Genomic DNA, 55,215 nt, shown 5'->3' with positions numbered 1-55,215 from the left:
GTTAACAACCAAAAAAAGAAATACTTATTGCATGTTTATCTCTGGGCTAGAAGCCACAGAGATAAAATGAAATGTACAGTTCTCTTTTGCAAGGTATTTATAGTCCAGAGAGAGGAAAGTGCACCCTATGTAACAAAAGGACAAACAATCTTAATACATCTGTGAGACTTTCTCTGATTAACATATTTTATTTTAGCACTGATTTTATTCATTCTACAAACCACAAACTTACTGGGGCTCCTAATGAAGCAATTTAAGTCTAAATAAGTAGACTACTGTGCTCAAATAGGATGGCAGATGCTCTGAACCTTGCCAGAGCCCAAGTACTCACTGCAGAGTGGAGTATGACCAGAAAGAGGTCTGGACATCATCCCTTCTAGATCTGTGTTGTCTTCTGGGACTACCGTGTCTTCTAAGAGCTGTTGAAGTCAAGACGTTAAACATTTTATTCTCTAATTTGCACTGAGGAAGCAAAATCCTGAGCACACCTTAGTTTCTTATTTACAGGTATCAGAAGGTAGGGGAAAAACTCTGGTGTCCAGTGGTTTAGACTCTCAGCTTCCACTGCAGGGGGCACAGGGTCCATCCCTGTTCAGGGGATTAAAGTCCCACATGGAGGCACACAACCAAAAAAACATTAGATAAGAAGGAAAGAGAAATTCAGTATTAGACTGTCAGAATTTCTAGCAATACACTTGTGGTTTTGTAAATTTTAGATGACAGCCTGGGGAAGATACTGCCACTCATTACAAACCAAAAGGAATTTGATAATCAGGGAGAACTAACAAAATTTTAATGAAGACTCTAGAAAAATTGCAAATGGTGGCTGTGCCTGATATTAGGTGTTGGAACCCAGAATATTATTAAAAGGGTTTGGGAAATGTCATTGTTTTATTAACTTGTGACAAGTTCCAAAGGCACAGATAGCTTAAAAGTCTTGCTTTTTCCAATTATTAGCAAGATATTCACCGAAAAGCATGCAGTCTGTTGACCAAGTTATTCTTTACCTTAAAGGCTTGGCTTATTCATCCAATGCTTAAGCAAACTTATAAAAGTAATTCAAACCAATACAACGTGTATTACATTACTGCTTCTTTGATTAGCCTTGGTGGTAGTGAAGCCCTTATTGCTCAACTGGTACTAATTAAAAGTAAATCACTTCCAAAAGCCAAATATACATATATTCAATACATATATGAGCAAATATATATATTTGAGTACTTGTAAGGAATCAGTAGTTAGCAACTGGCTTAATAAGGAAAATAAAAGATTAAGGAACTGTGTATGTAGCTGTTTAAAAGTTGAATATTATTTCAATTGATTTAGTCTTTTTAAAAACCATGAAAAATATATCTATTCCCAAGTTGATAGAGAAAACTTTCAAATTAATTACTTGTATGCTCATCAGCTTGTCTTTTTTTGATGATTACAAAACAGCACTTTGCCAATTGCTGGGGTTAGATGTAAATACATCTTTACTCAGGTAAGCACTCAGTGTCACCACCCCCCAAACACATAGCCCTTTAGTGCCATCAGAAAACTAGCAGGGCACCTCGCATGAAAAGCAAACCCAAGTTTTTAATTCTATTTTACAAAATGTATATTACAATAATGTATACACAATTTTAAAAAACACAGAGCACTCACACCCATGTATTCTACCAAATAAAAAAGAAAAAAGTCTACTTCATGCATGCACATACAATACGCTAAGCGTAAACGCATTTACAAGACAGGAAGGCAGTTCTGTATTAAGCATACACAGGTAAGAGATACTGTAACTTCACCCCAACAGGACAAACTTACTAAGTTTAAGGAAGTGAGGACTAAACCTGCAATATAACCCAATTCTATTTTTTCTTACATTGTTTTCCCTCAAAGTCGCCCAGACAGGGGGGAGGGAGCATTATTTTCAGCAATCAAAGCTATTGCAAGATGCATTAATGAAATCTACAACATAATAAGAAGGAAAAGAGAAAAGCAATAAAAGCATTGCGTCCCTAGGACTAGAGATGAGAAAAGTAACCCGGAAATTTCCTAATTTTATTCTAAGAATGTGTCCATCCTATGCCACCGAGTGGGGAAGGCTACGGCTCCGCAGCGCGGATCACTGGGCGTCTCATTCCGGCCGGGCCGCACGACCTAACTGGCCATCTGGAAGGGCTCAGGCTGGAAGCCGAAGAGCCTTTGGCCGTAGGGCTCGGTCTCTGCCGGCAGCTTCGCGCCCGCAAACGGAAGGTAGTGGTCTCGGCCGAAGTGCTCACAGTGGAGATTGACCCAGTCCCGCTCCGAGCCGAAGCGCTCAGCCTCGGCTAGAATGCGGGTCAGAGCCATGATGTAGCTCAGTGCCATCTGCAGGGTCTCGTACTTGGACAACTTTTTATCCTGGCCCCACTGGGGCACCACCCTGCGCAAGCGGTCGAAGGCCGTATTGAGCCCCTGCATGCGGCGGCGCTCGCGCGCGTTTGCAGCTAGGCGCCTGCGCGCCGCGCTCTCCAGCCGCCCGGCCCCCGCGCACGTGCCCGCGCACTCGGCACCACCCGCGCAAGGGGGCGCGGCACGCGCTCCCGCCGCCGTATTGCAGGGCTTGCAGGACTTCATTCCCCGCCGGCAGGAGGGAGGCGCCGAACTCTCGGGTCCTTTCACGACTTGTGCGTGGCTGATGTATGAACCCGCTCTGCAATTTGGCTCTTCCTAGCAAATAAGTCATGCACAAAGCAACTACGTGGAATGGAAGTTTACAGTGGGGAGTGCGGGGTTCCGCCTTGTGTCCTATTGGATAACCAGATAGATGTCTCTTCACTTGCCAAAATTTAGAGGAAATTGAGAGGTAAAAGAGAAAGTCATTTTCCCAATGTTAAGTTGCAAAAGAGAAGGGAACTTTCCTGCAGCAGAATTGGTGTGGCTGGTTCGAGAAAGGTCTTTTCAGTTCTCTGGGAAAACCGGAGACTTCTGGAAGACAAAATCTTTCCGAAGCTCAGATAGGAAAGGAGCGCTTCTTCCGCAGTAGCTGTGGGAGAGTGCTGGATCAGTCTTTGAAGGAGGAGAATTTATAGCAGAGGGCTGAAGGAGGGAACAGGTGGTGGCAGGTGGGCGGGCGTCCCTCGGCTTCCATCTCAGCACCTTCCTACCCTGGGAACCGCAGGGGGGAAGGGGGACGACGCACAGCAAAATCCTGACATCACCCGCTTCGTCTGTTGGAAGTTTCTCCAAAGCTATGTCCAGCATTAACTAACACACCATCTGGAGTGGCCGGGCTGTCCCCAAAAGAATAACAGGGTGGGGGTGGGGGAGAATTTGGTTCATCTTTTCCCATATCAGTGTGCAGCTTACAGATCAAAAATTGAACCATGGTTTTTAAATGATTAGAAATCACTTTTGTGATTATGTTGGTCTTGTGTGAATATGTTGGTCTTGGAATTGTAATATATATATAGACGTTCAGTGATAGAAAATTTTGCTTTGTCAAGATGTGTGGCAATTTTTCACAATGCTGACTGAATATATTCTCATTTTATTTTAGTTATTAACTAAGTTGGGACAAACCAGCAGGTCATAACATTATTTCAGACGTGGAATTTTACTGCGCAAATAATTTGGCTGTTTTCTGAAGAATAATTTAGTATAGCATATCAAAAGATATTGATGTGCTCACAGACACCGAAAACAAACTTGTGGTTACCAAAGGGGATGTAGAGGGTGATAAGTTAGGAGTTTGGAATTAACATATACACACCACTGTATATAAAGCAGACAGATAACAAGGACCTACTGTATAGCACAGGGAACTTACCATAATCTAAGTGGAAAAGAATCTGAAAAAGAATGTATATATACAAATATATATGAACTGAATTACTTTGCTTTACACCTAAAACTAACACATTATAAATTAACTATACTTCAATCAAAAATGGTTTAAAAAACAGATTAACATATATGTAAAAATGTATATTATTTTACTGTATAATTGGATTGCATGAGTTTGGATACTTAGGCAAATTCAGAATTTATACCACATTCCCCCAACACAGGTTTATAAATATTTGGGGGATGTATATTGAGATGATAATTATTTCATTTGACTTTTAAATCTAATAAAACTAATCATGATGCACATACATGTGCAAAATGGAAACATCTAAGTAGTTTGTGAAGTGTTTGTGTTTTTTTTTGCCCATGCCGTGTGGCATGTGGGATCTTAGTTCCCCAACCAGGGATGGACCAGGGATCAAACCCATGCCCCCTGCAGTGGAAGCACAGAGTCTTAACCACTGGAACTCCAGGGAATCTGATTTGTGAGGTTTTAAAAACATAATTCCTAATGGAAGACTTTTCCCCCCACCTACTAAAGTTGTAAGCATCTCATACTACTTCCCTGTTTCAGTTGTATCAGCTGTCCTCAGAAACAATAATGAAACATGAGTTCCACTCTTGCTAATGAGGAGCTGATTTGTAGAGAAACTGCTAACTTGATTCTCTTATCTCAGCTTCTTTCTAGCTCTTAAGAAGAGTCAAGTGGCAAATAAACCAGTTCCAAATAGATTCAAGCCAGAATCATTTCTGAATTCTTTAGGAAGACCAAGTATGTTCTTTCTCCTTTTGAGATATGGATTATATTGGCATTATTCTCATTTATTTTTGTTTAATCAAATTATTAACAAGTTCCCACAAATCAGGAGTCTTTTAACTGTGTCTTCTCTTACCATTGCTTGAGACTAAAACCCCATTGTGACTGCCCTGACTCCAAGTCTTGTCTTCCCATAAATAGTTAATTAATCCCCAGCTGAAGCAATGACAATGAAATGAAGCTGAGTAACATGAAGACAATAGAATTCAATTGAACATTAATGATCTGCACCATGACAGATGTTGAACACAGACTTTTGCATGGAGCCACTCAGCTCTATTACTCTGATTCTTAACAGTCTTGGTCAGGAATAGCACTCCTATGACAGGAAAGACTGTGTTTAGTCATCAAAATGTCGAATACAGTTCTTCGAGTTTTCATGGAAATCAGCCCAACTAATGGTATTATTTCTCATGTTCATTTATCTCATCCTTCCTCCAAGGAGCCTCCTCTATGCTACTCTTAGGAACTTTTCCCTAAAAAAACACTGTTTTGGACACTACTGACCAAACTGTTAATGAGATGTATGATTTTGCAGGCCATGTATTCAGGGTTGGTGATATGATTGCCTGTGCACCAAGAGAATTGTAAACACAACTTGAAGAAAAAAACGAAGTCTGGCCGCATGCACACAGCACAGCTATGCTGGAATATAAACTAACAGATAGGTGACATGAAATTGATCCAATAATAGCATTGCTGCAACAGAGGGGCAGTAGAAAGTATACAGTCATTTATTTTTCAAATGTATTTTGAATTTAGTAGTACTACAAAGATACTTCTGGGGAAAAAGAATTCTACCGTCAGTAAATTTGGGAAACACATTTGCTATCACCTGCTTAGAGAGTCATAAGCAAAATTGCTATAGTAAAATTTCTGAGCAGTCCTGGAGCAAAGAAACTTTCTGACTCCAGAGTTTCCTAAACCTTCTTGAACACAGAACCCTTCTTTCTACAAAGTTCTGTTAACAAAGTTCCTCGGCATACACGTTTCCAAATCTCCTCTAATACCTTCCATTTATGTTATAGAGGACTGAAATCCAGAGACTAAATAATAGGTGCAAAGATGCTGAGCAACCTAACAACTGAATTAGAACAAGAAGTCACATCTCCTGTAGCCTCTGATTTCAGAGGTTTTAAACCTAAAATCACTTAGTGCAAGCCCCTCAGCTTATATTGGGGCAGTTGAAATCCACTAATGCTTTCCCAAAGTCAGCAGTCACTAGTAAAGGTTTCAGGAATAGAATTAGAAATTTTGTGCTTAAAGGATGGTGTCATTTATTTCATAACACTGGTATCTAGCACAGTGCCTAGAAAATAACAAGTAATAAGCAACCCAGGCTGAATGGTTGAAAAAAAAGTTAATTAAATGATAGATGCTAATCAGAATGAGTGCATTCCTAGTGAAAATAACTCTGACAAATAATTTACATTTCCTTACTTCGTAAAGATCACACACTAGATTCACATTTTAAATGCAGAATTGATTCTTTCTTATCAGAAAACACATCCTTAGCCATTGAAGCCAAAAGAACATGCATGTCAGACTAATATCTACTGTGTTTCTATACTGAGGGCATGATCTTACCAGGTGAATTGGCAGTTACTATATGTCTAGAGTTGGCCCGAAATCAAAACTGGCAGATGGAGATGAGACAGAGGGGATGATAGGAAGAGCTTATACCAGTAGGAGTAGAAAGCTAGGAGAAACATTGTTTTAAAAGTAAAAGAACAATGACTAGAAATTACCATATAAAACCCATAGAATAGGTTAAAGGATAAACATCCTTTGAAGTGAAGTGATGTCGCTCAGGGTCCTCCATCCATGGGATTTTCCAAGCAAGAGTGCTGGAATGGATTGCCTTTTCCTTCTCCAGGGGACTTTCCTGACCCAGGAAGCGAACCGGGTCTCCCGCATTACCGTGGGAGCCATCAGGGAAGCCCAAACATTCTTTTATTACCCAAAATTATGTTTAATTTTTTAAATAAACTCTTCAAAGAGACATGTAATTTAAAAAAAGAGAGAAGAACACTTTTTCATTCTGAATTTGCAAGCAAAATAAGGAAAATGAGGAATAGGGCTTCCTTCTGGAGAGAGTGGCAACTGGGGGACTTTGAGGCCCTGAAAAACTTCAGAGATGAGCCAGAAAAAGCTTAACGGATGGTGCAGTTGTGGTCCACTTATATTTCCAAAAAAGATCAGAATTCAAAGGTCTTCAAAATTCTTGTAATTTTGTAAAGTGATTATCAAGGGGGGGAAAGCCTGCAAAAGGATTTATATGTTTAGAGAAAGGAAAGGAGAGGCAAAGATTTGCATCTCTGTCCTTTGTCTCTCAAAGATCCAGGGATGAGAAAACCCAGTGGAGGGCAGAAACTAAGAAGGGGCAGAGACAAATCATGGGGCCAAGAGAGAGACGGAAAAAAAATGGGGTGCCCTGTCCTAGACTCCAGAAATGATCATTTGCCTTCAGAAAATACAGGTTCACTAAATCACCAGCTGATTCTCCAGCCCCCAGTTACTTTACACACTGCTTGAGAATTCTGGCTTGGGAGCCTGACTTTGCTTCTAGTTGCCAGGAGCTGAATGACTTATAGGGTTTGGACTCTGGGTGATGGATCTTAGTCTCCTCTTAGCTTCTTTGAAGTCAATTTAGAATCTTGGATCTCCTTTCAACTATGTGCTCTCACACAAATCACTTCTCTGGTTTCTCCAAGTACAAAGTAGAATCATAATACATACCTCGCAGGGCAGTAGTGAGTATTAAATGAAGTTTTATGAAATAAAGAACTCTGCCTGGTCCCTAAGAAAGTCACTCTTTTGGGAGGCAGGGTGGGAGGGAGACTCAAGAGGGAGAGGATATATGTATTCACATAGCTGATTCACATTGTGTACAGCAGAAACTAACACAACATTGTAAAGCAATTATGCTCCAATAAGTAAATTCTTTTTTTAAAAAAAAAGGTCACTCTTTAAATGACAGCTAATACTACATATTTTGGATAGTTTTTACAAGTGATAACAAAAATAGCTAATCACTTTCTACAGCTTTTGATTTCAGTGAATAATTTTTTAACGCTTTACACATAAAGCTACAATTAAGCATGACGTGAATTCCAACTGTGTGATCTTGAACAATTTACCTAACCTCTCTAAGCCTCTTACCTTATCTGTGTTGTTGCTGTTGTTTAGTCACTAAATTGTGTCTGACTCTTTTGTGGCCCCATGGATTGTAGCCCACCAGGCGTCAACAACAACCTTGTCTGCAAGGAAGGTTAATAATAGAAAGATCTTACAGAATTGATATGACAATTGAGTTAGTTACTCTTTGTAATGTGCTTAGACCTATGCCTGGCATACAATTTAATGTGATATAGATGCTTGTTTAGCTAAATAAAATCACTTTTTGCAATTATCCAGGGTGCAGACTAGCCACCTCACCTTGTCTCATCTTTGCTTTATTTCCCTGATCTTCAGTGCTTGACCCATAGAGTGATCAGGGACAAGGAGAAGAAGGTAAATTCAAAGGAGTTCCTTCTGCCTTTCACATTGGAGCCAGCTAAGTTTAAAATATCACAGACAGAAGCCAAAAAAATGCTCCCCAGGCCTTACTAGGTAACAGATTTTGTGGTTTCATTGTAGTTTGAGGCTCAGTCTCTCACTGACAGACACATATTTTAAAGTGTTAACTTTCAGAAGATGCTCCACCTTTCCAGTGACTAAAACATTTGCATTCGGCCTTCCCAGGTGGCAGCACAGTGGTAAAGAATCCACCACCTGCCAGTGTAGGAAATGCAGGAGATTCAGATTCCATTGCTGGGTTGGGAAGATGCCCTGGAGAAGGAAATGGCAACACAGTATTCTTGCCCGGGAAATTCCATGGATGGAAGAACCTGGCAGGCTACAGTCCATGTGGTCACAAAGAGTCGAATACGACTGATATGACAAACACAAAGTATTTGCATTCACTTCCCCAGGTCCTTCCCTTCCTTCTCCACTGAGGTATTTGAGAAGACAAATCAATAATCATGATGCTTCTTTACATGAATGCAGATGCAGAACCCAGAGAATCAGTTTCAGGGATGTGCTGGACTGTTCTGTGTTAAACTTGGGCAGGAAGCTATGTTTCTCATAATGCCTTTCCCTGTGTGATTCTGGGTTTGAGTAAGGCAAAAGTGAATCTGCATGAGCTTTGGGAGGCAGAAGTGAAGCCACCATGCTCTGAAGATCACTGTAGGTCAAAGGCTGTGAGAGATAGACACAAAGGTGCCAGTAGATTCCAGCACCTCGCTCTTGTCCTTTGCTCTTCCTCATTGTGTAGCCAGTACTCCCTCCTGACCGCCAGCCCCGCTGACCAAGAGCAGCCTCAGGCCTACAATCAGATGCTTCACGTGAATTCACAGAGGCCACAGAGAATCTGACTTCTGCATCAGTGCTCCCACCCGGTCTTACTCCAGCAGCTAGAGGCACTTGGCTTCCAGACTCCCTTGCAAGCTCTGACTCATTCAGCCCAGCCAGGCTGCTTAACAACTGTTGTCTTGTCCTCCAACAATCCTTTTCGGACTTTTACATCCCTAGCTCCTTCCCCAGTTGTGTAAGGCCTCATCCTTACAATAAATTTCTTCTTCCCGAATACAGTGGCTCTACTTTCCTAGCTGAATCTTGACTAATACAAGAAATATTTCCTCTGACCATAGAGAGGCCACGGGACCTATCCCTTCTTCCCGTTGGAGACCCTCCACACCGGTGCCCCACTGCGTGTCCACCAGAATAAGAGCTTTTGACTCTTGGACAGTAATTACTATTTTCATCTGTTCAGCCCTGTACCACGCAACATTAAGAAAGAGATAGTGTTTAGCCTAAACGAATGTACATCTACTTGTGGAGATCCAATGCACATCAAGAAACTATCCTGAGGGACTTCTCTGTTAAGTGGTTAAGAATTCATCTTGCAGAGCAGGGGACACAAGTTCTGTCCCTGGCTGGGGAATTAAGATCCCATATGCTAAGGGGCAACTAAGCCTGCCAGCTGCAACTGTTAAGCCTGCAGCTCTAGAGCCTGCAAGCCATAACTAGAGAGAAGCATGCTCGCCACAAGCAAGAACCTGTGCAGCAAAACTAAGACCTGTTGCAGCCAAATAAATAAACAAATATTAAAAAGAAATGAAAAGAGGGACTTCCCTGGTGGTTTAGCGGTTAAGATTCTGTGCTTCCACAGCAGGGGGCCCAGGTTCGATCCCTGGTCTGGGAACTAAGATCCCACATGCTGCATGGTGCAACCTAAATAAATAAAAATACTTAAAAAAAGAAAGAAAGAAATGAAAAGAAACTACATTGAGTAGTAAACCAGGGTCCTGCTCTCCAAGAAGGGCACAGGATAGTCCATTAGAGTAGAAGAAATGGTTAGAAATTTTCTTGATCCTCATTTTATCTCATTCTTTTCATTTCTATCTCCAGGTATGTTTTATAGAGTACAAAATATAAATACGTATATTTATACATGAGCATGTACCAATTTTTTAATTAATTACTTTACTTGTTTTCAGCTGTGCTGGGTCTTCACTGCTGCTCAGGCTTTTCTCTAGTTGTGGCAGGCAGGGGTCACTCTCTAGGTGCCGTGCACAGGCTTCTCACGTTGCAGAGCATGGGCTCTAGACACAGGCTCAGTAGTTGTGGGACACAGGCTTAGCTGCTCAGAGGCATGCAGGATCTTTCCAGATCAGGGAGCGAGCCCTTCTCTCCTGCATTGTCGGGCAGATTCTTTACCACTGAGCCACCAGGGAAGCCCGTGTGTATGTGTGTGCTCATCACTCAGTCGTATCTGACTCTGCAACCCCGTGGACCGTAGCCCACCAGGCTCCTCTGTCCATGGACTTTTCCAGGCAAGAATACTGGAGTGGGTTGCCATTTCCAGGGGCTCTTCCTGACCCAGAAATTGAACCTTTGTCCCCTGCATTGGCAGATGGATTCTTTACCACTGAGTCACCTGGGAAGCCCAGGAAAGACCACACCAATGGTTTTATTTTTACTGATAGGAACATGTGAGTGGAAAAATTGGGCTCATCCTTTTAGACATGGGGTAAACTTAAAATCTTTAAAATTTTATAACTGATCCTTATTTTATTCATTTCTTTATACCTTGGAGAAGGCAATAGCAACCCACTCCAGTACTCTTGCCTGGAAAATCCCATGGGAGGAGCCTGGTAGGCTGCAGTCCATGGGGTCACGAAGAGTCAGACACGACTGAGCGGCTTCACTTCCACTTTTCACTTTCCTGCATTGGAGAAGGCAATGGCAACCCACTCCAGTGTTCTTGCCTGGAGAATCTCAGGGATGGGGGAGCCTGGTGGGCTGCCGTCTGTGGGGTCGTACGGAGTCGGACATGACTGAAGCGACTTAGCAGCAGCAGGAGCTCAGAGCAGGGAGATTCCACTGTGCTCTAGAGATAAGGATTTCAGCTGGTGGCCACACCTGTCTGACATCACTTCTTACTGCTGCCCCTCAAAAGGCTGCTCCTCCTCCACTGCCCACTCACCCACACCTTGGGGCTTCTTCACTGGTTGCTCCCCCATTCACAAATGCCTCTGCCCCAGACCTTCCCTGGCTGGCTCCATTGTATCATCCAGCTCCTGTTCTATCCATGTTGTATGTCCTTAGTTGTTTGTTTGGAAATTCCTGTAATTCAGGGGCTTCCTCTCTTCTGTTCCTAGTTGTATCTCAGTATTTAATGAATTGTGTCTAGCATATTATAGATGCTCAATAAATACTGGTTGAAGGAAACAAGGAGAAAAAGGGAGGAGGAAAAGGTGTATGGAAGGACCCCACACACAAAGGGAGAATAGACACCTTCCCCCTAGCATCACATTTCTTTTTCCTCCTGCTAATAGGACTCTTTGCGGGGAAACTGTGCCGTCCAAAGGCAGGGATCATAGGCCTGCTGCTTTTGTTTCTGCTCTGAAATTGTGGTATCTGCTGTTTCACAGTGAGCAGGTGGCTTACTCCCCCAAGGGGTGGTTCTCATTGCAACCCAGGTTTCAGGCAGTACCTGAGTCAGCACAGAGTCAAAGCTCAGAAGCCTTTCCAGCCCAGCCCAGTCGCTGACGCTGGCTCCCTGCCCCAGGGGGAAGCGAATTTCTGTTGATTCCAGTTGGTGTCGCTTTTTTGTTTCCTTGTGCAATTTCAGCATCTTGGCTGCACGAGTTATTCTAAATGTTCAGATCCCTGGGTCCTTGAATTCTGACAGTATGTTCCTGTCTCTCCTCACCATCATGTTCGAGTGCCAGCTTCTGACATCCCAAGTGGGGAGCAAAATGATATCATGCCTAGCTGACCAGACATCTGTACCCTAGATCCCTAGGCTTTAAGTGCAGTCCAACATTGGTAGCCATAATGATACATACTTTTTTCCATTCATTTGGCAACCATTATACCAACTTATTCCATCATTTCAAACTAATTTTCATTCATTTCTTCAACATGTATTTATTGTACTTACTATGTGAAAGGTACTGTTGTAGGCCCTAGAAAGAACTGACCACACTAAAAAAAATCTCTACACTCACAAATATTTAAAACTGGTTTTGTTGCCATCTTTTTATAAAAAGAAAAAAAAGAAAGAAGTGGGGACATAATTCATAACAGTAGCAGTGTGTGTCTTCAGATGCTGGTGGGTAGCATCACTGCTCTGGAGTCAAGGAGGTGACCCAGTTCAATCAAACCACCATGTCTGCTGCTGAGTTCCCATAAGCTAATTCCATCCTTTTCTGGTTTTATCCAAGACCTGCCTAGAGACAGACCTAGCTGCTTGCCCATGGTCTGATCCCAGGCCCTTTATCTACTGTGTGGGGAGGAGAGGAAGAGTGGGAGACTTAGACAAATGCAAGGCATTGGAGTCCTCAACCAGGAAGCTCCATGAGAGAAGGCTGTGAATGCTAACTTATGACGTGGAAACATGAAAACTCCAAAAAGTTGGTGGAGGTTTTTGTAAATTATGTGAAGTCTAATAAGCTAAAGTAAGACCACTGATGATCTGAGTGGCTCCTGTAGAAGCGAGGATGGGTTGTGCCAAGGGCAGCTCTTTGGGAGGAGGCTAGTCATGCACTCCACGGCCAGAAAAGAAGAGAAATTGAACTGGTCCTAACAAGGTCTCATATCTTTAGCTCTGTTACAAAATTACCCACCCCTTGGTGACATCCTATAGAAACCTCCCTATGTGAGGCTGCTAGAGGAGGGAATCTGATCTCATGTTAAGGGATTTTGGCCAGCTTCAAAGTTGTCACTGATAAATGGACCCAAACTGACATTTGGATCCTCAGAGGAAGCCCTTTTCAGAAGATGAGACCAGAGCCTTCCTAGTCTGAGTGTGTGTGTGTGTGTGTGTGTGTGTGTGCTCTCAGTTGTGTCCAACTCTTTGCCACCCCATGGCCTGTAGCTTGCTAAGCTCCTCTGTCCATGGGATTTTCCACACAAGAATACTGGAGTGGGTTGCCATTTTCTACTCCAGGGGATCTTCCTGACATAGCAAATTGAACACATGTCCCTTGTGTCTCCTGCATTGGCAGGCCTATTCTTTACCAACTGTGCCACCTGGAAAGCCCCTCCTAGTCTGAATTAGTGTCCAAATGTGGATCAGAGGCATGCAACCCATGGAAGAAGCCATTTCTAGTAATAACTGTAAGAAACCCATGGGTTGCTTCACTGGATGATTCACACAGCTGTTCAGTTCAGTTCAGTTCAGTCGCTCAGTCGTGTCCGAGTCTTTGCGACCCCATGAATCGCAGCACGCCAGGCCTCCCTGTCCATCACCAACTCCCGGAGTTCACTCAGACTCACGTCCGTCGAGTCAGTGATGCCATCCAGCCATCTCATCCTGTCGTCCCCTTCTCCTCCTGCCCCCAATCCCTCCCAGCATCAGAGTCTTTTCCAATGAGTCAACTCTTCACATGAGGTGTCCAAAGTCCTGGAGTTTCAGCTTTAGCATCATTCCTTCCAAAGACATCCCAGGGCTGATCTCCTTCAGAATGGACTGGTTGGATCTCCTTGCAGTCCAAGGGACTCTCAAGTGTCTTCTCCAACACCACAATTCAAAAGCATCAATTCTTCGACGCTCAGCTTTATTCACAGTCCCAACTCTCACATCCATACATGACCACAGGAAAAACCATAGCCTTGACTAGACGAACCTTAGTCAGCAAAGTAATGTCTCTGCTTTTGAATATGCTATCTAGGTTGGTCATAACTTTTCTTCCAAGGAGTATGCATCTTTTAATTTCATGGCTGCAATCACCATCTGCAGTGATTTTGGAGCCCCCCAAAATAAAGTCTGACATACAGCTGAGGTTATTTCAATTAATCACTGAAGGTAATGTTATAGTTCATTTTTTTAATGTACTTAGCACAAATGTACAAGTTTGTGCAGCTTAGATGAGTCAAGGACCTTTTTTCAGAGACATTTTAGCACTTGAAAAATTAACACTCCAGTGTCACCTATTCTTAAGAAAGTGCACTTAAGTCATTTTGTGTAGGCACAAATTTAAATCCCAAGATACTAGACGTAGATGTAAATCACTTAGCCAAGGAATAGATCCAGCTGGCTGACCACCTGGCATGCACATCTCCATGCAACCTTATAGCTCTTGTGGCTGAAAATGCCTTTCATGGGGGATATTTTATGTTATGATGATATTCTCAAGGTTGAAGAACCCAAAGATTTTGGATTAAACCACTTGCAAACATCACAGTCTTATTGTACAAAACTCATCCCTCTCTGCTTTTTTTTTTTAAGTTTTCAGTAGGAAACACCACTTAAGTTTCTTGTAGCAGAAAAAAAAAAAAAAAAGAAAATGGAACCAGTCTTTAAACAAAAAGGATGTATGAGCTGATATGAGGAGCAGCTCACTAAATCAAAGGAAGCGGGACTTCCCTGGCCATCCAGTGGTTAAGATTCTGAGCTTCCACTGGCGGCTCAGGTTTGATCCCTGGTCGGGGACCTAAGATTCCACATGCCCACGAGGCACAGCCAAAACGAAACAAAAAGCCTGCTTAAATCAAAGAAAGCTTAGACAACCCTTTCTCTGGCAGGACACAAATGAAAGTGACCTGGGACCTTAGCAGCCGTTGCTCTTGGCCCTGGAGCATTATCATGAGATGACTCTGCTCCAACTCACTTGTCTATTACAGTCAAGTTTTCAAATACCCAGGAGAGAGAGTTGAACTGACCAACTTGTAGGGCATGTCTAGCTATGTTTAGGAAACAGTGACACGGCCCCTTGGAAACTGGTCGTGAGCTAGAAGCCACTGCAGTTTGTGTCTGTTAGATAAAGAGCGACCCTTTCATCCTGCCCCCAATAATGCAGATCCAGAGGAAACTGTAGATAAAGGAAAAAAGGAATCAGGCATCTCATGGAAATTTTGATTCTGGCCATTACACAGTTCCCTGCCAACCACTGCTCTCTATTCATCAGGGAGAACTGGCCCTTCCTCCCCTGTTCTCTTCACCCAGCCTCACTCAGAAGCAGGGCTTCTCGCCCCTGTGCCCTTGTTGTCTATTGTAGTAAAACTGGCTCTGACTTGGGAGAGCAGAACTTAGGGTTCATATGGCCAGGCAGGCTCTCACACCATCAGAGTGTCCAGCCTTGAAGAAAGTAACTGCATCCTCAGCTACACAAACGCTTTTCTCCCGCATGAGTCAGCATCTGACCTTGATTATCCAAATCTCTCCTGAGGATGATCCACATGAGAAACACAGCAGAAGTCGTCGCCGTGCCTGCTGCTGGGTTCCCTGGAGTGCTGGTTCTAGCAGGAGTGAGGATTGGCATAAAATGTTTCTAAAGCAGCAATCCATACATTGCAGGGTGAACCAAAATATAGCATTGCGCTTGGATCTTTATCTCTCTTTTTGAAAAAATAAGGACTAATAAGTCAGAACAAGGGAGAAATGAGCAAGTTAAAGAATTCACATATAACTTTAAGACTGTGGAGTTCAACGGTAAAATATTAAAATTCAAGATTTTAAAACCAGCACTGCTCACTCAAGTCTTCTGTTCTTGACTATTTTAACATGTTTATCTTGTTTATGGGCTTTCCAGGTGGCACTAGTGGTAAAGAAACTGTGTGCAACACCAGAGACTCGGATTTGATCCCTGGGTTGGGAAGATCTCCTCGAGGAGGACATGGCAACCCACTGCAGTATTCTTGCCTGGAGAATCCCACAGACTGAGGAGCTTGGTGAGCTACAGTCCACAGGGTCACAAAGAGGCAGACACTACTGAAGTGACTTAGCAGGCACACAGGCATGTTGTTCATATCTGGCCAGAATTATCATTATTATACTTATTGTCATTTTTAATACCCAAGATGGAGTAAAATTACACCCACGTGCCAGACACTATACTAAATACTTTTAACATACTGTTTCTTTAATCACTTTTATTTATTTTTGGCTGTGGTGGGTCTTCATTGAGCACGTGGGCTTTCTCAAATTGCAGCAAGTAGGGCTGCTCTTTGTTCTGGTGTGTGGCTTCTGGTGTTGTGGAACACAGGTTCTAGGGCACATGGGCTTTAGTAGTTGTGGCACACGGGTTGAATTGCCCCACAGCACGTGGAATGTTCCCGGACCAGGGATCAAACCCATGTCCCCTGCATTGGCAGGCAGATTCTTAACTGCTGGACCACCAGGGAAGTCCTCAACATATTACCTTATTCCATTCTCTCAGCAGCCCAGTAAGATGGGTACAATTATTATCCCCATTTTACAGATGAGGAAAGTAAGGCCCAGAGAGGTTAAGAAACTTGCCCCAATGTCCCTCTGCTGATGAGTGATGGAACTTGAATTTGTCTGACTGCAGAACATAATCTCTATTTTTTTTTGGCCACGCCTTGTGGCATGGGGGATTTTAGTTTCCCAAACAGGGATCAAACCCATGGCCCCTGCATTGGGAGCATGGAGTCTTAACCACTGAGTTCAGTGCAGTTCAATTGCTCAGTCATGTCCAACTCTTTGCGACCCCATGGACTACAGCACGCCAGGCCTCCCTGTCCATCACCAACTCCCGGAGTTTACTCAAACTCATGCCCATTGAGTTGGTGATGTCATCCAACCATCTCATCCTCTGTCATACCCTTCTCCTCCTGCCTTCAATCTTTTCCAGCATCAGGGTCTTTTCAAATGAGTCAGCTCTTCACATCAGGTGGCCAAAGTATTGAAGTTTCAGCTTCAGCATCAGTCCTTCCAATGAACATTCAGGACTGATTTCCTTTAGGATGGACTGGTTGGATCTCCTTGCAGTCCAAGGGACTCTGAAGAGAACCACTGAACCACTAAGCAAATCCCGAAACATACCTCTTAACCATTGTAAAATCTTGTCAGTCCAAAGAAAACTGGTCTATTTAACAGTCAGAACATTGATGAGTTTTCAACACTGTCACAAGTGGAGGAAACCACAGGTCTCCCTCAGGCTCTCGTAAAGCTTTGGGGGCTTACATGTACTGCATTTTTGGCCAAATCTTTAGGGAACTGTTGACCGAAACCAAGCACCGTGGCCCAGCCCACTTGCCTCAGTTGTGTCATAACAGGAGGTCCCAATAAGGAACGTGGTGCTGCCTAGCAAACTAACCAGGAGAATTTAGGAGAGACGAAAAGACAGAGGAGATGACCAACCTCCCAGAGTCTCTCTCACTGGAATCCATCTTGGCTGAGAGATGCACGTGCAACAAGGAAGGACCCTGAGTCAGACCATGGGCCAAGAAAGATGACTGGCCAAAGACAACCTGGAAACTAATCGAATTCCCATAAAACCTGAGACTTTGAGCCACACAGTGAATTAGTTCTCCTGTATTCCCTTAACCTGCTGCTCTCTGCCCAGTGCCCTTTCCAATAAAGTCTCTTGCTTTGCAGCACATGTATCTCCTCTGACAATTCATTTCAGAGTGTTAGATAACAGCCCACTCTTGAGTCCTGAAAGGTGTCCCCCTTCCTGTCACAGGAACCTCCAGGCCTTGGAATAAATAGTGGCCTGACAGCCAGGCTCCAAACTAGCCTCTAGTAAACAGACTTTAATTTAGCTTATCGATGGGCAGTGAAGACATCAGACTCCATCGGAACAACCCTGGGAGGATGCTCTGAGCTCTGCCCTACCTATTAGGAGCTGTAAGTTTGTGCAAACAGCCATAAAATTAAACCCATCCAGGGAGGGACATTGATTTCCAATTGGCACAGTTTGCCAGATGCTGTTTGGTCTAAGAATTGCTTGAACTCTACTAGTGACGCCACCTGCCCTTGGCTTTGCAGGGTGTGTTCCCAGCAGGGAAGGCCCCTCCACTCCTACTTGCTGGTGGAACTTGGGCTGAAGGCATGGTGGGCTCCCCATATGTTGCAGGGGAGAGGCCAGCCACGCCCTGGGATGGATTCACCCTCTTATCCAACTCTGGGGCTAAAGCTGCCCCCAAGAGATTACAGACGCTCCCTCCCCCAACTAATTAAATAGGTGGCCTCCTGCTGCTAAAAGAGAATGAGGGCGGAAAAACAGCCGGACCTAGAAACCACTGATGCGTGCCTAAGCAGTCTCTAATGGGTCAGGGTGGTTCTATGCCCGAGACCTGGCATTCTGTAGTCTCTGCTGACTTTGTAGTTTTCAAATTTTATAGCTCATAAGGTGTATCATAGAAGCTTTACATGGTATTTTAAATAATATTGCCTATTAATAAGCACATCTTGCAATCATTATTATTATATACCAACCCTTGTGTTAAAACATTGGAATAAAAGTAACTATTCAAACATAGTATTTTTTCTCATGGAACAACCTGAAGGTTATTCTACCACCTTACACACACACACACACACACGCAAAGAGGAGGCTTCTGGATTCAAAGCTAAGTGTCTGCCTAAATTACCTAAATCTAAATGTTTATGCAATTATAAGTTTAGATGAAAACTAAAATCACGGTTTGGATTAAGGAAAGAAACCATTTAGAGTTTTTCAGGAGTTCAGCCCTCAAGCAAGTTATTATTAGTTGTTCTGTTTTCCATTCTGTTTTTGCCAAAAATCGTTTAGAAGGAAAGAGGACCTGAGATGCAAAGAGGAAGACAGTTGTAATCATAGGAAATTGGGCTAAATTAAAATGATACTAAGTCACAGCACAACTTGGCCTCTTTGCCACCAACTTTTGACATTCTAATTAGGGTAAATGGTTATGCAAATCTAGTCAGTTACTCATTTCTCCCCCAGCCTGAGTGCCTTGTGATTGTTTAAGTGAGGGCTGTTGATGGCATAATTAAAGCTCTCCTAAAAATTAATTGGGAATTGGCGAACAGCCTCCAAAGATGCCCTAATTTGTGGGCAGCCCAGCACAGCTGTCCTTTTGTCCAGCCCACCACCAGGACGCCTCAAATTTCCCCATCATGTATAATAGAATGTGACACTCGAGATGTTCTCAAGCCTCAGTCCACAGGACAGAGTGGAAGACGCAGACTGGCAGGAGTCTGCCACATCCACGGTTGCCTCCTGGGCATGTTCAGCTGAGGAAACACGGTTTCAGGCGACCCCAAATATGGAGCACAGAACTCCTGGGTTTGGGGAACATTTACGAAACAGAATTGGTCGTGATAAATGTTGAAGCTGCATAGTGGGTGCAAAGGGTGGGGAGCAGCAGGGAAGAAGGCCAAGGTAGTAACTATTGTCTTCCCTTTTGTGCATGCTTGAAATTGACCATAATAAAAAAAAATTAATGTGTATATTACTGTTAAATTAATTAAAGAAGGAGGCCATTAGACTCAGGTGGTTTTCATGTCTTAGCTACATAAGCAAACCAAAACCTAAGTCCATGGATGCCCGCCAGGGTAGGAAATCAAAACCTAAGGACAACCAATCCTAAACAGCCAACTAGACTTTCCCATACAATGCCTGAGCTATAGCCAATTAAATAATTTCCTTGCTCTGCTTCACAATCTTCTTGATAATAAAGCCTTGCCCCTAGTGTCTGTCAGGGAAATGCTCCTAACCACTCTGGTTTGGCACTGTCAGATTGGAAGAGATTTTTGCTCAAATGGGGCTTCCCTGGTGGTTCAGATAGTAAAGAATCTGCCTGCAATGCAGGAGACCCTGGTTTGAGCCCTGGGTCAAGAAAATTCTTTGGGGGAAGGGAATGGCTACCCACTCTAGTATTCTTGCCTGGGGAATGCCATGGACAGAGGAGCCTGACGGGCTATAGTCCATGGAGTCAGAAAGAGTCGAACACAATTGAGTAACTGATACTTTCACTTTCTTTCACTTTGCTCAGATAAACTCTTAAATTTTAAAGATACGCCCCAGTGTATCTTTTAATGCTACCAAGAAATAACATCTATCAGGAGGAGGAGGTTCTTAGTAGCAAAAGTCAACTTATGGTTATTCTCTGAAAGAACAGTCAGAGAGTACCTAATCCTTTAACACGAGTCTTAACATTACTTCTTCTCACATTAAACACATTCCCACAGCCAACCTTTAACCCTCCCCAGTTAGGCATTCATGGGCTTAGGCTTTGGTTTGCTTACGTAGCTGTTATGGAAGGATGAACAAAGACTGAGAAGAGACCAGGAGAGAAATAGATCCAGTGGAGAGACAGAAGAAGGAAACTGGCTAAGAGGGTGAGAAGAGTGAGACCTCCAGATGTCCATCTCGATGATAACTGAGAGCTGATTATGAATTAATTCTACATCATTGTTGGGCTGCACCCTGCAGGCTTGCAAGCCCTGTACTGGCCCAGCTTCAAGAAAGCCTGGAGTCAGCAGCAGAGACATCAATGGTTTGGTGGATGGGGGGATCTTGCATGTCTGAAGCAAGGTCCTGGAGTGAAACCCCACTCTGTGCAACTGGTGTTGGACAAGATGGCAGCAGTCTTGGCTCCTGGGGAGAGGGCCAGGGAATTGAGGTCGGGTTGGTTCATCGGTTACTGGGGAAACTAGAAGGGCACACCCCTCATGGCCCTCTTGAGAAGCTAGTAGGTGGAAAAGTTCTGATCTAAAGGTTAGAACAATCACTAGCTGGGATCTGGGTCAAGTATGTAGGAAGGTCAATCATGGGAGCAGGTGCAGGTGAAGCAGGCACTGGCCGAGCAGGGGACGTACAGAGAGCAAGAGACGAGCCATCATAAGTGGTCTTGGTGACCTGACTATACAGTCATAAAAGAAAAAAAATACAATCGCATTGACTTTAAAATAACTCAAGTAAATACTCTTAAATTTAAAAAATTAAAAAGTGCCTGATAGTCAAGGGACAAATTCTCTCATGTCTGACAAACTCCCTGGGTCAGCAATGGGATGGACCTATGGTTAAGAATTCACCCACCGATGCAGGGGACACGGGTTCGATGGTTGGTCCAGGAAGGTTCCACATGCCACCACAGGGCAACTAAGCTTGTGCACCATGACTACTGAAGCCCAAGTGCCCTAGAGCCCATGCTCTGCAACAAGAGAAGGCACTGTAATGAGAAGCCCATGCACTGCAACTAGAGAATAGCCCCCTCTTGCCACAATGAGAGAAAGCCTGCACACAGCAATGAAGACCCAGTGCAGCCACAAATAAATAATAAATATATTTTTAAAAACTTTGATGGGAGCAGCAGTTTGTAGTTTCATTTCTATGGGTGGAGGTTTTTTTTTAAAGAAGGGAGCCCCTTGGATACCAGAATCACAATGCAAGATATTAATAGCTGCAGGCCTAGGAAATCACCAGTCTTCCCCAGGGCAAAATGATGCTTTTTTCTTTTAGGAATATCCATGTCTAGAGTGACAATAATTAATGAGCAATTAAAAAGCCTCCCCAGCCAGGCTGTGTCCAGGATGTCCTAGTTTTGTCAGGAAAACTAGAGAGAACCAGTGTGGACTAATTAATTGGTCTTCAGGTAGTAACTACAGCAAAGGTGTCTTGGGTACCCTGGGAAACCAGAGTCTCCTCTTTCTTGAGAATCAATCAGCTCAAGATTGATGAAGGGCTGCTAAGGTCAGGCTTAGAAACACAAAACCATCTGCCAACTCTCTAGGGCTAGTACCTGCAGTAGAGCAATTTTAGAAGAACAGGTGTTCACTTTTAACTTACCTCTTCTTTTCTTTTTTGCTGAAATTGTGGTTTTAGCTAGGAAGAGCCTCCAGTTGGTTGATGAAATTCACAAACTGTCTATTGTAACTTAAAATAACCTGGCTCAAAGGTATTGTGATCACCTCGACTGGCTCTTGCACAAAGTCATAAACCACTCATCCCTAACAATAGCCACTCTGGCCTTTCCAGAAGCATTGGGCAGCATCAGGAAACAGTAACTACAAGGCTTTGACCCAAAAGGGCCGCCACAAACTGAAAGTGTGTCCCCAAAATTCATATGTTGAAACTGAGTCCCCAGTGTGATGGTACCTGGAGGTGGGACATTTAGTCAGTGTTTAGGTCATGAGGGTGGAGCCCTCACTAATCAGATTAGGGTCCTTATTAAGAGACCCCCAGAGAAATCCCTTGCCCCTTCCACCATGTGAGGACACAAGAAGAAGAATGCCATCTATGAACCAGGAAGCAGGCTCTCACCAGACATCAAATCTGCCAGCATCTTCATCATGGACTCCCACCTATAAGAACTATAAGAAATAAATGTTTGTTGTTTATAAGCCACCTAGTCTATGGTATTTTTGTTATAGCAGCTCAGAAAGCTGAAGATAGAGAACTAAGCCAAAGAACAGTGTTTCACTCTAAGTGTGGAACAGATCCAGTCCGGTCCACCTCCTTTTCAGAGCAGGCTTGAGAGCCCACAAAGTCCTTAAAAGCTGATGCTCATATGTTTCTGGTTCCTTGAAAATATCTTCTGGTTCAGTAAGCTAAGAACATTTTCTAAACTCTTTGATGATGATCTATAAACACAACACATCCATATGTTTGTTGATGATGGTTCAATGACTGTAGTTGTTGTTCCTCTATTTATGAAGGTATTTCTTATTCCTGCTAAGCCTTTTTGTTCCCAGTTTCCCAAGGATGTGGGAAATTCCTCAAAACACTCTTGTGATAGATCATATTTTTCTAAAGACAACTATAGTCAAATATATCCCTTCTCACATGCTCTTATTTCAATGTGGCATGAATAATCTTCCATCAAGAGATAAGATTTGTGTTCCTGCCTTGTGAGCCTGGACAGACCTTTGTAAATGCCTCAACCAATAGAACGTGGCAAAAGTAAAATCATGTGACTTCCTGGTAGAGTCACAATAGGTGACACAGCTTCCCCTGGGCTCTCTCTGGGCCTTGGGAGCCAAGCCTACACAGAGCAAGTCCAGCTACCCTAAACTTGCCATGCTGGAAACATCATGCGGAGAGACTATATATAGATTAAGGTGTTCAAGACTTCCCTGGTGGTCCAGTGGTTAAGACTCTGTGCTTCCAATGCAGGGGGTGCAGGTTCAATCTGTTGTTGGGGAACTCAGATCCCATGTGTCATGTGGCCAATAAAATAAAAAATAAATTTAAAAAAAGTAGTTAATTTTGAGGGACTTCCCTGGCAGTCCAGTGATTAGAATTCCATGCTTACACTGCAAGGGGCCCAGGTTCAATCTCTGGTCATGGAATTGAAATCCCGAAAGCAGTGTGGCCAAAAAAAAAAAAAAAAATAGTGTTCAGGGAAGCCTAACTGTTCCAGTTCTCAGTTGCTTTAGTGTTTCCAACTCAGGCTCCCCATGTATGTAAACAAGCCTTTGATGGTCTCAGCCCTGCCTTTGCACTCTGACAGCACATGGAGTAGAAACAAGCCTTCCCCATGATGTCCTGGGCAACTTCCTGACAGACAGAATCTCCAAGCATAACCAGTGACCGTTCCATGCCTCTAACTTTGGGGGTAACTTATTCTACAGGATAGTAACCAGAGGAACCCTCTAGGATATTCCTTGAAGTATAGTGAGGGCACTTGGTTTGTAATCACATCCTGGTTTTAAATCCAGATGTAATCATTATACTAGCTGAGTAAACTTAAGCAAGTCAGTTTCTTTTCTGAGCATTTATTTTCTCATCTACAAAATATGGAAAATAATGACTGCTTTAATATATATCAAAACATCAGGGAAAATATTTCCATACCTGTGACAGATGAAAGGTTATAATGAAGAAAGTGTTTTTGCAAACTGGTAACAAAATGCAATTGAAAGTGGGCAAAATATATGAATAGAGAATTCAGAGAAGAGAAAATACAAATGGCAAGTTAATGTCAAAAAGTAAATGCAAAAAAAAAAAAGTAAATGCAAATTAAGTAAGAATAAGCTATCACTTACCCAATTAGCAAAATTCTACTAGTGAGTTGTGGTGCAAAGGACAAGGTGCTCTGGCAACATGAACAGCTACAGATTCTTTTGGAAAGGTATCTGACAATAGCTACTAAAATGAAAAATACACATATTTTTCAAATCAGAAATCCCTCTCTCTCAAACCTATTGTAAAGAAATAAAAGTACCAGGACACAGAAAATAAAATAAATAAAGCTGCTCTCTGCAGGACAGCTTCTAATGGTAAAAAATCTGGAAATAAAGGTCTTCAGCAGGAGACTGAGAGGCCTGAGTAAATGGTAAAACAGCTACACTTTGGAATAATGTTAGAAAGAACAAGCTAGAGGGGCTCCCTGGTGGTCCAGTGGCTAAGACTCTGCATTCCCAATGCAGGGGGCCCAGGTTCAATCCCTGGTCAGGGAACTAAGATCCACAGGCCGCAACCAAGACCCACTACCGCAAAAAAAAAAAAAAAAAAAGGTAAGAAAAGAAAGAACTTGCTGGAGAATGAGCTATAGTGTGGACCTTTATAGCATAGGCCTCTAGCCACCACCTCTACAGTACTGCTTCCTTTGTTCAGGATCCAAACTCCCAGGAGACAGTTTCTGATTTGACTGACCCCCAGTAGCATGCCTGCCCTCTGTGTGCAGGGAGAGGTCGCACCTGACCTCTTTGGCCTCCTTGGAGGAAGTTGGCCACCACCTCCTTGGCTACTCACAATGAGAATTTTCCAACTATGGTGCTAAGACAACCTTGAAGGTTGGTGTTTGGATGCTACATGATAGTAGCAGTGTGTGGTCAGTCATGTCTGACCCTTTGCAACCCTACAGAATGTAGCCTGCCAGGCTCCTCTGTCCATGAAATTCTCCAGGCAAGAATACTAGAGTAGGGTTGCCATTTCCTACTCCAGCGGATCTTCCTGACCTAGTGATTGAACCCACATCTCTTGCATCCTCCTCTACTGGGAGGCAGGTCCTTTACCAACTGCGCGCCCTGGGAAGCCCTGGATGCTGCATAACTCCAATTAATCACAATAAAAAAAGTCAGAAAGTGGCTTTCATTCATCTTGAGCTAAAAATTGAAAATGCTTTTCCCATTATTCATCTATCCTTCAGTTTACCTTGTGGCTCAGCTGGTAAAGAATCCACCTGCAATGTGGGGGACATGGGTTTGATCCCTGGGTTGGGAAGATTCCCTGGAGAAGGGAAAGGCTAGCCACTCCAGTATTCTGGCCTAGAGAATTCCGTGGACTATATAGTCCATGGGGTCTCAAAGAATCAAACAGGACTGAGGGACTTTCACTTTCACACTTTCACTTTCGGTTTACCACATGCCCCTTCAACTGGACAGTCTCATTCCTTTCTCTGCTCAAATAGTACAAGGCTGTGAATCCTCTTATTGTGATTGAATACACTGGTGTTCTTGGTCTCCAAGAGGTCACAGTCTTAAACTCACCTGATGCTCTCTGATACAAAGGGCTGGTGTGTGGTTTTGACTTTCCCTGCTGTGAGTCACATCCCATCAGTCAAAGCTTCCTGTTCAGCAAAGACCATCCTGCATATGTATAAAAGAGAATATAGGGGCTTTCCTGGTGGCCCAGTGGTTAAGAATACGCCCTGCAATGCAGGGGACATCAGTTCGATCTCTGGTCTGGGGAGATCTCACATGCTGTTGAGCAACTAAGCCCAAGCACTTCAACTACTGAACCTGTGTGCCTAGAGCCTGTGCTCCACAAGAGAAGCCACCACAATAAGAACCCCACACACTGCAATGAAATGTAGCCCCCACTCACCGCAACTAGAGAAAGCCAACAAAGATCCACCACAGTCAAAAAATAAAACAAATAAAGAGAATATAGGATTGAACAACAACCTTTCCCTTTAGAGGATTGAAAACCTTTCCCTTTATTAGAATCTCACTAAAGTGCTATATGAGGAGGGCATGACAACCCATTCCAGTATTCTTGCTTGGAGAATCCCATGGACAGAGGAGTCTAGCAGGCTATAGTCCATAGGATCAGACACAGCTGAACCGACTTAGCACACATGCATGCAGAGTGCTATATATTTTTTGATATAAGGATCAATTCCTGCTAAGAAAAATTACAGTATTAATTTGCAGTGAATGATTAACATTGCCAACCCAACTCCCTAATATTGCATAAAATAAAATTTGTTTTGGCTCCCCTAAAAGTCAGGGTTTCTTATTATTGCAGGTCTCAGCAGCTCAACTTGTTCTGCACATGGTTGCATGTTTAATTAGTGATACTTCTGTAAGTGTCTGCAATTAGCACCATGATGATTAATAAAATAACTCCTTTAAAGCTCCATTTAGCTAGCAGAACTGCATAATCAGGTATAATTAATTCATCATTAATAAATCATGGCTGATTAACTAATCTCTATATTACCAACACATTACTGAACAGCTCCCACCTGAGCACAGCTAATTTTTCTAGCTGAACAGAACTGGAAGCTATGAGGGAAAAAAACAAAACATAAAAACAAAAAACAGCTTCTCCAAAACTACATTAAGCAGCAAGTATATTGGTGTGGTCAGGGAGATTCTGAGATAATGCACATTTTGGCTGCACTTTTCTGGCAGCCCAGTGGTTAGGTTTCTGCACTTTTCACTCCCAAAGCCATGGGTTAAATCCCTGGTTGAGGAGCTAAGATCCCAGTAAGCCACTTGGTGCAGCCAAAAAAAAAAAAAAACCAACCAATAGAGAATAAAAGTTATTGAGCTACATAAGCAATTGTCACTTGAGAGGGAAGAAGACAGTGGCTGAATACTAGGATATTGCAGAATACATGGGAGCAACAGCAGAGGGAATTCCCACTCCAAAAAGAACTTGGAAAGAGGCAGGATATTACCTTACTTTCTGTGTTTAATTTTATTACCACTCTATCACTCATTACCATGAATACTAGAGGTTCTCAAACGTAAATGTACACCCAGATTGCCTGGAGGGGTTGTTAAAAACTAGATTTTGGTCTCCATCTCCAGAGCGTCTGATTCAGTGGGTCTGGGATAGGGCCTGAGAATTTGCTTTTCTAACAAGCTCCCGAGTAGTGCAAATGCTATTTGTCCAGGAAACCACACCTGAATAACCATAGTTCTCCCTTTCTCATACACTGGGGATGATTCACAATTGCTGTGATTCCCGTCTTTTCTATAGAAAAAAAAAATTAAGATTAGTTTTAAAAAAAGAAAAAGAATAGTTTTCAATATTATTTATCTGTCTGTGTGTTTCTCTGTCCTTGTGTCTTATCTCTTCAACTGGATTATTAGTTTAATAACTACTTTCCTTTATATCTCCGCTCCTATAGAATGTAACTACTTTCAAGATGTAGAAACTCTAGACAAAACGTAGAGGCCATGTACATTCATTCATCTCTGAAGCTTTGCTCATACCCATCTTTCGAAACCCTGTTTTTTAACACTCCCCTGACTACGCCATAGCACTCAGGGTCTGCATATGGCAGACCCTAATCACAGACCAGTACAAGTGCTCATTATCTTTTCATGAAAGGATGAGCCTGGTCTCTCCAGTTAGAGTCCCTTGAGAGTTCTACAAGCTCCCCCTCTAATCTCCTTTGCATCCTGCCCCCCAGCTCTCTACCCTGCCAGTTTCTAGTCCAGTGTCTTACACACAGGAGACAGCAAATTGCTTTTTACCAGCCACATCAGATTGCTAAGCAGTAGGTCTGACCCACAGGGTGAGAATTCAGATACCAGCTGGGCACCTAACTTGCAGAATACATAGGCGTGACAGTAAGGGGGATTTCCACCCTGAAAAGAACTTGGAAAGAGGCAGGATATCACATTACTTTCCATGTTTAATTTTATTATCACTCTATCACTCATTATCACTCATTTAAAAAAATTTCTGGGCGTTTTAGTTATTTAGCTACACGTCCTGATTTTTAGGTATTAAACGTAAGCACGTTCCAATAAAGGAAATAATTTTTTAGGTACATTAAAATTACTCCAACCTTACCATTCACACATAAACTCTTACTTTTCTATCTTCATGATCCATTCTTGTCCATATAAATTCCTATTCTCCACAGACATAGCATAACATTGCTAACATTTAATAGTCTACTATAATTTTTTTTCTTAGTATTATACTATTAACTATTTTTCTATATTTCCACATAGCTATTGGGTCTTTTTGATGGCTGCAAAACAAGTCTATCAGGTACTCACACCTGAGTTTAAATGATTTAATCTTACTCTTCATAAATGTGTTCCTCATTCTGTGATTGGTGGTCACAATTAAAGGTGACAACATTATTCTTTGATATGGGTTACTTCGAATATGTTCACAGGTAGAACCAAAACTCCTTTAGTTAATTCATCAGGAAGCATTATTAAATCCCCATTAATATGTCTTCATTGTTCTATTTCTCAGGTGAGGATTAAGTGGACTACAATGCAATCTTATTCAAAGCAGTCTCTTACATTTCTTTTTATGCAGAAAATACTCAGTAGCTCAAGATTGTGTCACCGCAGTGCAAGCAGTCTAGGCCGTCAGAGTGCCCTCTAAAACAAGAGCCGCGCCTCCCTTGATGTCAACTCGTCCATCAGAACGCAGGGAAATTGTCAGTTCTCCTCCCCGGTTGGAACACTGAAAGGCTAAAGAAAACATAAAACAAGTCACAAATCAAGATCATTTTCACCCCTTTAATTAATAAGACATAGTGAAAGACTGATTATTACGAGCTCTAGAATCCTCCCAGGTCAATTTAAAGAATACATTCTTTCAAACAGATGAAAACAAAATAAATGAACATACCAAACACGAACATATAGACACAGAGAACAGAGAGTGGTTACCAGAAGGGGAGGGGCAGGGTGATATGGGAGGGATCAAAATGCGTAAAGGAGACCAACTGCATGGTGAAGGATAGAAAATAAATTTTTGATAGTGAGCACACTGTAGGATGTATAGAAGCAGAAATACAATGTACATGAGAAACTTATTTAATGTAATAAATAAACGTTCTCAATAAAAACTTATTAACTAATTTTTTTAAGAATGCATTCCTTCATCTGTTCATAATATTGCCTAGCCCACCCGATTCTCCCGAGGACTGAGGCCACAAACGCAATTTGATACACAAAGCACACAGCTCCACATCTTCCCTTCCTGAGCTACTTCCTCTGTTACTTCCTGTAATGCCCCAGACACACCCTAACTGTAGCTTCCTCCCTGGCTCCATCGAGGTCTAGGAGTAAGCAAGCACAAGTGAAAAGATAGAGCCTAGGACTAAAAGGCTAAAAAGATAAAGAGGGGGTGCTCTTGGGCCCTTCAGAGAAGGCCTTTCGTCTTTCGAGGTCTGAAAAGGACAAAAGGAGTTCCCTACTCATTGTGGATAGCAAGCAACCACACTTGTCAAGCAAACGTGAAGTACAGCCACAGGCTTCTTGAGTTTAGGGAAGTAATTAGGCTCACAATGGAAAGAGAACAGCCACCCTGCTATTCCCAAATCAGGGTCACAGATGCTTAACCATCCCACTAAGTAAGAACTTCTGTCCACTAAGGTCAAAATCCTACTTTGATTGTGTAGCCTGTTCTGCATGTGGTACTAGCTGTGTAACCTCCCCTGGCTACCATCTATTTCTCTGTCCTGAGCAATATATTAATCACTAGGAGACTTGGTTCCAAGGCGATTTGTTTTATTTAATCCCATAATGGGACCCTAGTAATCATCCAATCTCAACTCATCACCTTATAAAGAACCTTTCTGGGCCAAAATTACATAGCTAGTTAACTTTATTCAGCAAATACTTACTTGGCACTTAACTGTATTAGAAGTGTGTCTGTGCTTTGGGAGAAACAGAGGTGGAAGATGTTTGGGGTGGAGGATGTTGAGCAGAAGATTCAGGGTGAAGGAATTCAAAACCTTTAGTTTTCATGTGGGTAATAGTTAACATTTTTTTTTTGATAGTTAACATTTTATTACATCTTCAAGTGGATAGTATATATGAGAAGGAATACTAGCTTAAAGGTTAGCAGTTGTTTTTTTTTTTAATTTGAAAAAGAACTGTCCTACCGTGCAAGTCTTTCTTCCCCAGTTGCTCAGACCAGTAGCTACTGAGAACAGTATGTGCAGACCCTTAAAAGAAGTGAAAAGCTATGTTACAATCCCAAAGAAAACAGGAGCAACTCTGCTAAATTCATAAAGGATCAACTATCCAGTTTGACTGAACCTTAGACAGCTTAGTCATTATGTTGGCCATGACTTCAGCAAAGTGTGGAATTATGAATGGAAATAGAAAGGAAGACATAGAATTTATGGATAAGCTCCTTCAAAAGACATATCTGCTGCATCTTACACTTTCTGAAGGCTGAATTAAACTGCAGGCTTTAATTCTTGTCAATTTCTTGTCAGTCCATGGCAGGAGAATTAAGGCTTTCGTGTAAATCTGTCTACGTCTATCAAGGAAAAACATATCCTTCCTCCTAAGACGCACACGCAAGGAAGGGTGGGAACTCTGACAAAAGACCAAAATTTCCATGAATCCAACGTTCCCAGTTTTTTGGTGCCAAAAGAGCTTTGTTTTAGTGAGATATTTTTTCACACGATTGTGCCCTAGGTATAGATCAGAGAATATATACTAAAAAGAAGAAACAAACTGCTAAGTAACAACTGATAGGAAAGTATTTGGGAGAGGAAAAGATGGTTTGAAAAAGGTTTCTCCTTCAGAAAAACATACTAAATACTATCCCAGTATGCCTGAGGCTGTCCTGGTTTCATCACTGAAGATCCCTACTCTGAGAAGTCCTTCAGTCTCAAGCAAACCGAGACTGTTGGCCATCACTGTCCAAAGAGCTTTCCCACTCTAGAAAAGCATGATTCCAGGGGGGAAAAAACCTTTCCTCCGTGAAACTTAAAATCTTTGGGAAGCAGCCAAGCATGTGTAAATCCACTCATAACTTCTTATCAGCTTCCTCCAAAAAGCATTCCACACCTTTCGCTGCTCAGCCCACTTTTATCAAGGAGGATGAAAGTAGGAAGCATCACATTCTTGCCGACTTTTTATTTCAACTCTCTGGCTTGTGGAAGATCCTAAATTCCTATGTTCCTGAACCCATTCCACTCACTTGGTGAGCAGGTCTGGCAAAGGAGGAGGGGAGGAAGAAAAACACTATTCCTGTCCCTGTTTCCCACCTGCAGTCCAGGACTTGGTCCTTCAAAACCCAAATCGGTCAATGATCACACAGGCTGGCCAATGAAAAGGACAAAGGACTTTGGGACTATAGTGGACACTGGCCACTGGATTTTGCAACAGGTAGCTCTAGAAGTGTTGGCTCAAGGAGCCAGTTTTATTGTTAGTTGTTAAAATACCTAACAGCTATTGGGCACTAACCATGTGCCAGGCACTGTGCTCATTATGTTTTGTGTTTAACATGCATCGTGTTTACATAGCCTATGAGGTATTATCCATATTTTATAGAGAGGGAACAAAAGCTGTGAAAAGTTAAGTCATTTACCCAAGGTCAACAGCTAGGAAGCTAGGACGCAAAGCCAGCCTGTCTGATGCTAAAATTAAACCTTGCTATATACTGCCTCATTAACACTGTGTTTTTCACAAGAGACTTCAGTGAAGGGATGGGAAGGGGAGATAGGGAAACAAAGGCAACTCAAAACCCAAACAACCTGAAAGCTCATTGCAGAGGGCACTTAAACAGCGGTTCTCCTCCTCCTCCACTGTTTAGCTTTCCTCAGGATTCAAGGCAAAAAGTACCTGTTACGGGGTCTTCAGCCACACCGTACCATGGAGCAAAATATCTGGAGTAAAAGTCAAATGCTTGCGTCTGCCCACCAGGCTCTCCCTTGAGGGTGAGAATGAGTCCTTTCACCTTCCCTGTGGTTTCCACTTGCAACAAATTCCCTGTGTTCACTGTCAGGCTCTCCAGAAATGACCTTGTTCATAAACAGGATGGATTAGGACAAACCCATTCCACAGACTACCCATTCCCCAGACTCCATAAAGGCCAGGCTGTAGCTTGTTCAATGGCTCAGCAGTAAGCGAGGAAGAGCAACTACAACCTTCCTGCCCAGGAACAGATCACTCTGGCTGTGTAGATCATGGTTCAGCTGAACATGGCACAGCCAGATCAAGCCAGAGCTATGAATCTGGTGCCCTCCCCCACAGTACTGACGAAGTCGAAAATCTCATTTACCTGTTGTAAGCATCACTGATCCGGACCAGGAGCTTTTTGGTATCTGGGGAATAGCGAACATCCTGAACCAGCGTGTCACCTATGGCAGTCTATGGAGACAGACCAAAACTTCCTCAGAAGTGCGTCTTGGGTCAAGTCCTTGGAGAAGGATCTCTCACAAACATCTGCTTTGTGCCAGGCACACCCAACATCTCCAGTCCCAAGAGTTTCAGGTCAGTTTTAGGATTCAAGGTATTTCTCAAAGGCCAATTTCCTGGTGTTCAGGAACCCTTGGACCTTAATAGGGGTTGAGTTTAGCCTCTGAGAGCCAAAGAGAGGCTTTGTTCATACATGTCACTATGAGACTTGACACACAACTCCTTCAATTGGGTATTTTCCCCACAGATAAAAAGATTCAGGGAGGCCCAGAATCTCTCTCTCACAAACACACACTTTGACCCAGGACTGAGGAGCCCTGGAGTCAAAGCTCTGAATCACTACTGTCTACTATCTGTAGAGGTGGGGGCTTTATGCCTGCTTCTTAGAGGATTAAATGAAATAACATATGCAGAGTTCCTGTAGCTACAGTGGTAACTGGATGATTCTACACAAGAAGGACTCAGGGCCAGCAGTATGATTGGAAGTGGGGACTAGGGCACTCGTATCAATGCTGCTCTGCTTGGCAAGCTTGCTGTTTTCACTTAGATTGTACACTACAGATCAAGAACATAGTAACATTGTCCAAAGACACCCTGGTTTACCCTTTACCGAAGACTGTATATAACCATGCTCATACCTGAGACATAGTATGTTTGTTTGTTTATTGGTTTGCAGTGCTGAGGGAGGTTGTGAGGGGACAAAAACACCTCCAAGTCATCCTTAGGCACCACAACTAGCTGCCGCCAGAACAGACTAGAGTTACGTGGTAGTTGTCTGATTGTCACTAGGTGGTTTTAAGTTCTCTAATCTTCTTTAGGGGCTGAGAAGCTCTAGGTTCCATGGCCAAGACACTGCTGTGGGTAGTGCCTGGAAGGTCTGCCTCTGTGACCACTGCTGACCAATGTCCCCCTTCTAGATATGGAAACTCCTACAGCCCAATCCCATCTGTTCTCTGGGCCTCCCAATCTCTCTGAAGGGTCATACAACCCTTCTCTGCATGGATTCTTATGTCCATTTGAAAGTTTAATTCTCAACTGAGAATCTTATTGCCAGTTTCTAGGAACACAAAATGACAATGCACACATGCTCAGTTGTACCCAACTCTGCGACCTCAAAGAATGCAGCCTGTCAGGCTCCTCTGTCCACGGGATTTCCCAGTCAAGAATATTGGAGTGGGTTGCCATTTCCTATTCCATGGGGATCTTCCCAGCCCAGGAATCGAACCCTTATCTCCTATGTCTCCTGCATTGGCAGGCAGATTCTTTAGCACTGAGCCGCCTGGGAAGCCCAAAATGACAATACTCATGATAAACACCTTTCACCATTCCCATTTCACAAATGCTGACCCTGAGGCTTAGAGAGAACAGGTTAAGTTCTTTCTATCATGAACAAGGTCTACCACTGTAAAGATTTTCTGGGTTTTTTGCCAATATGCTTAAAGCAATTCATTTATGAATTTGGCTTGTCTCCCAAAACCCAAGCCGTAGATGAAGCTGAGTATAAAAGTAGAATCCATGACACTTGCTTATATCTTTTGAAAACTTAAAGCAAAACACTAAAGATATAACCAATGCTGTATTTGAAAATTCACTAAGAAATACCCATTACTACCTGTAACAGGCCATTTCAGAATAATTTTTTTTCACAGCACCCTTGGCCTGGTCCTGACCTGGGCCCTTCCTCCTCTAAAACCTAAGCACCTGGCTATCCAGGGCTGCTCTGGCCTTCTAGAATCTCCATAAGACAACTGTAGTGCCTACTGCCCTGGGTGACAGTGAGAATTAAATGAAATAATGCATTAAAATGCATGGTACTGCACAGAAGAGACTCTCAAAATGTTCTTTATCATCATCATCATCCTTATCATTAAGCCCCATCCCCACACAGACCCTTTGAGGAGGCTGCTATATATCTTGTCTTCTCTATTGCAGTACCCTTGCTTTTCTGTTCTCTTGCATCAAAGCACAGTCTCGTCATCTCAGCCTTATTCTCCACTGAAGAGATCAGGACACAGACTGCTGCCAGGCTGTTTCCATTCTTTTCTTTCACTCTCAGCCTGCCACATGGCACTCTCCCCTCCCCCTCTTTCCATGGAGGCTAATCAGACAATGAAGAGTTAGGGAAAACTGGTCAACTTTTTCACCAAATAGATTCAACATTAAAATTCAAACCTCAAAGGCACCATGCAGTATTCACCCAAGCTTAAACTAGAACACTTACATTGGTAGAAGGTCTATATTTGAGATCAAATACAACAAATCTTTGTTCAAACAATAACAGATGATCAAATCCCACGGCTCAAGTTTGACTCTTTTTCACGAACCTTTATCAAGTCCTTCACTTCATGCAATTTCTAGATCAGGAAAAAAGACAAAATCATTGTAAAATGGGCACATTGTATACAGTGTGCGGCAATAATTTTAAAAAGCTGACCTGGGGATGGGCTGGATAAAGAGGCAGGTCCAGGACAATACCATCCTCTTCTTTTCTGGCCTTCAGTTCCCCACTCATAGTGACAAAGGTTAGAGTGCTATTCACATTTTCTGGCCAAAAAAAGAATTTTATTTTGTCAAATGTTTGAAAGGAATCAAGAAATAGAAAAATAAACTTTGTTATATAGTTGCATGTCTCTTTTGCTCACTTTTAAAGATTCTCTGGCAGTGTTGTTCATTCCAGTAAAGGGGTCCCAGGTTTGGGTTACTGGGATCATAGTGGAGAAAACTCTCACTGGATTCTAACTTGAGAACCAAGAACATAACTGATTGGTCTTGACATCATGCTGTGCTCTTGAAAAAATTATTTAATCTCCTTAAACTTCAATTTCCTCATCAATAAAATGGGGTAGTAATTAAACTTATACTAATTTCATTTTACCAATAAAATGGTAAATAATTAAACACCACTTATAGGGTTGCTATAATGTTTTTTAATGTAGATTTTTATATTTTATATACTCTTACAATAGAGTTTATAGAGTTATAAACTACTAGTTTAAGTTATGCCAAAGGGATGACAAATAGAACATACAGGTTATATACAACAGTCTGTAATGAACAAATCAATTTTGCCATAAACAAGCCAAACTATATATAAAATATTGATTTAAAGATTAGATCACAAACCCTGATACAACATCCCTTCATAGTACTGATAAAACTTGGGCCGCTTATCTCAGAGGGGATAACATTTTTAGTGAAAACAAAGATTTATGACTTAAATCTTTTCCCTAGTATTTCTGTGAACATATCTTGAAGGTGAGCAAATGTCACATTGCTGATTAGCTTTCACAGAATAAAATTTACATTCTGAAACTCAAAGTTTTAGTCTTTTCATTACAATTGGTGTAAGACATCATTATTTCCAAAGCATTTTCTCATCTAACCTTAGGCCCCTGTGCAAGACTGTCAGGACTTTCTCTGTTGCTACTACTCTGCGGTTCGACTTCACATGGTGCTCAGTTCTGCTTTCTTGGACTTCCCTGGTGGTCCAGTTGTTAAGAAGCTGCCTGCCAGTGCAGGTGCCAGGGTTCAACCCCTGGTCCAGGAAGAACCCACATGTCACTGCAGGGCAACTAAGCCTGTGAGCTGCAACTGCTGAAGCCCATGTGCTCTAGAGCCCATGCTCCACAATAAGAAAAGCCTCCGAATGAGAAGCCTATGCACTGAAACCAGAGAGGAGCTCCCACTTACCACAGCTAGAGAAAGCCCACACAAAGCAACGAAGACCCAGCACAGTCAAAAATAAGCTAAGTAATTCAAAGAAAATTTTTAATTCTAAAAAATAATTAATCAATTAATTAAAAAAAATTAAAAACTAAAAAATAATTTTTAATTCTGCTTTCTGGTACAAGAGGCATGGTGGGTTGGGCAGCAGAAAAAAATCTGCTTTCTTTACTTCACTAACAAGGCTAATCCTAAGAATACTGCCCCTAGTCCTTCCAGCATGCCCATGAGACTGCTTCCAGGGCAAACGTGGCCTATAACACCTTCACTTATTACCCCCATCTAAGTAACTCCTAATAACAGGAAACTAATCAAACTAATCACATGGACTACAGCCTTGTCTAACTCAATGAAACTATGAGCCATACCATGTAGGACCACCCAAGACAGACAGGTCATGGTAGAGAGTTCTGACAAAACATAGTCCTGGAGAAGGCAAAGGCAAATCACTTCAGTATTCTTGCCTTGAGAACCCCATGAACAGTACGAAAAGGCAAAAAGATTGGACACTGAAAGATGAACTCCCCAGGTCGGTAGGTGCCCAATACGCTACTGGAGAAGAGTGGAGAAATAACTCCAGAAAGAATGAAGAGACAGAGTCAAAGCGAAAACAATGACCAGTTGTGGATGTGACTGGTGATGGAAGTAAAGTCCGATGCTGTAAAGAACAAATATTGCATAGGAACCTGGAATGTTAGGTCCATGAATCAAGGTAAATTGGAAGTGGTCAAATAGTAGACAGCAAGCGTGAACATCAACATTTTAGGAATCAGTGAACTAAAATGGACTGGATGAGGGAATTTAATTCAGATGACCAGTTTATCTACTACTGTGGACAAGAATCCCTTAGAAGAAAAGGAGTAGCCCTCATAGTCAACAAAAGAGTCTGAAATGCAGTACTTGGGTGCAATCTCAAAAACGACAGAATGATCTCTGTTCGTTTCCAAGGCAAACCATTCAACATCACAGTAATTCAAGTCTATGCTCCAACCGGTAATGGTGAAGAAGCTGAAGCTGAACAGTTCTATGAAGACCTACAAGACCTCCAGAACTAAGATCCAAAAAAGATGTCCTTTTCATCATAGGGAACTGGAATGAAAAAGTAGGAAGTCAAGAGATACTTGGAGTAATAGGCAAATTTGGCTTTGGAGTACAAAATGATGCAGGGCAGAGGCTCACAGAGCTTTGCTGAGAACACACTAGTCATAGCAAACACCTTCCAACGACACAAGAGAAGACTCTACATATGGACATCATCAGATGGTCGATATTGAAATCAGATTGATTATATTCTTTGCAGCCAAAGATGGAGAAGCTCTATACAGGCAGCAAAAACAAGACCAGGAGCTGACTGTGGATCAGATCATGGACTCCTTATTACAAAATTCAGATTAAACTGAAGGAAGTAAGGAAAACCACTAGACCATTCAGGTATGACCTAAATCAAATTCTTTATGATTACACAGAGGAAGTGATAAATAGATTCAAGGGATTAGATCTGATAGAGTGCCTGAAGAACTATGGATGGAGGTTTGTGACACTGTATAGGAGGCAGTGATCAAGACCATCCTCAAGAAAAAGAAATGCAAAAAGGTAAAATGGTTGTCTGACAAGGCTTTACAAGTAGCTGAGAAAAGCAGAGAAGCAAAAGGAGAAGGAGAAAAGGAAAGATATACCCATTTGAATGCAGAGTGTCAAGGAATATCACAGAGAGATAACAAAGCTTTCTTCAGTGATCAATGAAAAGAAACAGAGGAAAACAATAGAATGGGAAAGACTAGAGATCTTTTCAAGAAAATTAGAGATACCAAGGGAACATTTCATGCAAAGATGGGCACAATAAAGGACAGAAGTGGTATGGACCTAACAGAAGCAGAAGATATTAAGAAGAGGTGGCAAGAATACACAGGAGAACTATACAAAAAAGATCATCTTCAGGACCCAGATAACCACGATGGTGTGATCACTCACCTAGAGCCAGACATCCTGGAATGTGAAGTCAAGTGGGGCTTAGGAAGCATCACTACAAACAAAGCTAGTAGAGGTGATGGGATTCCAGTTGAGCTATTTCAAATCCTAAAAGATGATGCTGTGGAAGTGCTGCACTCAATATACCAACAAATTTGGAAAACTCAGTGGTGGCCACAGGACTGGAAAATGTCAGTTTTCATTCCAATCCCAAAGAACGGCAATGCCAAACAATGTTCAAACGACCACACAACTGTACACATCTCACACTCTAGCAAAGTAATGCTCAAAATTCTTCAAGCCAGGCTTCAACAGTACATGAACCATGAACTTCCAAATGTTTAAGCTGGATTTAGAAAAGGCAGAGGAACCAGAGATCAAATTGCCAACATCCACTGGATCATCAAAAAAGCAAGAGAGTTCCAGAAAAACATCTGCTTCTGCTTTATTGACTATGCCAAAGCTTTTGACTGTGTGGATCACAACAAAATGTGGAAAATTCTTAACGAGATGGGAATACCAGACCACCTGACCTGCCTCCTGAGAAATCTGTATGCAGGTCTAGAAGCATCAGTTAGAACCAGACATGGAACAACAGACTGGTTCCAAATTGGGAAGTCAAGGCTGTATATTGTCACCCTGCTTATTTAACTTATATGCAGAGTATATCAGGCGAAATGCCAGGCTGGATGAAGCACAAGCTGGAATCAAGATTGCTGGGAGAAATATCAATAACCTCAGATACACATATGATACCACTCTTATGGCAGAAAGTGAAGAGCTAAAGAGCCTCTTGATGAAAGTGAAAGAGGAGAGTGAGAAATTTGGCTTAAAACTCAACATTCAGAAAACGAAGACCATGGCATCCGGTCCCATCACTTCATTTCAAATAGATGGGGAAACAGTAGAAACAGTGACAGACTTTATTTTTGGGGGACTCCCAAATCACTGCAGATGGCGACTGCAGTCATGAAATTAAAAAGACACTTGCTCCTTGGAAGAAAAGCTATGACCAACCTAGACAGCCTATTAAAAAGCAGAGACATTACTTTGGCGACAAAGTCCGTCTAGTCAAGGCTGTGATTTTTCCAGTGGTCATGTATGGATGTGAGAGTAGGACTATAAAGAAAGCTGAGAACCAAAGAATTGATGCTTTTGAACTGTGGTGTTGGGGAAGACTCTTGAGAGTCCCTTGGGCAGCAAGGAGATCCAACCAGTCCATCCTAAAGGAAATCAGTCCTGATTATTTATTGGAAGGACTGATACTGAAGCCAACGTTCCATTACTTTGGCCACCTGATGCAAAGAACTGACTCACTGGAAAAGACCCTGATGCTGGGAAAGATTGAAGGCATGTGGAGATGGGGATGACAGAGGATGAGATGGTTGGATGACATCACCAACTCAATGGACTTGAGTTTGATTACACTCCAGGAGTTGGTGATGGACAGGGAAGCCTGGTGTGCTGCAGTCCATGGGGTCACAAATAGTCGGACATGACTGAGCGACTGAACTGAACTGAAGTAACTCCCAAAAGACGTTCTTTTTCAAATCCCCACTCCCCCAGTTACCCCCCTGTCATAGCATCTTGGTTACTTCCTTGTTTGACTTTCTGTTGTCTACACTTGTTCATGGCTGCTTCTGTCTCTACTTTGAGGACATTTCCAGGCATCTCTCCTCTGCCCTGTTCCCACAAAGCCCTGATCTTTATTATACCAAGTGTAGCTGAGATGGGAACTGGTAGGATTAAAGTACCGCATCCTTTCTTCACAGGGTAAATGTATATAGTTTACCTCATGAATTTTTAAAATTCAAAATAAAGAAGCTTCCATTGTGAAATGAATTTCAGTGTGGGTGGGGACACGTTTGGGGAAAAGTATGTCTTTTAGTTCCCCAGTATTATGTCATGTTAAATACCTATTCTGCCTTGCAAGCTGTCCTCCTGTGTTGGTCACAGAGATCAGAGAGCTCCTATTTAAAAGAAAATGGTGGGACTTCCCTGGTGAAACAGTGGACAAAAATCTGCCTGCCAATGCAGGGGACATGCGATCAATCCTTGGTCTGGGAGGGAGGATGCCACAGAGGAATTAAGACCGCATCCCACAACAGCTGAAGCCCCTGCGCCTGGAGCCTGTGCTCCGAAACAAGAGAAGCTGCCACCATGAGAAGCCCATGCACCACAACCAGAGAGTAGCCCCTGCGGGCCGCAACTAGAGAAAGCCCACGCACAGCAACAGAGACCCAGCGCAACCACAAGTAAATAAATAAAATAGACTATAAACGAAAGAAAACGGCATTTCAGAGAACAGCAACCATGGCTATTCAACATGCCTGAAAAATTGAAGTGTTCTTGAAGGTTACTGTTTTTGTTTCTACATAATAAATCATGTGAAATAAACTTTGCAGTCTTTATACCGGTCACTTTGGTTCACAGGAAAAAATGTATGAGAGTTTCTAAAAATATTTCTATTTACTAACTGATAAGTTCATAAAAGAAAATCATGTTACTTATTTTGTGAAACAGCACAGCTGCAGAAGCCAGGGTAGCATGGCCACAGAGAGGAACCTCATTCTGTGGTGTAAACCACCTTAATCCAAAGCAGGAACCTTGAGAGGAGAAAAACCAAAGAGAGACCAGATCATTTCCATACAAGGGGGTTGAAAGTTTTCATTTTCTTATTCTTTTCTAAACACTGCATTAGCGTAATTAATCACTGAAACGTGTTGTGAAAAGGAGGAGGAAAGTCTAGGCAAGACCTCTGCTACTGCTGCTGCTGCTAAGTCGCTTCAGTCGTGTCTGACTCTGTGCGACCCCAGAGACGGCAATGCACTAGGCTCCCTCGTCCCTGGGATTCTCCAGGCAAGAACACTGGAGTGGGTTGCCATTTCCTTCTCCAATGCATGAAAGTGAAAAGTGAAAGTGAAGTCGCTCAGTCATGTTTGACTCTTAGCGACCCCATGGACTGCAGCCTACCAGGCTCCTCCGTCCATGAGACTTTCCAGGCAAGAGTACTGGAGTGGGTTGCCATTGCCTTCTACGAGGCAAGACCTCTAGGGCTCTGCAATGCTAGATCTGGATCTGAAACATTCAAATTCATCAGCATCTGCTCCCTTAGATGAAAATCAAATTAGAAGCTCCCCCACCTTCCTTATCTGCATGCAAATAATAAATGGACATTTTTCTTAAATATTATTCCCCCACTGGAAAAACAGTTTCTGGTACCATTCAGGAATTGTTTTAAAAGAAAAGAAAAAAGTATATTTACTTTGTGTAAAGTTGTCATTTGGGTGTAGCTTTCGGATAAAAGCCGTTTCGGAGAGGTTCATCTCCTTTGCAATTTTTTGATGCAAGTCTTCATCCAGTTTCTAAATTAGAAGCAAAAGGTTAGTGAGATTCCAGAAACACAAATCAGACTTCCTTGAACAGCAACTACCACTAGTAGGAAAAAAAGTTTATTAATATTAAGAGTTATATACTTAAAATTTTTTAATGTAAAAAAGAATTTTAAAAAGTCATATACTTTTAAAGTAAATAATCACCAATAAATTTAAGGTACTTTTATAAAGATTGTTTTTCAGAAATCCATGTGAAGAGCTGTGGAAGCTAGAGCAGATTCTAAAAAACCTACTGGCCTGGGCTATCCTTCGTCAGATTATTATCTAGTCTATCAGAGAGATGGTGCTGTCTTCTAAAAACAATTGCTACAAACAGAAACTCCACAATCTGTCATTCCTGTTGGATGAAGAGATGTTAGGTGCCCATTCTGAGCAGACTGGACCATCCTGACCTCATTTATGCATGTTACACTCCCTTTAATGAGTCAGGCTCAAGTCAAAGATCACCTCCTCCAGGAAGCTTTCCAGACTGCTCTGTCTCCTTCCCAGTACTTACACCGCCTGAAATTACCTACTATGCTCCTTTACTGGCTGTACCCCCAACCTCTGACTCAGAGTTCTATGAGAGCACCACTGTGCTACTTTGCTTTGTCCTGGTTTAGACCAGTGCTTGTATTCATCCTGGTATAATAGGAGCTCAATAAATATTTGCTGAGAGAATTCAGTATTCATTTAATTTGCATTTTAAAAACACTCAACATAGATATTTTTATCCACTTACAGATAAAAAAATTAAACGCAAAAAGTTTGTGTAATATCCTAACATATATACATGTATATGCACATACATACATTCCTCTTAACTCAAGGAAAAAAATGGGTCAAAGCATAGATTTTCTTTTCGAGAATGAAAATCAATTTTTTTAATCAACAAGATGCTCACTACTTGGATTCTGAATTCTAAAGAAATCTCAAGATATTAACTATATTCTAATAAAAATTAATTATAAAAAGAGAAATCTCAAGATAAATGCATCTTTGCCTTTGCCAAACTTATTAATCGTGAGCTTCTGAAACTCAGAAGTAAGAATTGAAACTTTATTCTAATAAGTTCAGAATTCACTTATCTGAGTTACGTCAAGTTAAACACCCTTGTCTTTTAGTTGATTCGAACTCTTTTTCCATGTACTTATATAACATTACAAAGATGTTTACTCATTAAAGTTTATGTATTGAGAAAAGGCACATAAGACACAAAACAGCAGTTATGAAAAATTAATCATAACTTCTTAACTATCAGCTGATGTAAAAATCCTCACAGGAGACTTACTAAGCCTTTCTTAAAAGAGCACTGTATTCAAAATCTGTAGAAACTCTGTATCCCTACAGAAAGAGAAATCACTGAAGAAACTGATACTTATTTTCTGAAAACCTAAACAGAACACAATGAGTTTTTGTTTGTTTTTTACTTACTGTTTTTCTTTCAAAAGATTTAATCCAATAATGCATATAAAGCACTCATCAGAGTGCCCAACACATAGTTAAGTACTTGAAAAATATTACCTTTTTATTTGGAGTGGCTCAAAGTCAGTGCTTTAACTTGACACACCGCACTACCTCCACATAACAAAGAAACTATTATTATCTCTTCAACATGCTACAGGCAGAAAAACCAATTTCTATCAGATAAAATGGACTCCTGCAACATTTCTGAGGAAAAGGAGCCATCAATCAATTACCCATGCTGTGCTGAGCCAGCAGCATCAGCACCACTTTCAAGGGAATTTGTCAGAAACGCAGTCTCAAGCCCCACCCCAGACCTTCTGAATCAGAATCTCCATCTTAATCAGAAACCAGATGATCTGTGGACTGGGGAGCCCTGATGTATAAGAACTGGCCCTGGGTTCAAGAGCCTTAGCCTGTCAGCTGAGGAGTCAAGACAGATACAGAAAGCAGCAGTAGGCCACACCAAAGAGTATGTAATTGAGACATGGATTTTAACATTAAGCTCTCTAGGACTTTGAAGGTGAAGACTTGAGGCGGACCTAGCAAAAGGTCAGATTTGGGTGAGCTGGACAGGAAAAACTGGGCAAAAGGTTTGAATTAGAGATGCTTCTTGGGCAAGTCACTTGACTTCACTTTGCTCTCCTCTCGTTCTATCTTTGATTCTCTAGGATTCTGCAAGTTGAGGTAAGGAGAATTAGGATGGTAGGAATGAAGTGGAATGAGCACAAGTCACACCTGTGGACACCTGTGGGGCTAGGGAGTGAGAAGTCTTACCTGAGTAGAAGAGATTGAGTGCTGCTGGGGCCAACAAGACAATGTTCAGAAGTGAGCTCAAGTTGCTTTCCCATGGTTTGTAGAATGTTCTCCATGGAAACTGGCCTACCTGCCCATGCATATAACACCTTAATGAAACTGGGAGCCATTCAATTTCCTAGGGCTGGTCTGCAATCATCAGCTCCAAAGGTGACTGAAGGGCTGATAAAGAGAAACATGGATTTGCCTCCTTGACTGCAGGAACCTGAGTGCTTGCCAGCCCTTCCTCTATCTGATTTGGCCAAATTCCTATCCTTGTCCTTCCTTTCTTTTCCTATTGCTTCCCTTGACCTTTAGGACCAGAGTTTCTAAAAGTATTAAAGAGTCACATTTTAGCCAAGATCACCATCTTTCGGTAGTAGATTCCTTGGCAAATGGGCTTTTTTGCACATCAGTTAAAACACACACTTCACTGACCATCTTTTTAATCCTCTCTGGTTTGGTATATTTCACCAGTTACAATTTGAATTTCTGTCCCAGGACACTGAAAATACATCTGCTATTTGCCGGAGCTGCCAGAGACAATAAAAAGTTTGATAGTCGCAGCCCTCAGTATGCACCACGGGTGGCTGAATTCCTACACTGGAACCAAAGAGCAAAATAATGGTGAATCATGAGGAGATTAACATTGCTTCAACTTGGAGAGCTTTAGGGGAAAAAAAAAGAATGAGACTACATTCATTAACAATACTGAAGTTTGGTTCCAATACAAAAATGTTGTATTGGAACCAAAAATGTAAAATGTTTCCATTTTACACTACAAGTTTATTTTCAAATGTAACACACAATAGTTACAAACTGAACCAATAACTGTTAATTCTCTCGCTTTAATATCCATTTCTCTTTGCCAGTCTCACAAGAGTCAAGTTTCCAGCAGTAAAAAGAGAGCCATGTTTGTTTTTCTGAGTTGCAATGTACTGTGTTGGGACACTGATGTTCTACCAACCATATGGCTCGCAAAAGATTATGAATCAGAAAATCACAGTAAAGTTTTAAAATACTCCCACCTTGTGGTAGTTTAGAAATATGACAGCCTAAACAGGACAGTCTTGCTCAGTCTTGTTCATTTGTCCCTCTGCTTTCTTTCTAGCAAAGGAAAAGCACTTGGATGTAGAAAGTTCTAAATCATCAGGAAGAAACAGGAGATTCCTTCTGAGACACTGGGTTTCCGATTGCAAAGTTATGTCCACACAGTGCAGCACTCAAGCTGCAAGTCACCTTCAGTTGTTCCTAAATACTTTGGCCACCTGATGTGAAGAGCCGACTTGTTAGAAAAGACCCTGACGCTGGGAAAGACTGAGGGCGGAGGAGAAGGAGATGACAGAGGATGAGATGGTTAGACAGCATCATCGACTCAATGGAGATGAGTTTGAGCAAACTCTGGGAGAAACTGAAGGACAGAGAAGCCTGGCATGCTGCAGTTCATGGGGACGCAGAGTCCGACATGACTTAGTGACTGAACAACAATGGATCTTATATGCCTTGTCTCTCCAGCTCCATTATAGAACCTAAAGCACATACTTGCATTGCATGCCCTGCCCATCCCACTCCATCAATGAAAACAAAAGATCCATAATCGTTGGCCAAGACTTCCCCAAAGGCGCAGTGGATAAGAATTCACCTGCCAGTGCAGGGAACACAGGTTCGATCTCTGGTCCAGGAAGATTCTACACGCCATGGAGCAAGTGAGCCACAGCTACTAAAGCACTTGCACCTAGGGCCTGTGCTCTGCAACAAGAGAAGCTGCCTCAATGAGAAGCCCAGGTACCGCAACTAGAGAGTAGCCAGCCCCAGCTCGCTGCAACTAGAGAAAGTCTGCTCACAGCAATAAAGACCCCGTACAGCCGAAAATAAACTAAGAAATAAATAAATAAATGACTGTTGGCTTCTTCTACTAGAACTCCTAGAAGAAGAGTTTGCATAATACAATTGATTATACTATTTCCAATTTCACTCAGCAGATATTTAGTGTCTCCCATGTGCCAGGCCCTGGATGTTGGAACAAGTCAGAAGAGATTAGGATCTCATAGAATGTCCAGAAGTGAGGAAGACAGGCATTGAGTGAATTATAAGACTGATGCATGTTACCAACCGGGAAGGGTCACTGTGGGAGAATATCTAGTAGTGAATATTCCAGTAGTGAGTGCGTGTGCATGCTCAGTCGTGTCTCAGTCTTTGTGACCCCATGGACTGTAGCCTGCCAGGTTCTTCTGACCACAGAATTTTCCAGGCAAGAATACTAGAGTGGGTTGCCATTTCCTCCTCCAGAAGATCTTCCTGACCCAGGGATCGAACCCGTGTCTCTTGCGTCTTCTGCATTGGCAGGCAGATTCTTTACCACTGTGCCACCTGGGAAGCGCCAGTAGTGAATATAGTGGGTTAAAACCATGGACCCTGTAGTCAGGCAGACCTGGGGTGGGATTCTGGTCAGCCACTTAGATAAATTGCTTAACCTTTCTCTGCCTCTGTCTTCTCATCTGTAAAATGGGGATTAATAATAAAACCTACTCATAAAGTGGTTGTGAGGGTGAAATGAAATAACATATGAAAACCAATTAGCACAGTATGTGTCTGGCTGAACTTGCCTGAAATCACTGCCCCCAGCTGAGAGTTTTGTTCTAGAAGTCAGTGAGGGTACTTGGGAGGCAGAAATTACCACACTAGCATTTCCTCTTCCCTTGCATTGCTCTCTTCCTTCAAATACTTGGCAAAGAAAAACACTTCAGTGTCCTGGAAGAATCTTTTCTGCACTCTGCATCCTTCTTCTGAGCATAAAACTGAGATACAAGGTTGCAACTCTCTAGAAACCCCAGGAGTCTCTGACCCAGTGTGGTCACAGAGTGGGTAATTCTTTCTAAGAAAGGATGCCAAGTGTGAAAAGGGCCACTGCATGTGAGTTAAAGCATGGATTGAACTCAGGATTGCTATACACAATTTTTCATTTAAATACATAACCTACCAAGCTGTAAAAGTGGCTTTTGGTTATACCTAACTTTACCCAGGAAAACCAGAAAAGCAAGTAGTTTAGGAACTAAAACTAAGCATTCCTACTTAAAAGTGTGAAGCCAATCCTCCTTGCTGTCACTGGAAATGATTATCAGCATTTAAAAGAATAAAAATGCACATCTATGAGCATCACATTTGATCCTAGCAGTATCCCGCTCATGGTAGACAGCCAGGAAATGCCAATTGAAGTGGAATAAATGTATGCACTGGGCCTTGAAGTTGTTTTTATGGATAATTTAAACAGGAAAACTCCAGAATAAACCTCTCTTTAGAGAAGGTATCTTTTGAAACAATGGTTCTCAACTGGGGGCAACTCTTGATTGTCATGGCTGGGGGAGTAGGGGAAGACTACTGTCATTTAGTGGGTCAAAGCCCAGGACCTGCCAAACATTTTATAACAGACATGACCCCTCACACAATAAAGAACTTCCCAGTCCAAAATGTTAATTACACATTTGAGAAGCTCTGCCCTAAAAGCACACATACATATATATACATACACACACACATACACACACAAAAAAAAAATCTTAAGGTTTTGTTAGAATATGAGGGAGAATAAATATGAGCTCCTTACTTTTGTTGGTATGTTATTTTCACTAACTAGTAAATCAGGTTTACAGGAAAATAAACCACCTTTTATCACTACCACAGCCTGATGACCTATTCGAATAGCTGATCAATAATTCCTATAGCTTTTAACACAGCTGTCATTGTAATGTATTTATTTCATTTTTTAAAATATTGTTTCTATACATTTTCTATGTCTAAGTGGCAACTCACTCCAGTATTCTTGCCTGTAGAATCCCATGGACAAAGGAGTCTGGCAGGCTACAGTCCATGGGGTCGCAAGAGTCAGACATGACTTAGCGACTAAACCACCACACACAGTCGTTACTATAAAATGGTCAGGCATCTGAGAACAGCCATCAGCTTTTTAAAGTTTTAAATATGTTTTTTCAAGTATCTGTTTCATATTACTTATATTTAGCCCTTAATCTGTTTTTGCTTTCACCTAATACACAATGTTCCTCATGTGGAGATTTAAAAAATTGACTTGTCTAGGGTTTCCCTGGTGGCTCAGACAGTAAAGAATCTGCCTTCAATGCAGGAGACCTGGGTTTGATCCCTGGATTTGAAGATACCCTGGAGAAGGGAATGACTGCCCACTTCAGAATTCTTGCCTGGAGAATTTCATTGACAGAGGAGCCTGGAGAGCTATAGTTCATGGGGTCGCAAAGAGTCGGACATGACTGCGCCACTAACACCTTCACTTCACTTTCACAGTGTTCCTCAAGTGAAGATTTGAAAAATAGGCTTATCTAGAAGAGCCATGACAAAACACTTGAGAATATTGTAGAAGTTCTGGGAATGTTGTTACCCAGAAAGTTTTCCTTTTCTTCCAGCAGTCTCTTTTCAAATATTTTTAAAGTTCAAAGTACAATTATCTAGTATTTAGTCTGTCTACCAAGTTTTTCATAGTATCATCTCAGTCAAATTTAAATAATTTTAAACAAAACAAAATGAAAAAGAATATTCCTTTGAAACCCTGAACTTAAAATCTGAAGTATTTTCTCACCCATAAAAATGCAAGTTGCTCCATGCTCTGGTCCCCAGAGGACCTGGTACCTGGTCTTTCAGCTTCTGTGGTGACTATGGGAAAATGATCAGGTTTATGCGTCTATTTCCCCTGCTAGACTCTGAGCACCTCAAGGACAGGCAAACTTATTGGTACCTCCCATCCCTACCCCAGAGCCTGGCCCACAGCAGGTGTCAACAAACATTTGTAGAATACATAATGGCAGGCTAAATGCCTACTGAGTTGTGGTCAGCATTATAAGGCTTAGTCCTTATCTGTCTCTGATATTTCCTGAGTTCACTTGTGTTCTTTCTAGGTGCTTCAAGTGCCCACTGTCTCTAGCTGTGGGCAAAAAAATTCAAAGGGTGGAACAACAGTTTCTCTTTTCATTTTATTTTAATGTTTATTGATTATGCACTGGAGAAAGTACTAAGTTAACCTTCTGGAAAGGAGATCCTCAAGTCTACAGAATAGAAAACTAGCAAACCAGTCTTTAAATACCTATTTAGTTGTCCTGGACCAACCATCAAACCAGCCTCATCTCACAGGTCTAAGACACAGAAATGAACTGAGAGACTCTAGAGAGCATCCCTGATCACAGACTTCCTTTTCTTCCTTTCATACTGAAGCATATTGCTTTGAACTATGCTAAGTTTTTTGTTTAAATTTGTATTTCCTAGTTTTTCCAAATATATAAATAACATGCAAAATATGTTTTAATAGAGAGTGAAAGAGAGAGATCCTAAGTCTGGAGTTTAGTGAATATACTAGAGGTGAGAAGGAATACATTGAGGAATAATATTAATTCCTGGTAAAAAATGGAGTACATAAATCACTTAAACCTTTTTTCAAAACTCTTCTAGAATATTATGTGGGAATATGGGATAAATACACTAAGGCTTTTTTTTTTTTTAACACTAAGACTTTTGACAAGTAGATTTAGTCAATTCCACAAGCCCTTGATATGAAGCTGTGTGTGTCATATTGCTTCTAAAGAAAGTTCAGGATTTAGAATCTGGCTGTTAGCTATTCTCTCACTATTACTCCCAGGTTCTTATGTTACTTGATAGTCTATTAATGTTATCACTTTCTGCACTGTGTGGTTGGAAAATGCCAGCCACAGGGTTGCATAATGAATGCACTGTTAAGGTAAGATGGGGACTTTGATCACCATATTGCTGCTTTATTTGAGGGAGAAAATAAAATATACAAGGACTCGATTAACAACATTGACCGGTCTCAGTAAAACCGCAGCTATTCTCCATGTTGATTTACACTAGAATCCCCTGGAGAGCTTTAAAAACCAGTGCTGCTTGGGTCTCACCCCGCAGAGATTTGTTGTGATTGGTCAGGCATAGGAATTTTTAAACCACCTCGGGTGATTTTAATCTGCAACCAGCTTGATGTTTACTGCCCTTGAAGGCCCCAGCTTAATAAGACTTACTCAAGATCATCAACTGCTTACTGCGTAGTTGACATAATTCTCAGATACTCTACTCTTGTACTAACTGTTCTGAGTGGAAGGGTACATTGACTTGTTTCCTAATACCCAGGTAACAACACAAAGCAGCTAAGGTCAAGGAATATTTAACTATTCTGTTAATACTTACCTAACCAGAGAGCCTTTCTTCCCCCATCATTGCACCATGTAGCATGTGGAACTCCCACAGTGATTGAACCCATGTCCCCTACAGTGAAAGCTGGAGTCTTAATCACTGGACCACCAGGGAAGTCCTCAAAGAGCCGTTTTTAAATTGAGATTTTCAGTAAACTGAGTTCCCACTATGTTAGAGCTTAATTCCTTTCTATCTTTCTACTAAATTACTTAACTCCTTGCAAAATATCTCATCTTTTTGGTCCAGAAAAGAATTTCTAATTCTCTGACCTATAGGTAAGTTAAAAATATACAGCTAGAATCTTTTATGCTAAATGTAGTATCAGCCATGTTCAGTCACATAAAACTCATCTAATTTCATTGTCTTCCACATTTGGTGCTAACTAAATGAAAATCCAGTGGCTACAATGGATGAGTTTTCTTTTTTTTTTGGTCCAGGGATAGAATCTGTGTCCCCTGCACTGGAAGTCTTAGCCACTGAACCACCAGGGAAGTGCCACCTACTCCTGTATTTGTTTTTTTTTTTTTTTAATTGGCTTAGGTCTTCTTTTGCAGAGAAGGCAATAGCACCCCACTCCAGGACTCTTGCCTGGAAAATCCTATGGACGGAGGAGCCTGGTGAGCTGCAGTCCATGGCGTCGCTAAGAGTCAGATACGATTGAGCAACTTCACTTTCACTTTTCACTTTCATGGATTGGAGAAGGAAATGGCAACCCACTCCAGTGTTCTTGCCTGGAGAATCCCAGGGACGGGGGAGCCTGGTGGGCTGCCGTCTATGGGGTCGCACAGAGTCGGACACGACTGAAGTGACTTAGCAGCAGCAGCAGCAGTTCTTCTTTACATAAATCTTAATTTCCTAGACATGCGCATCCATCCAGATATAAGCAGTATTATCATATAATTTGGTTAAAATCAACTTGCAGACATGAACATTGTTAATACCATTTGACAGAGAACACAACCCAGGAAAGTAAACAAACAAATGGGTCTGACTTTTTCTTCTCTTTTTTTTTTTAAGTAAAACTTGGTTCTACAAGCATTGAGGATTTCAGGCACTGTACTTCAAAGCAAAATACTACTTACATTTTCTAGGAGGCAAACAGCAGCCGGATTCCCACGAAATGCTTTTGTTGTGAATGCATCTGCTATGAAAATAGGGAGCTTCATTTTCTTTGTAAGCTGTTTCTGCAAACTCTCAAAACTGTTGGTAGACTGCTTTCCTTCTTATTGCTGCAAAAAAATCAAAAAGTTAATGTTTTACTTGATGCAAAGAAACAACTAACATTTCCCAAGTACAAAGTCAAGTAATTATTCTAATACACCTGCATTTAAAGATAAGTAATTCTTTGATTTATTTTAAGCCTCTAGATTGTATTTGCTTTAAAATACTGGATGAATAGAATATTTTCTTTTCATAGTGTACACATACTTAACATAGTTATATTCTTAGAGTAGCCAAAACCAGCATAAGCTATGTGTTAATGAAGTATGCAAAACTTCCAAAGAGCATATATGTTGCTGACAGTTAACCAATGAATATTACTGCTTTTAAAATGATGCATTTTTTCTAATAAAAAAATGCCCATCATAAGAAACTTGGAAAATCAAAAAATTAATCATAACCATGCAAATCAGCAATAACTTTTTTTGGACTTAACATAGTCAAAGGAACCTCATGTTTTAATTTTGTGTTATTTTATAAATCTGCAATTGGGGACTTTTTAGAGCTCATGATATAGATTTGTTAAAATTAAGCTTTTTATTATAAGAATAATACTTTCTCTTTACTGAAAACCTATAAAATATAGAAAAATGGTGTCAGGGGGTGTGAAGAATCTGCTGTATCTTCATGCTGTGGAGATAAACTGTTCACATTCTGGGTATTTCCTTTGCTTTTACTAGAAAGCATGGATTTTGTCATAGGTAGGAAAGAATTCCTCTCTCTCAAAGTTACAGAACTTTTAAAAAACTCAGCAAACTATGGGGTGTTTTGCTTAAATATAAAATAAATTAACCCATTCTAACATGTATCTCTTGTTCTCAAGGAGATGAGGATAAACAATGGCTAGGCAGCTCCCAGGTCTACAGAGTTGTTTTCTTTTTCTTTTCTTTTTGTTTATTATACAAGGGTTTTGCTTAACTTTCTTGCCAGATTGCCTACTTTTTTCTGCCCTTTTTTTAGGTATAATCGATATATTACTTTCAGGTTTACAACATAACTAACCAATATTCGTATATATTAGGAATTGACCTACCACAAAAAGTCTAGTTAATCTATCACCAAACATAGTTACAAAATGGTTTTGTGTTTTTTTTTTTCTCTCCAGTGTGGTGGAAGTTTGAAGATCTACTCTCTTAGCAACTTTCAAATATTCAATTCATTATTATTAACTATGGTCACAGTGCTGCACATGAGATTCCAAGAACTAATTTATTTTATAACTACAAGTTTGTGCCTTTGGAGCCCTTTCAAGAAACTTGGGTAAGTCTGCACTTTTTGACCTCCAAGCAATAATAGTATTAATATTTAAGATACAGTTTTTAATCATAATTTTTAGCAAGGAATTCTAGCCAGTGAGGAGACCAATGTAAAAATTATAAACTATAAAATACAAAAGGAAAAGATATATATAAAATGCTTAGGAACACAAGGAGAGAGCAATAACTGCCCAGGAGACAGAGGGACCTCCAGAGATGAGCTCCCAGAGCTGTCATCCAGAGATGACATTTAAGTCAGTCCAAAAATACACACACACACACACACACACACACACACACACACACACACAAATATCCAGCGGTTCCATAAAGTGGGAACAGGCATTTTGGGTAGAGTGCATAGATTAATCCCAGGGCAAGCAATTTGATATAGAAATAGATATGCGAGAGGAAAGGAGATTGCAGAGATAAGGCTATCAAGATCTGCTGGAGTCAATGTTCATGAAGGAACAGATATATGTAGACTTATAGCTAATTAATATGGTTATACAGCAGAAACCAACACAAGATTGTAAAGCAATTATCCTCCAATTAAACTTTTTTAAAAAAATTTTTAAATAGATAACCTACAAGGACCTACTGTATAGCACAGAGAACTCTGCTCAATATTCCATAATACAAGCTTCCGTGGTGGTCCAGTGGTTAGGAATCTGCCTTGCAAAGCAGAGGATGCCGATTTGATCCCTGGTCTGGGAAGATTCCACATGCCAAGGTGCAACTAATAAGCCCATGGGCCACAACTACTGAGTCAACACACACTGCCACTACTGAAGCCTGCACACTCTAGAGCCCATGCTCCACAAGAGAAGCCACCACAATGAGAAGCCATCACATGGCAGCTAGAGAGTAGCCCCCACTCTCCGTAACTAGAGAAAGCACTTGTACAGCAAGGAAGACCCAGCTCAGCCACAAGTAAATAAATAAATAAAATCATTCTGTAATAACCTAAATGGGAAAACAATTTGAAAAAGAATAAATATATGTACATGTATAACTGAATCACTTTGCCATACACTTGAAACTAACACAACATTGTTAATCAATTATGCTCCAATATAAAATTTTTTAAAATGTTAAAAAAAAAAAAAGAAATCCAAAATTTAGTTCAACAGCTACTATGTGGCAGGCCAACTCCAAAGCTAGGTACCAGGGAGCAGAGAGAGTCTCATGAATGAGCCATGTGCCTCCACTCTGAAAGTCTAATCTAGAGTTTGTTTTTGAAGATGTCTCTCTTTTTTTTCTCTCTCTCCTTAAAATTAATTTTGGTTTCATTTCTATAAGAAAAACGCAGACTTATATGATGGGAATTGTGTTGGATCTGTGGATTACCTTGAGTTGTAAAATCATTTTGAAGATATTCTTTTAATCCAAGAACATAAGTGTATGACTGTTAAGTTGCTTCAGTCATGTCCAACTCTTTGCAATCCCATGGACTGTAGCCCACCAGGCTCTGCTTCTCCAGGCAAGAACACTGGAGTAGATTGCCATGCCCTCCTGCAAGGGATATTCCCCACTCGGGATCAAACCTGAGTCTCTCAGGTCTTCTGCATTGGCAGGCAGGTTCTTTACCTCTAGTGCCATGCAGGAAGCCCCAAGAAGATGGATATATCTTTCCAAAAGAAGAAAAGAAAAGGGCAGGCTTAACTTCCTCCTGAACTGCCGAGAGAAATTTTGAGGCAGTTAAAATTTAAGCAACTTGCCTTTCTTTACCCAGTAAACGGGCTTGCACAAATTTTGGCATCCTGGTCAATCTAATGGCTGGTCCTGAGCTGCAGCTTTCAGGCAGAGCTCTGTGCACTATCCAGCAGGGTGTTTTTCAAATGAGCCAAAGAATTTATCCTTCTCTAATTTCACTTACATTCCATTAGGATCCCTAGTATGGCTTTATATGCTCCTTAATAATGGCAAGCAAATAAGCTGTTTAAATAGAAATCAAATACTCCCAGAGGGTACCTCATAAATCTAAATTCATATTTCTAAACTATTCATATCTGTTTTAAAACTTTTTTATTTTTTAATCATCAATTTAGTGTATGAATATAACCTTTTTTATAAACAATAAAATAATACAGAAAAAAAAATCCCATTTGACAATCCCCTGTCTCACTATATGGACTTCCCTGGTGGCTCAGATGGTAAAGCATCTGCCTATAACGCTTGGAGACCCAGGTTTAATCCCTGGGTTGGGAAGATCTCCTGCAGAAGGAAATGGCAACCCACTCCAGTATTCTTGCCTGGAAAATCCCATGGACGGAGGAGCCTGGTAGGGCTACTGTCCATGGAGTCGCAAAGAGTCAGACACAACTGAGCGACTTCACTTTCTCTTTGTCTCACTATATTCCCTGCAGTTCCATCAGGTTCATTCCTGAGGACACAGTAGACATCTTTCTGAATTCTAACCTTGGTTCCATTTATCATGTGAATGTAGGGAAATCATAAACCTCCCTTGTTCAAATAGTTTAGTCATTAAACCCGTCCATGGGTGTGCCTGGGAATGATGCTTATCTGTCCCTCTATAATAGTCATAGCTTGTTTACAGTCTCCTGTGCTACAGACAACAGGAATTTGACTCCTGTATTCTGTAGCTGTTAATATAAAAGAACCCGCTTGGCTTTTGCTTATGACTGCTGCCTCAAAACAATGCTGCTGCTGCTGCTAAGTCACCCAGTCATGTCCGACTCTGTGTGACCCCACAGACGGCAGCCCACCAGGCTCCGCCGTCCCTGGGATTCTCCAGGCAAGAACACTGGAGTGGGTTGCCATTTCCTTCTCCAATGCAGGAAAGTGAAAAGTGAGAGTGAAGTCGCTCAGTCGTGTCCGACTCTTCAATACCCCATGGACTGCAGCCTACCAGGCTCCTCCGTCCATGGGATTTTCCAGGCAAGGGTACTGGAGTGGGTTGCCATTGCCTTCTCTGAAAAACAATGCTACTCACTAATAAATGCC

General features: G+C 41.6%; 2 protein-coding genes and 1 non-coding gene across 5 annotated transcripts; 1 reads left to right on the top strand and 2 right to left on the bottom strand.

The window, feature by feature from the left end:
* Nucleotides 1-2,142: 2,142 nt before the first annotated feature.
* On the bottom strand, nucleotides 2,143-2,601 carry ATOH7 (atonal bHLH transcription factor 7). Its single transcript, XM_068981697.1, has one exon. It carries the CDS (start codon nucleotides 2,599-2,601, stop codon nucleotides 2,143-2,145), a length of 459 nt encoding a protein of 152 aa, XP_068837798.1.
* Nucleotides 2,602-24,241: 21,640 nt separating this feature from the next.
* On the top strand, nucleotides 24,242-24,314 carry TRNAG-CCC (transfer RNA glycine (anticodon CCC)). Its single transcript has one exon. It is a non-coding gene; the product is annotated as a tRNA-Gly (tRNA).
* A 3,427-nt stretch (nucleotides 24,315-27,741) lies between these two features.
* On the bottom strand, nucleotides 27,742-52,924 carry PBLD (phenazine biosynthesis like protein domain containing). 3 transcript variants are annotated; one of them, XM_068982412.1, is made up of 10 exons: nucleotides 52,840-52,917; nucleotides 50,854-51,000; nucleotides 41,182-41,281; nucleotides 40,424-40,522; nucleotides 34,660-34,769; nucleotides 34,550-34,579; nucleotides 32,089-32,177; nucleotides 31,650-31,828; nucleotides 29,954-30,016; nucleotides 27,742-28,532 (listed from the first exon to the last, which is right to left on the bottom strand). In XM_068982412.1, the coding sequence occupies exons 2-10, from the start codon at nucleotides 50,935-50,937 to the stop codon at nucleotides 28,420-28,422; spliced, it is 867 nt and encodes a 288-aa protein (XP_068838513.1). In that variant the 5' UTR covers nucleotides 50,938-51,000; nucleotides 52,840-52,917; the 3' UTR covers nucleotides 27,742-28,419. The 3 variants fall into 3 exon arrangements, with proteins under 3 accessions (XP_068838513.1, XP_068838514.1, XP_068838515.1); XM_068982413.1 differs by lacking the exon at nucleotides 29,954-30,016 and having other exon boundaries at nucleotides 52,840-52,924; XM_068982414.1 differs by lacking the exon at nucleotides 40,424-40,522 and having other exon boundaries at nucleotides 52,840-52,924.
* Nucleotides 52,925-55,215: the final 2,291 nt, after the last annotated feature.

Source organism: Capricornis sumatraensis, chromosome 10 (genome assembly GCF_032405125.1).
Source record: "Capricornis sumatraensis isolate serow.1 chromosome 10, serow.2, whole genome shotgun sequence".
NCBI lineage: Eukaryota > Metazoa > Chordata > Mammalia > Artiodactyla > Bovidae > Capricornis > Capricornis sumatraensis.
The sequence above is the reverse complement of the archived record's forward strand: the minus strand, read 5'-3'. Positions and strand labels throughout refer to the sequence as shown.

Bases quoted from the DNA above. Each gene is read 5' to 3' on its own strand.
- ATOH7 (XM_068981697.1), bottom strand. From the start codon at position 2,601: ATGAAGTCCTGCAAGCCCTGCAATACGGCGGCGGGAGCGCGTGCCGCG.
- PBLD (XM_068982412.1), bottom strand. From the start codon at position 50,937: ATGAAGCTCCCTATTTTCATAGCAGATGCATTCACAACAAAAGCATTT. The intron at 40,523-41,181 runs GTAAATATACTT...TCTCCTCTCAAG, and splicing joins AAATGACAACTTTACACAAA to GTTCCTGCTTTGGATTAAGG. The intron at 32,178-34,549 runs GTTCGTGAAAAA...CTGTCTCCATAG, and splicing joins AAGTGAAGGACTTGATAAAG to ACTGCCATAGGTGACACGCT.